This window comes from Ruditapes philippinarum, unplaced genomic scaffold, assembly GCF_026571515.1.
Source record: "Ruditapes philippinarum isolate M1 unplaced genomic scaffold, ASM2657151v2 ctg1911_1_1_1_1, whole genome shotgun sequence".
Lineage (NCBI taxonomy): Eukaryota > Metazoa > Mollusca > Bivalvia > Venerida > Veneridae > Ruditapes > Ruditapes philippinarum.
In genome coordinates this window covers 226,507-298,595 of record NW_026851516.1, presented here as the reverse complement: position 1 = coordinate 298,595, position 72,089 = coordinate 226,507, and the positions used below count along the sequence as shown (strand labels likewise).

At 32.9% G+C, this 72,089-nt stretch overlaps 4 protein-coding genes across 5 annotated transcripts in view; all 4 read left to right on the top strand.

Annotated features, from left to right (window-relative positions):
- LOC132745058 (ferroxidase HEPHL1-like) overlaps positions 1-4,272 on the top strand; it is a 12,345-nt gene extending 8,073 nt beyond the window's left edge. The window contains exons 5-10 of the mRNA XM_060734245.1: positions 744-928; positions 1,362-1,468; positions 1,827-1,989; positions 2,514-2,794; positions 3,188-3,399; positions 4,069-4,272. Of these exons, the coding sequence (XP_060590228.1) occupies positions 744-928; positions 1,362-1,468; positions 1,827-1,989; positions 2,514-2,794; positions 3,188-3,399; positions 4,069-4,272 (1,152 nt within the window). The remainder of the gene's footprint in view (positions 1-743; positions 929-1,361; positions 1,469-1,826; positions 1,990-2,513; positions 2,795-3,187; positions 3,400-4,068) is intronic.
- Positions 4,273-12,623: 8,351 nt separating this feature from the next.
- On the top strand, positions 12,624-45,455 carry LOC132751655 (uncharacterized). Of its 2 annotated transcripts, none has more exons than XM_060742207.1 (24): positions 12,624-12,772; positions 20,411-21,195; positions 22,925-23,077; positions 23,771-23,869; positions 24,607-24,772; positions 25,825-26,003; positions 26,752-26,835; positions 27,556-27,812; positions 28,514-28,862; positions 30,141-30,305; positions 30,880-30,994; positions 31,810-32,037; positions 32,376-32,553; positions 33,189-33,434; positions 34,270-34,388; positions 34,932-35,035; positions 35,354-35,447; positions 35,924-36,061; positions 36,838-36,979; positions 37,595-37,696; positions 38,375-38,553; positions 38,924-39,066; positions 40,595-40,930; positions 41,911-45,455. In XM_060742207.1, the coding sequence occupies exons 2-24, from the start codon at positions 20,418-20,420 to the stop codon at positions 44,277-44,279; spliced, it is 6,723 nt and encodes a 2,240-aa protein (XP_060598190.1). In that variant the 5' UTR covers positions 12,624-12,772; positions 20,411-20,417; the 3' UTR covers positions 44,280-45,455. The 2 variants fall into 2 exon arrangements, with proteins under 2 accessions (XP_060598190.1, XP_060598907.1); XM_060742924.1 differs by lacking the exon at positions 12,624-12,772 and adding an exon at positions 12,773-12,898.
- Positions 45,456-52,307: 6,852 nt separating this feature from the next.
- Positions 52,308-55,950, top strand: LOC132743214 (uncharacterized). Its single transcript, XM_060732086.1, has 2 exons — positions 52,308-53,663; positions 54,239-55,950. Exons 1-2 carry the CDS (start codon positions 53,323-53,325, stop codon positions 55,587-55,589), a joined length of 1,692 nt encoding a protein of 563 aa, XP_060588069.1. The 5' UTR covers positions 52,308-53,322; the 3' UTR covers positions 55,590-55,950.
- An 11,280-nt stretch (positions 55,951-67,230) lies between these two features.
- On the top strand, positions 67,231-70,029 carry LOC132742315 (uncharacterized). The gene is made up of 2 exons (XM_060731053.1): positions 67,231-67,806; positions 68,371-70,029. Exons 1-2 carry the CDS (start codon positions 67,466-67,468, stop codon positions 69,719-69,721), a joined length of 1,692 nt encoding a protein of 563 aa, XP_060587036.1. The 5' UTR covers positions 67,231-67,465; the 3' UTR covers positions 69,722-70,029.
- The last annotated feature ends 2,060 nt before the right edge of the window (positions 70,030-72,089 follow it).

Below are 72,089 nucleotides of genomic sequence, written 5' to 3'. Positions count from 1 at the left end.
AAATAATTGTTTGACCTTCTCCGGTCATCAACGGTCACCAGCTTCCAAAGACCTTCTTCTATATTGATCGATTAATGTCAACTATATTCCTGATACAAACGTTTATTTATTCCCCTCTCCCAAAACAATGGTGAAAATAGTTAAATGAAATATCTTTATATCATTAAAAATGTTCCCCGCAGGAAACCATTTTACTTGTTTTAACTGTCGAGTAACGGAAAATATTTGTTTCAAGATAACTTTATGCATGCAGATCTAGACCTTGCCTGGGTTCCAGTATGTTGATTTTTATGTACTTCTGTTCGGTAAATCGACATATTAAAACACGATCGAGTAAGAAATAGGCGTATGTTATGAATAAGCACAAAAATCAACGCCTGAATCCAAGGCTAATCTAGACCAATAACTCATGTACAAATGTTCAATCAATTTAAATTGCAGGTATTGACCCTCAAAAATTAAACAAATCGGCCGAAAAATGGCATAAAAATCGATTATCAATTCAGTATACGAAGTGCATAAACATATTATCTATTGCATAGTTTTCCATTTTAGGAGCGCCAGCTAGTTGATTAATGAAAATTGTTCAAATTTTATGATTATAGGCTAATAGACCTCAGATAAGTTGAAATCTTTCCACTTTTGGGTATTTTTTATGCTTAAGTTTAGAATGTGCAGTTTTTCAGTAAGCAAAATGCCTCTATTTTGCTTTTTTATGTCTTTTGTTTCTTCTGTAATTTCAGAGAAGGAAGAACCGGAAGTTCATATCAAGTAACAGCATTCCCCATATCAACGGGTATTTGTTCGGAAACCTTCCAGACTTTACAGCTTGTGAAGGCGAGAAAGTAATCTGGTATTTCATGTCCATAAATCGTGGGATACATACAATACAAGCTATTGGCCAGACCATGATCATTGAAAAGAAACGGTAAAAACATACAATTTTTTATTTATTTCATGCGGTAAACAAATGTTGTGTGCTGTGTAAATTTATTACATGTTAATTTCCATTATATGTATGTCACTGTAATCTTTAATGATAGTTCAAAACAAATTATTACAAAATGAATCGTAATAATGATGAAATTAAGCACGAATAGGTTATATTCCTCTTTTACATTACAAATATGCTAAGTGCATTCCATAGCGGCGGCATGGCCAAATGGTTGTCGGATCGCTAGCCACACTGGTTCAAACCCCGTCAAGGACAAGTCGTTGTTCCCTTAAGCAAGAAACTTTACACTCATTGCTCAGGTCCCAGGAACTGATTCGAAACTGTGTATATATGCTTATAGCTTCCTAAACAATCGATCGTATAAACCAAGTGCATGTCGCAGTTTTTATGTTATTTATCATTACAGGACGGACACTGCGGTGTTATTTCCAGCAAGCGTATATTCGGGCCATATGACACCAGTCAACCCTGGACGCTGGCTTCTTTATTGTAAAAATCTCGATCATTTTGAAGGTAGTTAAGCAACAATTTTTTTACATTTTCGTAGTTTAAAATCAGTTGTATAACTTTAAATATGTACCAACATGCAGTCATATTCTTGAAAAAGCTACAAATAATCATTGATATGAAACTTTTTTAATTTTAAAAAACTGTTGCTGCAAATAATTCTGTATACCTATCATGATTTACAAACATTTATAAATACTTGCACACTGTAATGCTATCATGATATCTAAAATAAACAAGCTTTTTATGATAAATTTCCCTTTTCCATTGCAAAAATGAAACTGACTGTTATACTTAAAAACACAAAAATATGCGCACAGGTTTTCCAATAAGCTGGTCTTACTATCCATTTTTTTATTTCCAGGTGGAATGTCGAGTTTTTTAACAGTTCTGAAATGCCCACCAGCACCTGCCGGGCCTCTTGTTCCTCCAAAATTAATGTTTCCAACTCTAATACGCACATATTATCTTGCCATAGAGGAAGTTCTTTGGGACTATGCACCTGGTTTTGACAGCAGACGTTCCAAGTAAATCAGCTTTTCATTTTACACTTGCATCCATTTTATTTATTTATTTATTTATTTTTGATAATTACTTACTTACTTGATTTTTGAAATATAATAAAACGCAACAGTCAATTTATTGTGTCGTTGCCACCGTTAACCCGTATGGGCGACTCACTCCAGCTGACTTAGGAATTATAGTTTTTAAAAGCGTCGGGGCGGGTTCGATCCGGCGATCGTGATAGTAGTGAGGCAGTTTTACCCAACCATTGCCGCTGCTCCAAGACTGACAATTTTTGAGGGTTTAAATTTTTAAAAACCACAGGGAAAAGTGGCGAACTATACCGATTTTTTAAAGAGCTCGGGGAAAGGGTTTCGGTTTCCCGGGGTTTTATTTCTGTAATATAGGTTGGTCACATTTTGGTAAAAATTGTCATGACAATTTTCGGCAAATCCTATTTTATGAGAAAGTTTTAAGTTCAAAACATTTCAGAAAAGTACATGTGAAGATTTATATTTTATCTGCATATTTTCTTTCACTTAACTAGATCTGCTTCAAAGTTCCTAAATCGAGGTAGACAAAGGATTGGGTCAGTTTATAAAAAAGCAATTTACATAGAATACATTGATGATACTTTAACATTGCGGAAGCCACGTGGCGACCATGAAATGCATTATGGGTTGGCCGGTCCACCAATCAAAGCGCAAGTCGGAGAGCGTGTTGTTGTTGTAGTTCTAAACAGAGCATCGAGACCGTATTCCTTCCTTGCAAATGGCGTAGAAATAACGAAAGAACACGAAGGAGCGTACTACAAAAATCAACGGCATGGTAAATTTATAGATAGAGCTATACAGTACTATTAAACTAACATTTTTTCTTGTAAATTAATTTGTTCACGTTTAAGATATTTATTTCGGACAATATGAGTTCAACCTTCATATTCTTGAAAGATTGCAACTGAGATTTCAAGAACGTGCATAATTTTATTCATGTTTTGTCTACTGGCATTGTAATATAATAATGCAATATTGTGAGTACATAACAATAAAATGTTACCATAAATTAATTGTGAAAACTCACTACAGAACTTTGGTTAATGATTCAATTTATTGCAACCATTATCATTAATTGCAAAGGTAAAATGATGTTATGTCTTGCATTTGGAAACATTATGTTTAATCATTAAAGGTTAACTTTAGATAATGACCTTATCTCCCTTAGATGAGAAGATGACCGGCGCAATTGTCATGCCAGGAACAATGAGAACGTATGAATTTAATGTAAATGAACACGTCGGGCCTACACCTTTAAATGAAGACTGCATCACGTACGTGTATCAATCCGCAGTAGATTTTACTAAAGATGTGTACTCCGGTTTATTCGGCCCTCTGTTGGTGTGTAAACGTGGAACATTAAATTTCGATGGATGTCAGGTCAGTTTGATTAATTTATGTGATTTTCGTAATTATATGAGATTAAGATTGAGTGTGCGAGGTTAGACCACCCTGCACACCTTTACAGTCTGATTGAACTTATAAATACTGTTGAAAGTTTAAATTTCATATTAATATTGCAATAATTTTAATCACTTTGGTAATTACCGCCATCTTTACAACGTTTTATTTGCTGAATAAGTACGTTGAAAGGATCTGTAGCGCAAGCGCAAAGTCCACAATGCATGTAATCTTTGTGTCAAAGGTGCCAAACAATAGCCATACCCTTGGTCCATCTAAAAAGTTAAATTTAGTTTAGATTGTAAATGTCATGTGACGACCTTGTAATAGGAAGAGGCTTACAAAAGGAACTCCATTGAGCACTGTCAGACACAGTATGACGTCTGAGTGGAGTCAAGGACCTTCCATAAGCAAGCTTGATAGCTTCCTCACACAAAAAAAAGAACAAAAATTCCTTGACGGGACTCGGACCCACAGTGAAGGGCAAGAAAACTTATAGATTACTATTGTTGAGTTATAACGTTGGTGCTGAAAATGATTTTCTTAATAATTTTGTAAAACGGTAATTTTAATTGTTTGTGTCTTTTTGTTTTTTCTGTAAGATATATAAGGGGATATAACTAATACTTGACTGGTTTATCATTGCAGATTAATGCAGACCGAGAGTTCTTTGTGAACTGGATGGTTATTGATGAAAACTTGTCTTGGTATATCGATGACAATATTGCCACATTTACATCGCAACCAATGGCAGTGAATAAAACGGACCCAAAATTTATATTGTCCAATCAAATGAGAGGTTTCTTTTGCTTCTTACGTATATTTAACTCATTTAACTCATTTATATTTTAATTAACATTCTGGAACAAGAAATTGTTTGCTTTTGTCATCAGTAGAGAGTCAAGCCAATTTGTCATCCGTGCAGTCAGGCCAGGTTCTAATCTGGGCAGCGTTAGTTGAAATCGTTGAAATCCCTAAAACTTGAAATGGACTGTTACAAATTCAAAAGAGGGAAAAATCCATTACACAAATCAGCATTTAAGGGTTAAGTTTTATTTTACGACATTGCAAAACAAAGTCGTGTTGCAAATAGATTGACATAGGGAAAAATTTTCATAGTTCTAGACATTGCATTTATATCTAATGGAATTATGGTATTAAACATACATAACAATTAATTTCAGTTAGTTTAATTGAAGCTAGTTCATAATGTTATATGTTGAATTAGTATCATATATTCGATAATAAGTAAAGATAGAGTCTCAAAATGTCTCTAACGAAGTGACACTTAATCTAAGATCACGTGTTGTCAATATTAGCAATTGAAAATACTCTTCAGGGAAAAGGAAACAAAATTAAATGCAATGTATACTGTACAATGTGAAACGAGCAAATAATAAATTTTTTTAAAGGTTTTTACCTTCTTTTTTTGGGGGGTAAACAATCAAAGGGACGGGAAGTTTGGGAAAAGCTTTAAGGGTTTTATATAATGAGAAAAGGGGTGTAACCCCGGCCAAAATGTACGGACTAGGTGACCCGGTGGATCACCTCATTTCCCGCTTTTGAAAGGAAAAAATTTTAAGGGTTTTTAACCCCGGGAAACTAGACACGGCCGGGGCCGTGGTTTTCCAGGGGTAGGACCCCACTTTTACCATGGTTAAAAACCACCAAAACAGGGGATAATTATTATTTTAAAATTTTTACATTTTTTTACATAGAAAAAATTTAAACAGTCAAATGAAAATTTTTCTGAACTTTGATGATTAACAAAACTCCATTAAATTAAAAAAAATTTACGAAAAGAAAAACCCCTTGGAGGTCACCAAAATTTAAAAGTTTTATTTTTGTTTTTTCTCTTTTTTGCCAGAAAATTCCAATTTCAGGGTAATTTAAAAAAGGCGCCAGCCCACTTAGGGGGATTGTAAAAATTTTTTGTTTTTTCTTTTTCCCCCGGGCATTTATGGGGAAAATTTCAGGAATTCTTCCCCTAAAAAGTTGCTTTTCGAAAAGATAAAATTTTCCCTTTTGGGGAAAAAATTGCTTAAGGGTTTAAAGACTGGAAACATAGGAAAAAATTTTTTTAAAATCACTTTGCGGGGAAGTATTTGAAATTTTTATTGGGGGTTCCCCGCCCAAATTTCCCCCCTCTTAGGAATAAATCGAATTTTTTTAAGGTTTTTGGGGAAAGCTTTTATTTTTAAAGCAAACCCTCCAGAAAAGCAAACATATCTCAAAATCAAACTTGAGAAAAATGTGAATGAGAAAAAAAGATTTTAAGGAACATAGAAATTCAAAATTCAGATAATATTTTACATGTCATATGCGAGTAAATGACTGATTTTGAAGTATTTATAACCATATTTCTTGTGTGACTGACAAAGTAACGGCTATATTTGCATACTTTGAGCTCTGTTATATACGTGGATTGTAAGTTCCGTTTGCAATGTGGAAATTGCATTCATAGTTCACTTAACAACATTTTTCAGAATTTTCAATCTAGGAGTATCTGCTTTAAGTCGACTGCTTTTGAAAATGATCTTTGGTTTAATAACTAAAAAGGTAGGATGTTGACCCCATTTATTGTCATCCAGTTTCATTGGAGGATTTAAGATGAATTAATAGTAAGTTTGATATAAATGTCTTTTGTTGCAATAGGTCGTCTATTACTACGTGATGGACAGCTCGGTTTAGAATCAGAAGGCATGTATGCATGGTACAATGTCAATCCGTGCACAGCCGGATTGCCTGGGTATTACCCACCGAAAAACCCGCCACAAATAGCTGGAATGGTCAGGCGGTATTTCATTGGTGTGGTTGAGCGTTCTTGGGACTATGCCCCGGTAAAAATTGATCCGACCCGAGGGAAATGGGAATTTTTTTTGGTTTCCCCCTAATAAAGTAGGGGTAAAATTTTAAAACAAAAATTTTTTGTTACTATCTTTTATTTTTTAAAATTGGGCTTTTTATTTTTTTAAAAAATTATGAAAAATTTTCGTAAATTTAACAGAAATATATGTCGTTCCCTACCCCCTTTTAAGATCCCCAATTTTCCCCCCAAATTTAAATAGTCTTAAATACATTTTTTTCTTTTTGTTTTCGTGGATAAAGGCCCCAACTTTTTAAAACCCTTTTAAAATCGATTGTTCTTTTCCCCGATTCAATAAAAAACTTGTTTTTAGGGTAAATTTAATTTTCTTTTCTTTTATACATTTAAAAAGGTGTTCTTCTGACTTCCCCTTTATGAATGGCTTTTACCTTTTGAAAAAGTGTTTAAAATATTGAAAAACTGCTCATTTCCCCAAAATCTTTCCCCAGGCTGTATTTATTTTTATATTTCACCCAAAGGATTCAAATATGTCCCGGAAATGCCCCACCATTTTTGGGGGGTTCTTTTTTACCAAAAAGCTTTTGAAATTTTGGGGTTTTACAGTCACACTTTTTCCCACCTTAAAGGGAAAAAAGGAACTCATAAAAGAAGAAAACCCTGGGGTTTTTGGGGCCCATTTATTCTTTTGGGTATGAGGGGATACCATAAAAAATTGTTTTAAAGAACTTTGCATCTTACCCGTATAACCTTGTTCCAAGAAATGTGATATTTAGTGACGGATCCCCGATTACAAATGCTCCAGCGACCTTGCCGGGAGAAATTCGTAAATACACATATTACATTCCGGAAAGGTCAGGTCCTACTCCGAATCAGCCTAATTGTGTCGGTTCTCTCTACGTTTCTAGGGTAACGCCCTTAAACGACACGTTCAGCGGATTGGTTGGTCCTTTTGTGGTATGCAAACCTGGCGTTCTTGACTTTTTAGGCCGGAGAAAAGACACTGTCGATGTGGAATTTGCAACGGGATATATCATATTTGATGAAACTAAAAGTAATTATAGGGAACAAAATTTTCATTCAGTAAGCCAAGAAACACGTAAAAATCCTGACTGGGTTGCAAGTAATCGATATTTTTCTATAAATGGATACATATATGGAAACCTCAAGGGGCTTGTATTTGGAGAAGGGGAGCGGTCTGTGTGGTATGTATTTGGACTGGGTACGGACCAGGACATACACACGGTGCACTATCACGGTCAACTGTACTTGCGAAGAACATCTTTGAGCTTGAAACGCGACGTATTGGAGGTGTTTGCAGGGACGTATGAAACTGTTGAAATGACGGGACATAATCCGGGCACCTGGCTATTTCACTGTCACGTGGCACCCCATGCAATGGAGGGAATGGAGGCTGCCTATACAATATTGCCCAGCCACGGCATGCATCTTTCACGACACGACTTACATGATACACACCACAGTCTTGGTCATAAACACAAGTTACCGTACAAAGATAGGTAAAGTCTATATACGTGTATGTGTATACTACATCACGCACTTTCGAAGGTGATAAAAATGCTATGCATTCGAACAATTTGTAAACGTACAAAAATACTATTATTATTCTTGGAAAACACAAAATTGACTTAGAAATAACAATGGTACTATCAAACCTATCTCAAAAGTCTTTTTTAACAAAATTGTACTATGTAATATATACTTTATAACGATAAACCGAAATTCTGTCATTTATTGGAAAGTTTACTAAACCTGGTGTTTATACAGATGTGGTTTTCATGATAGGTTTGACTTTGTAAACATTTATTTTCTATAAGTAGTTCCGAGGTTTTTACTTGTTACTCTTGTTTTCGTGTAGTTGACATTATAGATATAATTAATGTGCAAATTTGACACCTATTGCAAAGTTTTGTTGGTAAGATTTATAAAATGGTAAGATTTATAAAACTTTGCTTGTATTATTATCACTTGCAATTAAATGTATATCATTTGGCAATATAAGTAAACTGTATCTTTGTCTGACACTGTCTGAAATCCATTTGGTCTAAAGGCAACGGTTATAATTGTGAATTCTGTGTCTTTTTCAGATCGCATAGTGGCTAGAATAACGACGTGGTATACAATGCTTCAATTGTGAAGATTTCATTTATTTATATTTTTTTTACTCCAATAAAGTCTCGAACCATTGCATTTGCTTTCTTCTTTCCTTCATTAATAAAAGAACTGGTCGAGTCTGATTCGAGAACTAAGGACGGGTATGAAATGTAAATGTGCGACCATTTTTCAACGTGGAATATTAATAAATGATAGAACTTATAATGTATACTTTTTCATTTTATTTGATAACCAGTAAGTACAATGACACTAATAGATTTATGCTGAAAGATTATAGCAAACAAATTTATACTGAGGGAATATAGCACACAAATTTATGCTGAAATAATGTAGCACACAGATGCTATGAAAGAATGTAGCTCACAAATTTATGCAGAAATATTGTATTACCAAAATTTATGCTGAAAGATTGTATCACACAAATTCATGGTGAAAGAGTGTATAACAAATTTATCCTAAAGAATTTAGCATACACAGATTTATGGTGAAAGAATACAGCATACACAAATTCATGGTGAAAGAGTGTATAACAAATTTATCCTGAAAGAATTTAGCATACACAGATTTATGCTGAAAGAATACATCACACAAATTTATGCTGAAAGAATACTCTTCTTATGTTAAAAAAACATTTCTGTAGACCACGTGACTGACTGAAGTGGACTTTGTCCTCATCGTAGTCTCTTGGAAACTTCATGTTTAAGTCAACAGTACAAAGTTCCTTATTTTTGTCAAGCAGCGTATTAATTTTTCTTCTTTGGGCGTTGAACGAACGCTTGGTCATCTCACTGTCTGTTTCAAAGAGTCCTCTTTCACATATTTTCACAACATATACGGTCGATACGCCGTTTTCTTTAAGGAATTCTCGAAGAGATGCTATTTTTGGTACACTGACGATGGCTTTGAAGTACTATTTAAATCGTTCCCTCCGATGCTCAATAAAACCACGTTATGTTCAAAGGCTAATAATTCGTTGAGTAGGCCTGTGTCATAATGTGAAGCTGTCATTTCTTCTGTTCCGAAAAATCTAACTTCCCCAGGAATCTGAAAGTATAAAGAGACGATATTATAATGATATTATAACGAAATAAGAATTGATCTATTATGAAATAATGATAATAATACACTTTTTTGCAGAATGAGAGGTTTTATAAATTAAATTTGATACTGATGAATTGCTGAAGTGCACCGTTAAACATATGTCAAAATATGCCGATATTTGTATCAATATTTATTGTATGCCTTTGCCATACTTCGCGTATTAATTTGTAATTGACCAAAGGCAATTATATTTGCTGGTGTTGCAAATAAACTTGAAACTTGTTGAAATAAATAATTCTGATAACAAAGCTTTAAGTCCTCGCTACAGAACTGTGCTAATCTTGCGATACAGCCGTCTCCAAATAGTGCGATTCTCATACTTGTTGACATATGGTTCTAGTTATTACTTAATATGACGTGGATTCAGAAAACATAACCCCATATATACATACATGTACACACACAGTCGGCATGGGTCACAGTTTTCAGTTAATAATTACACGTGATAATAAGTAGATAAAAACTTTAATTAGTTAATCACCATGATGAAATTAACACGTTTTGTTAGTAACACCTACGAAAAATAAAAACAACTGTTGTCTTTAATGTATGCCGCTAATTGATTGTCAACGTTACAAGTGAATGGTTTAGCTTTAAACTACAAATAACATAATTATATTGTTCCTGACATGGCTTTAAAAGGGTATTTTTTAAAAATTAAAATATTTATATTTAAATTTTTACTTCAAGAGACGGTACACCTTATGAACGTCTCGGCCAAGTAAATTTAGCTTAGCTCAAATTGTTGTTCATTTTCTTTTTAAACTTCAGATTTTAACCCGTATGAGAGTTATCCCATCTTATTCCTGTCCAAATATACTCGCCCAAGCAATTGTACTTCGCGATGTGATATTGCGCTATTTTATGTATAGGCAATATCTCCCCTCTTCGAAAGCGAGAGAATTCTGACAGAGAGAACCTAGCTTTGGCACGTCAATTTATTTTGAATTATGTACAGATAAAACCGTAGAAACAAATATATTTAGTTCCCTACTAAAATTAAGACACTTTTGCAATAACTCGTTCATAACACAATCATACAAAATATTTGAGCCACGTCACGACAAAAACCAACATAGTGCGTTTGCAACCAGCATGGATCCAGATCAGTTTCTCCACTTGTAATAGAGTTGGTAAGCGAACAGCAAGGATCCTGATCAGACTGCGCGGAAGCGCAGGCTGGTCTGGATCCGTGCTGGTCGCAAACCCATTATGTTGGCTTTGTCATGTCACGGCTCATTTTTGACACAATATATGTGTCTTCATGTAGATATATGTTTATGTTAATCAGAGTTTCGTCCTTTTAATGAAAATATAAATATTTCGAAAAATTATTAAATTCTCTTTCATTTCTTGATGGCATTAAGGATTCCATTTTCTAAGAGTAGAGCATCGGCAAGACTGTGGTCTAAAGATGGTAACGTTTAGGACGGGTGTGCACGGAATGGAATTCATTTTCAATAGAATAGGATAGTACATAGTCTATTTATGACTTTATGAATTTATGAATGTTTTTCTACCTTTCTTTTAGGGTGCTACGTGATTCATTTTTTTCATTTTTCATGAGTATAACATCTTACTCATTAAATTACATATATATAGCAAGAATGTAATTGTCGATAAGATATGTACATGTTCATGACAAAAGTTTGTCACTATTATACCTAAAACGGGATAGGTCTTGAAATTTTTTCTGTTGAATTAAATAAAAAATGCAAAGCGCCAGAAAATATTTGACGTAACTTGCGCACACGACTTAGTATCTCGTGTGCACCATTTGATTATATCGTTCGCACGACATAGTATCTCGTGCAGACCACTTAATCATATTGTGTGCACGACTTAGTAACTCGTGCGCACGACGTACATAGTATCTCGTGCGCACGAGATAAAGAAAACACGCACGGACGCACGCACTCACATATGTCACCTCTTTGCCAGCGTTTGTAAGCCTTGATTTAGTGTGCCTTAATTTGTACGCAAGAAAACATGACAATGGTGCAGATAAAGTTACATGCGAATACTATGTATTAAGCATCGATATATTAAGATTTCAAAATACAATGTAACTTCCAATATAATATCAGTACATGCAGTATATATAAGTATTTATTATAAATGACGACGAGTATATTTATATCTCATGACATTGTACGGCTTGAAAATGCCAAAAAGGGGCTACTTAAGACGGACCATATTTTATTTTTTACAAAAAATAAAGTGTGTAATGTTTCATTTGTAGAAATTTGAACATTGCACCAGAGATCTATAGAAATATAGTTTTATTAATAAGAGTTCAAAGGTAAAGTAACCATATTAATTAGGCGAATTAAAAATATATGTCCTATATTGATAAGAACTATTGAAAAAATAGTTTAAAACCCGACTTCTTCTATATCAAACTTATATTGAGGAAACAGTGCAATCAATGCAAATGCAGTGGTTGGTATGTTTTTGTTTTATTTGCAAGCACAGCAGAATGGCTTTTTGTAAAGGGTCTTAGACTCTATGTACTCGTTAAAATGAATGCCACTTGCCAAGTATGTCATTTGCTGGTTGCTAAATGCCAGATGCCACATGCAGAATGGCAGAACTTTGCTGTAAGCAGTGTAATTGAGCCGGGTACTCCCATTTCTAATCAGTAGTCAGAACGATTTGTGTTTATTATTACTATATTGTTATGTCACAGAATAATGCACATTTTAAACAATTTAATTTGCATTTTATCAAATACAATTTACACGGCTAAAGATATAACTTGGACAAGCAAAATCACAGCATTAAGATCATAAATAACTAATGGCATATTTCGAGTATTAAATATCTAGTTTTTTGTACATTGCATTATAGTAGCATCTAACATTATATTAATATGGTAACAGTATATGCACTTATTATATTCTTCAGACATTATTAAATATAACACATATTTTAATTTTCACAAGTAACTGCCTATTGTCATTTCGATGGCCACATTCACCGCACGTATGGGCAATGTCAAAATTATTAGTTGCCTAATGCCTATTGTTATATATAACTATCCACTACTATATATTAGCCGCTCAGCTCATAAATTGTTAATAATTAAAAAAAAATATACAAGGTTAAGTCCTAATTTTCTGAGGAATACGGCAGATTAACATTTAAATGTAAAACTGTAATATTATACATTAAAATAAACCATATGATATCAGTAAAAAAATATGCACGTTATAAGCGGCTCGCTTTGTTAAATGACCGAAAGTGAAATAATGAATTAATTAATTAGCGGTTACTTTTGTATATAACGAGGTATTTATATAGAATATTTTACTTTTATTTAAATCTCATGATTAACATAAAGTAATTTTAGAAAACGGCGGGTCATTAAAATCTGAAAACCTCATAAAATTGAATGTTTGTTTCGTCAACGTAAAGGTAAAAGAAAATTATTTCTGTGTAATGCTTTGTGTTTCTCTAAGATTATAAATATTAATAATAAATGAGTATGTTTTGATATGCTATTGTTATAACTTGAAATCGAGATACTTCCGATCTCTTTCTTAAGAGTCAAAGATACACAATCCTGACATTTTTGTACTGAAAAAGTAGTATTGATATACTACAGCACTAATCATTCTAATGCTAGTGTTACTCTTATTTAATTTTCATCTACATCGATCTACATTATACATTTACATTATACCTATAGGATGATTTGGGGCTCTGATGGAAGGGCTCAGCCCTTTTTCGGTAGACAGACGTTTCACTATTGAGACTGTTCACACCAAGACGGTTCACACCAAGACGTTTCACTCCCAAATGGGAGTGAAACGTCTTGAAGACGGTTCACTCCCTTTTTATGCCAAAATTATTTTGATACAAGTTAAGTTTATGATATACTAAAACAGACCTTAAATATTAAACTGAACTAAAATAGACCTTAAATATTAAACTGAACTAAAATAGACCTTAAATTAATTAAAATAAATTAAAAAGTGGGATTTCACTTTTTTGTCAATGACTAAAAACTCAGTACTTTTAGTTCTATCAGTAAACATGGACTCAATAGGCAACTTTAATTTAAAGCATAACAATCCTGTGACAACAATTAACTTTGAGTAACGTGTTTTTTGTTGTTAATTTTAAACATGGGATAAAAAAAATGTTAAATTATTTAATGCTAGTATAGTGCTTTTGTGATATATGTCAAAAATTTTAATGACCATTGAAATAAGAAATTAGAAGCATTGGGACTTTTTCAATATTTGTCATGTATAATCATTTTTTTTACTAAAATTCATTATTATGGAGAAGTTTTTGTGTTTAAATTGGCTGTTGTCAAAAAATATTTTAATGGTCCAATAACCAACTGACTAACTAGTAAACTGTTGATGCTTAAGTGCAGTGTTTATACAACTGATTTAATAGTGGTGTCAAACTGTTAGTTGATTGTCTCAGTGTTTATACAACTAATTAGGCGATGAGATAACACCACAATTACTTTAGTTTGTTTAATGGCTACTGTTTAATAAATTGATGAAGAAAATAATTTATTTTATACACATGTTTCCCATTTCATTGTTTAAGACTTACAAAAAATAAGCATATTTAATATATTGATACTTTTTATTATTTGAATAATATTAATTACTTTACTGGAAGTGATTTCAATATTTAAACTGATACTTATAATATTATCTTTGTTGTTCTTTCTATGTTATTCTATTTTTTTTTTTAATTTACTTTAAATTCAATGAATCTATTTTCTCATGTTGTTACACTTATAAATAATAAAAAGGATATTTCAGAAATTTGTCTTTCATTTACACCTCTTATCACTATCAACCCATAATTAATTAAGTAATCTTCTAATAATTCATTTACTATACAATTGAAATCAACAAAATGAAACATTAAATTGAATTTCCTTTTTACACTGTTTGATATTAATGAAATTAAAATTTGTTAACTTTCCTAGTAAACATATCTAAAAATTGGGAGTGAAACGTCCATACAATTGACAAAATGGGAGTGAAACGTCTAGGTGTGAACCGTCTTGGGAGTGAAACGTCTCAATAGTGAAACGTCTTGGGAGTGAAATGTCTGACATTCTCCTTTTTCAGCCCCTCTTCTTTTGGCAAACTCACCACTACTTCACCAGCTTCAAAAACAAATGTGTTAAGTGCAAATTTACGAGATGAAAGCAAGTTAAAAGAGATGACTACAACTACAAGACTGAGATAAATGTTAAAAGCAAAGCTGACTTAAAAAAGAATAATTCCTTGTTTAAGAGTTGCACATCATATGATATGCAGAAGATTTTACTGGATGTAAGACAAAGAATTTATTTCTGTCAGGGTTCCCTCTGGGTAAATTTTAGTTTGCGGCACCAAATTCGCCAATCAGAAGAAATTGGAGCCAATGGCTCCAAAGTTGGAGCCAATAATTCTGCAAGAAAGACATGCTTATCTTAGTTGAGATATGCTAGCAGTTATATATCAATGTGATTACAAACCCATATTTATAATATTTTATTTTATTACAGCTGTTTATTATGTGAAATAGACATATACATACAAATGTATGTGGATTTCAAATTCCATTTAAATAAATACATGTGACAACATAAATGTAATCAAAAACATCATTTTAAGTCAGTAATGATGTTAGGAGGTCTGGTTTTGCCTAAAAGCAGTTCATCTTATTTCTTATTCACTCTTACTGACTTGTCTAAGCCAAGATATTTTCATCTTCCACTGCATTCTGGTAATCTACAATATGCAAAATAAAAAAGAAAAAAATTATTATAAATTAAATTCATCTAAAAATCAATGAAAAATATTGAAATAGATACCAAGTAGTACTTTTTAACATTGAAAAATATTGTTTATTTTAAAAGGTTTTGTGATTTATAAGACCACGGATTTATATTACAAGGATCGGACACTTTTGTTTAGCTTAAAGTCCCGTCACGCGCATGCTCGGAATCGGATAAAGGTGGACAGAACGAGATGGCGGTACTTGCGGAGTACGAAATATGACAGATTTTCACCGGAGTATGTGGTGTTATTGCAGCTTTGTGAAAAATTATACACATATGAATGCATTGATACAGTATCATTTTGTGTCGCTAAAGTATTATTATATGAAAATATGCTGATAGAACGCTGCAACGCTTAGTTAAAAAGTACCTAATTTAAAAAATATTCGCCTATTGTTTAGGCATACTCTCTACACTTCGCCGTCCTTTAACTTCAAGCACGAATTATTACCGCGATTCAGAATAAGATAATTATTTTTTACATTGTTTAATGATGGCATTGCAAAAAAACGTTTCTTGATTGCTAAAAAACTTTTAAAGAAATTCATGTTTGAAATGTGTCTTTATTTCTGTGAATTATTTCCAAATGATTTGTACATTTTTTATTTGATTACCTGTATATTAGTATAAATATAGTAAATATTCTACTATTAAGTGTATTAAATATATTTTCAGATCATTCTAGACAAGCATTCCTATATAGATGAATTCATTAGATTGGCAAGGAAGAAACTTTTATTGGCATAGAGAACAGCTGTTTTATAATATTATTTTTTATTTTGAAACATAATTTTTTCATAGATATCCTAAACAATTCACGTCAAATGATTTATTTATCACATGTTTATTTTCAACATTTTTCAGAGAAAGGACTATACAAATTTAGTTGTATATTTTCAATTTCATTTATAAATGTTAATAAAGAAAATAGATTTACATTGTATTTATATATATCCTCTTCAAAATCATTTTCTTACCACATATGCCATGAACTGTAGTTAAAGACCGTGCATATACAAAATATACATTCAAATTAGATTTGTTTTTTAAGATTGAGTGTTGCAATTATCACATGTAACCTGGTAATGAAAGTTTGGAAATAAAGTTTTTTAATTATCACTTACCCCCCCTTCAAAAGTAATTAAACTTGAAAGAAATTTAAGCGATGTGTAAAAAATAATCAACAGTTACTTTTATTTCGCAAAATACTGACTAAAACTGTAAAGATTTTTATTGTTTTTCTAGCGTTACATTAAAAAGTATAATAAATATCTTTCTACAGGCATTCAAATAAAAAGAATAATTAAAATATACGGATTAAAATATACGAGTGACATTAAAAAGGCCGGAATCGAGACAGCCACACGAGAGAACTTTACTGTTACGATGATTGTCTACTTCACTGCACCGACATTTGAAAACAGATTTACAAAAAATAATAATGATACAAATGATGAATGAAATTTAAATATTCTATGAATATGGCAATATTGACAATCTCGGCAATATTTTGTACTAAAAAATGAATAAATTTTCTTCACGTGTAAAGGCCTGCAATACATTACCCGTAAAACAATTGTGCGTTAATAAATTTGACTACATAACCCAACAAATCTTAAATATTGCATCTTTGATCATCTGTGAATAACTTACATCGGCTTCTTTTTTGTTTTGAAACTGAAAGTATTATGGTACCGTAATAATAAATTTCAAATACCTGCTTTTTATATAAAAAAATGTAAATTTACCGCGGATTTCGTCAAGTTAATTTTTTAACCGTCGTTGCGGACAGATAAACTGTACCTTTAAAAAATAAATTAGATATTTGAATTAACCAAGTATTTTTCTTTAAAATAAACTTTAAATTTCCAAAATCGGATAATAAATGAAAAAGCTATATGGTATTTTGTAAAGTAGGTATCCGTTGCGAACGGGCATTTACGCTTCGCGCCGGTAAATTATCGATCGATGTACCTTTATCGGGTGCACGACAAGATATTTAAGCATTTATATAGGGTTAACTGGGAGTGTCCGATCCCTGTAATATAAATCCGTGATAAGACTCTTTACCACTTTACGTTCAGATATAAAACATTATTAGTCCCCTACCGGTTTACCGGAGGGGACTTTAGGTTTACCCTCCGTCCGTCTGTCTGTCTGTCCGTCCGTCCGTCAGTCCGTCCGTCCACAAAACTGGATCCCGCGATAACGCAAAAAGTACTGAAAATATTTTAATGAAACTTGATATATGGATAGATGGCAGTATGGAGATTATGCACGTCTTTTTCTTTTCTTCCTATGTTGAAAATAATGGTTGCTATGGCAACAAATAGACTGAAAATATAGCAAATTTTACACATAACCTGGATCCCGCGATACCGCAAAAAGTACTGAAAATATTTTTATGAAACTTGATATATGGATAGATGGCAGTATGGAGATTATGCACGTCTTTTTCTTTTTTTCCTATGCTGAAAATTCTGGTTGCTATGGCAACAAATAGACTGAAAATATGGCAAATTTTACACATAACCTGGATCCAGTGATAACGCAAAAATTACTGAAAATATTTTTATGAAACTTGACATATTGGTAGATGGCAGTATGGAAATTATGCACATTCTTTTCTTATCTTCCTGTATTGAAAATTCTGGTTGCTATGGCAACAAATAGACTGAATTTCAAGATTTCTGATTCTAGTTTTTCAGTTTTTTCACTATAAGTTCTTTATTTCTTAAGGTATTTTCTTCAAACTTTAAATATAAGTTGCTAGTCATCAACCACATCATATGTGACAAAGTTTACAACTCTAGCACAAAATTTATCAGAATTACCTCCCTGGAACTTAAAATTTTCATGAAAAAAACTTTGTTTTTTTTTAATAACTTCTTTTTTTCTGAACGTATCTACTTCAAACTTCATATAAATGTTTCTTATTATCACTCAACATTTGTGAAAAAGTTCAATACTCTAGCAAGACTATTTCCAGAATTATGCCCCTTTTGAACTTGACTTTTTTTTGAGAAATTGGTAATTTTCTTCAATTATGATAGGATTTTCTTCAAACTCCCACATCATAATAATATGACAATAATATGACAAGGTTTATAAATCTAGCATCCATATTTCCAGAATTATCTCCTCCTTAAACTTTTTATTTTTCCTATTCGTTCTTTTAACTTTCATTTACTTCAAATTCAAAATAAACATTCAATATTCATACCTTCATTACTAATTGTTCTTTGTTACACTCACATCATGTATGACATCGTTATCTCCTTTTTTAAAAATTTTGCTTTAAAAATGTTATATTTTGATAACAGGGATGTTTAAAAAATAACTTTAGAGTGTCCTTCAGTCTGTCTGTCTGTCTGTACATAAAAACTGTTCACTGTGATCACTTAAAATAGAAACATAAGTGAATGGCCAATGGCCCTTCAGAATGTTGCTTGGGCTCTTACCGGTAGGGGACTTATGGATTGCTTGCAATACTATGATAATTGCTTGTTATTAATGTTGTAAACAGTGCCTTTAATTCAATCGTTAGTGTAATTATCATTTTAATTGGCACCCGATTTAATATTTCAAATTGTGATTATTTTTAGTTAGTTGACGAGTCGACTAACCTAAAGTTTATTTTTGTCAACATCCCGAACAGTCTTTGATTTCTACACATGTGATTAACAGTGCTCTAAGTCGGAGGAGTAAAGACGTAAATTGTTCCAATTAACACATTGACACTTTCATCTCGACATGTTCCCGAAGTGTCACACAGTTTGATGATAAACAAACTAATCGCATGTGACCTTTCACATATGGGCCGCTTATGTAATTTATGCGGCCACTTATGACTTTTAAGTGTACTAGTTGTTGGATATTTTTATATATGTTGGCGCCAGTAAAATTCGCCAATAATGATTTTATGCGCCATAATTTATTGTCCCATGTGGCGGCATTGGCGCGCGGCAGGGAGAACCCTGTCTGTTTCATTTGGTGAAATACACTTTACTTCAATCATGTCTGTAATTTTTTCTAAGCATGCCTAGATGCATGACATGATGATTTGTTTGTCATGTTAATTTACGAGGTCAGGGTTACTGTTAGAATATTTAACTGTGAGAGATATTTTAATAACTAAATGATGGATATAAATGTAAATGACAACTTATAAGCTGTTTTATATATGGTTTATCTTTAATATTTTATGAGGATCACAGGTCATAAAAATTAATGGCAAATGAAACCTAACAAAAGAATCAAGTTTAAATTTGGATTTGGTGCATGAATTCCTCACATGGCTAAACCATCCCAACAAAGACCAATGAAATAGACTAGCAATAGTAGTTTGACACTGGTTTGTAGTTTTGATGTGTAGGAATTGACCAAGATGGTCATATACATGCCTTCATAATGCCTTGGTTATTTTTTATTGGATCAAAACATCAAACCGGCGTTGAATAGCCGATAAACACCAATCAGATGGATATCATTTCAATTCTAACAAGTAAACAAGAAATAAAGAGAAGTTAATTAATAATAAAAGTTTCACTTGAAGTACCAAATATATCTTTATTTTCAAAAAATATTTTAACGATTTAAACTTACTTGGGTTGTATAGTGCTCAAATAGCCTAAGATTGTTAAGCACCTGATAAGGTACCACAATTATATCTCACTCAAGTAATAAAAAATCTCGTCATAAGAACACAATCTATTTCTTACATAACAATATTAATAAATGCACACAAACAATTCCTAAAATCTATTGTCATTCATGTATTATAAAACATGTAAATGATTGTCAATCTGAAATTATCAGCTGTTTGGTGTTTCCAGCTAGATTCAGCTAATTAATGTACTGTATTGTACTTTGAAATAGTTATCATACATTTTTCTTCTGCTGACCATTAAAAGGTATTATATGTAATCTCTATTGGTGTTATATTTGGTGGCTGCTGATTGTGTTAAACTGGGTCATGTTATTAACAATGTTTTCATGTATATATAAGAATTTCTTTCAATCGGAGCTCGGTCACAGATAGGGTCATGTTTAAACAGTTATATAAAGGTGACCACTGATGCACTTTTGACTGTCACTAATCACACAAATTAAATTATATTTTGCAGGACAAAGATGGAGACAGAAACTAGCATCGTTGCTCCATCATTTAGCCAGGGTCAGGAGGCTTCATTTGAAGCAAATGATTTTGGTATGGAGAACTTTCCTGAAGACGAAGATTTTCCAATGGATGATGGTTATGATGATGCTGAAGTGTCTGACAACCCTGGTAAAGATTTGCAAGCTGGTGGCGACACAGGACAGCCTACAGCAAACACAAATCAAAGGTCTGTTTCCAAACCCAGTGTAGATGCAAGTTATACACATGATGTTCAAAAAGGAGCAAGTGGTGATGATTTTCAAAAAGGTGATGTTGGACATGAAGATGAATACAACATGAATGATTATCCAATGGACAATTACGATGAATCTGTAGATCAAAATGACACAAACTATACTGATGAGAATTACGGAGGTCAAGCTTATAAAGCTGAAGGATACAATGAAGCTTATGGTTATAAAGGTAACCAAGGTTACAGTGAAGGTCAAGTATATGGTAAAGGTTATCAAGGTCAAGGTTATAGTGATGGTCAAGGTTATAGTGAAGGTCAAGACTATAGTGAAGGTCAAGAATACAATGACGAACAAGGTTATGAAGAAGGACAAGGTTATGAAGGTCAAGGCTATGAAGGTCAAGGCTACTTTGAAGGTGATCCGAGCCAGGGTTATGAAGGTGATGGAAGCTATGCAAAGGAAGGTAAAGCAGGACCAAGTGAAGGTGCAGAAGGCTATTATCCTCCTGAGGGGGAATACTACGATCAGTATGATCAGCAAGAATCAAATGAAGTGCAAGGTATACATTTGTTTTTGCATTAAAAGTAGAAAATAATTACATTTTTTTCACTTTTCTATATTTTCATATATACATGTATATCCATAAATATTGCAGAGCATATGTTTCATTTTGACATAATTATCCCCCGCCGAAAATTTTCGGCGGAGGATATAGAAATAGTCTCCGTCCGTCCGACCTTCCGTCCTTCCGTCCGACATTTTTGTCCGGAGCATATCTCTAAAAGTATTTGAGTTATCAACTTGAAACTTCATAGGTGGATAGACCTTATTGAGGAGGAGTGCAGTGCACAAGAATGATAACTCTACCTTGCATGATTTTTGAGTTATTGCCCTTTGTTATTTTTACAAAATTGATTTTTGTCCAGAGCATAACTCCAAAAGCCTATGAGATATTAACATGAAACTTCATAGGTGCATAGATCTCACTTAGGAGGTGTGCAGTGCACAAGAATGATAACTCTACCTTTTATAATTTTTGAGTTATTGCCCTTTGTTATTTTTCATACCTAATTTTTCAACTGAGTGGAGCATAACTCAAAAAGTGTTTGAGATATCAACATGAAATGTCATAGGTGGATAGATGTTATTGAGGAGGAATGTTGTGCGCAAGAATGATAACTCTTCCCTATACAATTTTTGAATTATTGCCCTTTGCTTTTTTTTCATGCTATTTTGTCCAGAGCTTATCTCAAAAAGTATTTGAGGTATCAACTTGAAACTTCAAAGGTGGATGGATCTCATTGAGGAGGAGTGCAGTGCTTAAGAATGATAACTCTACCCTGCATTATTTTTGAGTTATTGCCCTTTGTTATTTTTCAAAATTAATTTTTGTCCAGAGCATAACTCAAAAAGCCTTTGAGATATCAAAATGGAACTTCATAGGTGCATAGATCTCACTCAGGAGGTGTGCACTGCACAAGAATGATAACTCTACCTTTTATAATTTTTGAGTTATTGCCCTTTGTTATTTTTCATACTTAATTTTTCAATTCAATTTTTTTCTCAAAAAGTATTTGAGGTATCAACTTGAAACTTCATAGGTGGATAGATTTTACTGAGGAGGGATGCAGCACACAAGAATGATAACCTACCCTGCATTATTTTTCAGTAATTGCCCTTTGTTATTTTCAGCCATCAGTATTCACATAGGTTTCAAATCTGTAATCACTATAGCCATCAGTTTTCATTACCAAAAGACCTCTTAAAATGGAATTATTCTGCTCTACTACATATACATTCTTCCAATGAGCAAACACATTCGGCGGGGGATGGCCATGTTCACATGGCTCTTGTTTTTTTATTGAAAAGCTTGGGATATCTTTGACAATGCAAAATCAATTGAACTTAGAGGGCAATTCTGAAGGCTTAAATTTACTAATTTGATGATTCTTTATGATTTTGTCAATTGAGCATGCTATTCTGTTAACTTAAGGAAGATTGGTTGTTCTACTTAGGGTGCCGGCATGTACTGCCTGAAATAAAGAAGAAAGTGACACATAAGGTCTTTCTCCACCAAAGTCCAGTAATGCTGGAAAGTCACCATTTGACTTTCATGGTGTCCATCTGACTTTAAATCCAACCAAAAAAAAGCCCCCAAAACAAAAAAAATAGTTTGTATAGAACTTTTATTCTTTTATAACAATTAAAATTTCAAAGTTGTATCAGAATTAATACAGTATTACTTTTATAAGATAAGAAAACAAACTCGGTATCATATAATATTTTAGACAATGCTGGCCTCGAGGGAGATGAAGGTGATGCTGATTATGAGGAGGAAGAGGAGGAGGAGGGTGAAAGCGAGGGCGAGGCCGAAGACTCCGAGGAGGAAAGTGAAGATGAGGATGTTAATGACGCTTTGAACTCCCTCGATTTTGATAGTGGTAATGCATGTTATTGTTAACTTAACACTATATTTCTGTATTAAAGGCTTATATTGCCTCAGAACGGAAGACAGTTTCTTTCTGTAGAAGGGGTAAGCATGTGTTTAATAATGTTTTACATGTAATAATTGAATTAAAGCATTTTAGATGGGTATCATCAGAAGTACAATACACATGAGTAAGTAGTGATAATGTGAAATGATTGGTCTTAAAGGTATTAAAAACAGAAATATAGTGGTGTTTTGACTTCCATACAAAATTCAAAATCACCAATTGTAATAATTGCCAAAAACAAAAGATGGGCAATAAGTGTTGTTTTTTTTCCAGGACTTATATAGGGCCAAAATGAAAATATTGAGGAATAAAAATTATAGCATTTTTGGGCCTCAATTGTCCTTTAAGTAAAAATTATAAAAATTATTTGCTTATTGGTATGATTTGGTAAAGGTAATGATTATGCTTGTGTGCATTTCACTACCAAGTCAGTATGACAGTTGAAGCTTTATAAACTATTTGATTTTGCAACTTGAAGTCATACTTTACCTAGATATGCATCTTTTTCTTCACATTCTTAAATCATGTATCTTCTTTTTATTGAACAAAGATTTTATGAATAAGATATAAAGGTTCTGAGATCAATCATATCCTGGATTATCCCTATAAAGTAATTCATTCCTTTAACTTTCTTTCAAGAACTTGGTCTTGGAGAAGAAAATGCAGAAAGTATTGACACCCAGGAACCAGCACCCGTTGATGAAATGCCGGGAACCAGTGGACAGGCATCTGAAACAGGTAGGGGACAGATAATAAAAAATGTCCAAATTATGAAATGTTTTATTGATTCTTTTTATGATTTAGCATAATCGGTTTTAATTTTGAAGAATACAAAATCATTCTATAAAACAGTAATAAAAGTATTAAGTATTATTCTGTAATAAAAGAGAAGAGAACGTCAGGTTATTTTTATTGCACTCTAATTGATATTGAATAAGGCTTTAAAGGCCAAATTTCTAAAAATCCACTCGATATATGATCCATAGGTAAGTTTCATTTAGAGTAAAATAAAGCTTGTATCTGAAAATTAGACTTAGAAACTAAGATATTTGTATATGAACATTGACCTACAAATGACAGAATGACAATCAGTTTATAAATAGCAGAAAACGATTCTCAGTAAAAGCGACTGCAGTGCAAGTAGTGTTTTGAATTTATTTATTTGAGATTCAGCAAAAAAGCATGAAAAATGTGATTTGTGGTTATAGTTCTCGTTAGTTGTACAGGCATATTTTGTTTTTCTAACAGTTAACATGAGCAGTTGGCCACATAGGATGATTGCAATGGACTGTTCAAATATAAATTAATTATTTAATCTATTTATGGACTTGGACTTTTTTTTTAATTTTTAAAAAAAAAAACGATGTGGAAGTTTTTATTTACCGTACATTACTTTTAAACATGTCACTTTAAAAAAAATATTTGCCGTCTTTCAACTGCCTTATCTAGACTAATATTTGCCTGTGTTCTTTTAGCTGACAGTACAGAGAAGCCGGAGAAAAGGAAAAGGAAAAGAAAGAAGAAGGGAGAAGGTGCTGAACCTGGAAATAAACCAAAGAGGAAAAGAAAGAAGAAGGGAGAAGGCAATGATGAAGATGGCGAGAAAAAGAAGGCAGATAAAGGGGCAAGAAAAAACATCAGGTACTGTTGTTGTAGAATCTGCCGATAATGAACTTCCATGATTTTTTTCCAGACCAAAGCCATCCATGCTTGTTAATCAGTTAGACTGGAAATTTCAAATATCTTTTGATCTGCTCAATTTGTCATAGAACAAAGATTTTTAAAGAGGAAAGAAAATAACCTCATTGGCCATTGCTGATTCTAGAATATCCTAAACCCTTAGCTTGCTGGCTTTGAGCGCTAATCAGGTCACGACTATATTTCTTCATATGAAAACAGTACTGATTGGTTCAAGGAAGTGGACTCGAAAGTGATTGATATAAGTTGCAAGAACTTGTTTCACAATCGAGCTTAAATAAATATGTTTTAACCAACTGTTTCTCACCATGCAACCATTGCAGGCCAAGATTAGCAGGCACTTCCATGCTGGTCAGACCATGGTCTGTACTGTAGTGTTTCCTATTCTGTCAGTACAGATTTTGAAATTTTCCCTAAAAAGTGATGAATAGTTTTGCCAGTCTAGATTTTAAGATGGTCAAGCATGTAAGTAATGTAGTGGAGCGGGGCTTCCATTAGTTGAAGTTTGGAAGTCATTTACTCCTGATTTTGGCTTGTGACTTCCAAAAATATAATGCTTTTCCTTCTTTACCTATATAATGTGACTTCCAGTATCGGACATTTTGCAAGCTCTTTCTTAACTTCTTGATATCTTAGGGGCATATTATGCGTCTGGAATTCATATTGTTTAAGTTGTTTAGAAATCACAAACATGTTTAAAAATGTTTTAGGGCATGTTAGAAGTTAAACAACTGAATAAAGTAGGTTGAATGTGCAATGATGTGTCGATAAGGTAGCAAAATGTAATCAAAGCGGTATTTTGACTTCCATACAAAATACTAATTCACTTTACTTATACCAATGGCAAACAGAGCAAAAGAAGCAAAAGTTAGTTAATCTATGCAGCAAATGAGTATTGTTTGGAAACTGTAAAAAAAAATACCGACAAATGAAAGAAAATGAAAGCATTTCTTAGGCCTGATGGGCCTTTAATGATTCTTTTTACTGTTTTACAGGAAGATTCTGTCGGAGAACAAGCTGGAGAAAGAGACACTGGATGCCCAGGCAGCTGAGTTGGAGAGACAGCGGCGACTTTCGGAGCTAAAAAAACAGCAACTGGCAAGTTTACTTCAGACTACACCAGAGAAAGAACCAAAGAAAGAAAAAGATAGTCAGCTTAAATCGTTACTTCAAGGTACTTGTTATTTTCACCATGTCATTATAAAAGATATTTTTGATATGCCTAAACAAGATTCATATATACTTGGGTTGTTAAAAGGATACCAAATTTTACTAAGTCAAGGGCAATAAAGGTCTGTTTTGAAGAAAAAGTTGAGCTGTTATGATCGCTGTGGCATCTGTGAAATTGTTGTCGTTTTTCAAAGATTTTACAAGTTATCGATATGAAACTTGGATTATTCGTTTATTCTGAAAAGGTGCAGTTGCAAGACAAGGGTAATAGTACAGAAAGCAATATTTTTAGAGTTATGCACGTTTTACATAAAATCTTTGATAGATAGTTTTATCTTTGATTGAAATTTAAATAGAAGTTAAATATTGACATTTCAAAATTTTCAATTTAGAAAAAGTCCATTTTATAAACTTGGTAGCAAACGTTAATCTCACCCTTGGTTCCTGCAGGTTATGTATTAAGACTAATCCGTTTACTATAATTGTTTACCCCCTAACACTGCTTTTAAGATTAGAGTCGATGACTTCTAATCCAGTTACCTCTCTGGCGTGGGTTCGATCCCCGGGAGATGCTTTGGTAGTTTAGCATGGAGGAAGGTAGTCTAGTACTGGTGTAACTCTCCAGGAACGATGGTTAGGAAACTACTCGCCTGTATGACTGAAATACTGTTGAGAAAAGGCGTAAAATGAAACAAACAAACAAAAGCTTTTGAGATTATAATTATTATTGTATGTTGGTATTTTGTTTTCAGCTGCTGAAGAAGAGGCGGAGAAAGAGACTGATGAAACAACAGAAGAAAAGAAAGAGGAAAAGAAAGAGCAAAAAGTTAGGAAAGGTATGTATTTCTTCAAAATTTGGCATACATACATGTAAAGTAGTCTACAAAGATAATTTGTGCACATTGAAAATCAGACTGTCATAGCTAAATGTTAGGATCACAAACTTAATCACTCGCCTTTCACAGATTTTGATTTGATTCTCATCAGAGATTTAGAAGTTTTTTCATTCGGTGAAGCAACCCAGCTAGCTGTGAGAAGGCTTTTGTACTCATGTGTTGACCTTTGCCTGAAATAATGTTAGAATTTCCTTTACTAGTACAATTGAAAGTTGTCCCAAGTTTCTGTGTGGCATTAATTGTTATAATTGTGTTAGAAGCTGGTTTATAACTCAGGTTTGACTGTAGATTTAGAAGACAATAGACAAATTTCGATAAAAATTATCAACAAAATTAGAAAATGTAAACAATACTAATAAATGTTGCCTGCAACTTGGCAAATGTCAGTTTTTCCTCTATAATCCACGGTTACAAACAAACTTTGACTGTTACAGCTTCGTTTAAAAAAAAAAGAGCATGTTGTGTTTCTAATTAATATTATACAATGACCAAGTTGTAACTTAAAGTTTTTGTGTACCCTTTGTTTATATAGGAAAAAATACATTTGCCAAGTTCCTGAGTATCTCTAATAATAAAGTCATTTTCCGCTGCATGAGTCTATTTTTATACTCTAAATTTCTATAGATGTTTTTTATAAAAAATTCATTTGTGCAATTGTAGAGGGAGTTATAGATATAAGTAGTGGGGAGGATGATGAAGATGTTGTTATGGTGAACAGTGAAGAAGATGAAGACGAAGATATGTCCGACGAAGATTACGCTGAGGCCGAGGACGTCAACAATAGCGGAAGTCATATCAATGATGTGTATAATATACCCGACGACAAGGGGAGAGTACTGGTGAATGTAGGACACCCGACATCTGATCCCGATATCTACCTATCACATTTAGTTGCCAAACATATCAAACCTCATCAGGTATATTAACAGATATTTTACCCTATATCCTGCTAAATGTCTTAAATGGACTTGTCCAGCTTCTGTTTTTTGGAACTGTCCATAATCTATTTTGGGGATATCAAGATGAAAATTTAAAGTTGGTCAGCCAACAGTAAAGAGAACCAGGATGATGGCAAGCTTGTGCCTGCTGACTCTATACTGGGTGCAAGGGTTAATCACATTCGGTTATTGCAGAGAAAGGGTTTTTCAGATTCCATAATAAAACTTTCCAAGAAAAACCAAGTAAAATAAGTGTAATGATAACTTGACTTTAGATTTTTACAGGAATTTTTCAGTGATTAGTCTCTAAACATGGCAGTAATAGTTATTTTCCCTTGCAACCATTGCCAGATGAAGGAACTTACCATTGTAGTCAGTTCTATTGGTTTTAAAGGCTTATTTACAACTTTCTCTCACTGCTGTAAATTCAAGCCGCCAAAACATCTTCGGAGGCTTTTATGTGAGAAAGCTAGCCTACGGAAAGTCTCTGGCTCTTCTCATGTGACTGAGGTCTTTCTCCACCAGTAAGGCTGGAAAGTCACCATATAACCTATACAGTGTTGGTATGACGTAAAAAAAGTCTTGTTTACTCTACACTGCAGAGGCTTATGTTGTGGTTCATTGTCCGTCCATCAGACTGAAAGTGTACCATTCTTGTATATTTACCCTTTTCTCTTCAGATTGGAGGTGTGAGATTCTTGTATGACAATTTAGTGGAGTGTGTGAACAGATTTAAGACTAGTGCCGGCTTTGGTTGTATTCTCGCCCACAGTATGGGGCTTGGTAAAACTATTCAAATGATTGGATTTATAGACATATTTCTACGCCACACCGGAGCTAGAACTGTAATTGTTATTGTACCGATTAACACTCTAGCAAACTGGATGGCAGAGTTTAATATGTGGGTACCGGATAAAGAGACATGTGAGAAATATAATATACCACCTGAGGAGACGGAACCTAGACCGTACAGTATCTTCATGCTAAATGACAATTATAAAAATACTCCAGCTCGTGCTAAAGTTGTTGGTAAGTTCTTTTAACATGTTACTATCATATTACAAATTTTCTAAAATCTGGTAGAAGAGGTGATAGGTTATGAATTTATTTACCTGTAACTTGTGTGGTTTCCATCTTTTAAACAATGTGTCAGGAGAAAAGTTTTGAGTGTTTCCCAATTTAAACAGAACACTATTGTGCTACAATTGGACTGTGATCAAGGTTAGAAAAACTTCATGTTTAACCTAGGGGTCAGGGGCTATAGATTTGTTTGTCCTTCAGTGTGTCACACTATCTGTCAGTAGACTGACAAAATGGTGTAATAATCCTGTGGGCACATTTCTAGTTATTAATAAGGTGAGTTAATTTTTTTTAATAATTATGGCCAATGTTAGAGTATACATTTGACAGTTAGCTTTTGTCACTTTGGACAATTCATTGAATAAGCAGTTCTAGTACAAATAATAATGAGAGCATTTAAATCTTTAGACCTATGTTTCTGTAACTCTGACCCTCTCCTTGTTAGCTGACAATACATCTTGTATTGTTTGTCCTCCAGAACTTCTGGTTCTAGTTTAAAGGGACTCAGCTGAGGTTTTTGATCATGATTGAATTGGAAATAATTTTTCAAGATTAATGCTCAATTTGATGTAGGTCTAGACCAATAACTTGTGTGCAAAATTTTAGATAATTTGCTCACTCTGTTTTTCCAGAATAATTATTTAAGTTGTTAAAAATGACCCAAAATTGAAAAGTGTTGCAATGCTTTTCACTCAAATCTGGCTAAGAGCTTAGAATAGTTCAAAATACAATTTTCAATTTATTTCTGAGAATATTTCTTAATTATTTTGCATAACTTTCTGTATAGCGTGCCTAAGGTAATATGTGTAAGAAATTCAAATTTTGTTTTTAGGTTTTTGGGCCTCAGTGGAGTTCCTTTAATAGTTAACTCTGAACCCTCTGCATTTCTAGAATGGACTTCTCAAACTTTCATTGTTGATACTGTCTATTATCAATTTTGGGGATATCAAGATGAAAATTTAAAGTTAACGGCCAATAAAGAGCCTGGTCAGACTGCACATATTTGTACAGGCTGGCCTGGCTCTAAACTTTTGTCAAAGATCAATCTGTCTCAGTTCAAGCAAGGTAAAAGGTTAAACAAGACAATCTGAATAAGTTCTTTTCATAATATGCATTAACTTTAAAGAATTTTGCAGAAAAAAAAACAACTGATACTTCTTCTGTCATAGTAAACACCATATGAGGTTATATTAATCATATTAATGACCACATATTTACTTTTTACAGATACGTGGTATCAGACAGGTGGTGTCCTCCTGTTGGGTTATGAGATGTACCGTTTGTTATCAAGTAAAAAAGTTCATCTACAGAAGGCTAAAGGTCGTAAGAAGGTTCCCGGATCTAACGTTATAGATGTAGAAGAAGAAGATAGGGACAAAAAACTGCTGATTAGTAAGTTATAGCAGAATATAATCCGACAAGAAACCTCATGTTAATTTTCTTTTCCATTGTGTGTTTGTTTATATAGTTTTAATGCTTTATGTTTTAATTTTAACAAAATTTTTATTATATCTCGTTTGTCAGTCCACCTAACCAGCTTCCCTAGATAACTAACCAGTAATTACCAAATTTTTCATCAATTTAGTATGTGGTTAGATAGCCATAAGACCAGTACTTGTTAAAAGAGGATTTATTGACTGCTTGTATGTTGCTTTGCTTTAATTGGTTTAAGTTGTCTACTACATATCACTTGCCCCTTGCTGCTTTGGGTTTGAATCCTGCCATGGACTTTTGGATTTTTTTTCATGTGAGGAAGCTATCCAGCTGGCTTACATAACATCAGTGGTTCTACTCACCAGTTACCTGTTGGTTCTTCATATAATGCATGGAGAGGCACCTGAGCTCTTCTTTCACCAGTAAAGCTTAGAAAGTTACCATTAGTCATTTATATTGTTGGTGCGAAGTAAAACCCAACCAAAAAAAAAAAAAAAAAATGAAAATAATGATCTTTATCTTTTTTTTCCAGGTATACATGAAGCTCTGGTAAATCCCGGTCCTGACCTTGTGGTATGTGATGAAGGTCACAGAATTAAGAACTCTCACGCTGGAATCTCTCAGTCCCTCAAACAAATTAAAACAAAGTAAGTGTTGATAAAACAGTGACAATGGCAGGTTTGCTCTTTGTTTGTAATGATGGTACAGCAAAAAGTGTACTGCTTGACTTTTTTCCTACTCAGTTTGTGTAATGGATATATTCTGCTGTGTATCATTAACTGGCCATTGTAAGTATATTGGATTTCAATAGAAAAATACTAAAATTGTTCACTCCATAGTGTCTGCTGTAACTGGCTGTACTTTATACTTGTGGCAGAGACAAGTGTTTGTGTTGTCTAACATACTTAACCAAGTCACTAGTGTTTATTAAAAGCTACAAATGTATTTAAAAATAAATTTGCTTATTTTCTAGCTGTTTTCATGTTAGAAGTAAATTAAAATATGCCTATTGAAGATTTGGCATTGAATTTTATATTTAAAAATAAAAGTAAGTATTTGGAGAAAACTATTTTATTTTCATAAAAGAAAGATCATCAATTGGTGATCATATTTGTATAGATGTATTTGAATAAATTGTTGGCCACCTTTAAAATTACTATCTATAGTGTTAAATACAATATTGTCAGTGACTTTTCAACTTCTATAACTGAGGCCTATAAAAGGCCTATTTCCCAATCAAAATTTTTCTTTGAAATCATGCAGATTTCCCAAAACATCTGAACTTACACCAGCTTTTTTACTTCCCAAATAAGCAGTTTTAGTGATAATTTTCCCCAAATTAAAAGTCTATTGCCTCTTTCCAATTAAGTGAGAAAAGGCACTAATTGTTACCTAAACTAAAAATATTTTAACAAGTTATGATATATAAATTAAAAAAATATTTGAATTATTTATTTCCTAGGAGAAGGATTGTACTGACGGGTTACCCTTTACAAAACAATTTGATAGAGTACTGGTGTATGGTGGACTTCGTTAGGCCGAATTTCCTCGGTACAAAGACGGAGTTCTGTAACATGTTTGAGCGTCCGATTATGAACGGTCAGTGTGCGGACAGTACTCCGCAGGACGTCCGGTTAATGAGATACAGAGCTCATGTGTTACACAGTCTGCTGGAAGGTTTTGTTCAGAGGTACGCTAACTTACTGTTTATTGTGTTGGTTATTGTGGAAATATGTTTTGTACTTTGTAGCAAGACTTTTCAGTGAATGGGATAAGCTATTGTACTGCCCCAGGCGCTGGTGCCTTTTTTGAACTTAGAAGTTTGAACTTATATCACATGTTTTTGGTCTATACCTACATGAAATGGAACATAAATCTCAAAAAAATATTTCAAGCCATGTGAAAAATCTTCATTGGTGTCCCCCTAAAAAGTTTTGTAAAAATATTTTACTATATACAGCTTTATACCCTTCAAGCATCTATATATATATAGCAGTGTAGAGTATGAATTGATATTGTACATTACAGGAGAGGACATACTGTATTACAAGCAGCACTACCTCCTAAAGAAGAGTACGTTCACATGATACGTATGTCACCGATACAACAGAAACTGTACGAGAAGTTCATGGAGTCAGTCACTGACCAGTCCTCTAATGGTTGGGTGAACAACAACCCTCTGAAAGCATTTTCTGTCTGTTGTAAGGTAAGACTTGTTTACTATTTTACAGTAGCTTAGTTATGTTTTATGAAAGTGGGTATACTGGAATATAACCAGCCAGCATAGCTCATTTGGTTAAGTGCGAGACTTGTAATGTTGACATTGTGTGTTCAATTAAGGGGGTGATCATTTAAAATAACTCAGTCTTTAGGATGAGACTTTAAATGGAGGGCCTGTGTTTGAGTACTTAAACTCTTGGCACAATGAAGAGCCAGGAGAAGCTTCTGGAATTGGGTCATCTGTTGGTACATGTATCTGTATCTTGCATGTCTAAAATGACTAATACTTTTCTGGCGGACTCGCCCATGTAGGAAACCACTGGCCAGTATAAATAAACTCAAATAAACACACATATACTATAACTAGCTGGTCTGCCTTCCAGACCATCAGGTTTTGCCTGTCTGAGGTATAACTCAAAAAGTTTTGGATTTATCACCTTGAAACTTTGTAAGTGGACAGAACACATTGAGGAAAAGTTCAATTTCACAATAACAAAATATGTTAAAGTTGTTAAGTTTTGAGTTCAGATAACAACAAGATAAGCTATTTTATTTATTTTAGCTCTCTTATTTATTTGATGTTTCATGTGGGAACATGTATTTAAAGTTTTATTTTTACAGATCTGGAATCACCCTGATATACTGTACACATGTATGAAGAAAAGTCTTGATGATAATGACCTTGACATTGAAACTGGTGAACCAAAGAAAAAAGGTGGTAGAGGGAAAAGTAAAAAGGAAACTCCACCAGCCACGCCTAATCCCGAGGCCGGAGCAAGTCCGGGCGCTCAAGTACCTGGTTTTCCTGGGCAGGGACCAACTTTGAATGTAGGTCGACAGAATGAACCTTGTATAACATATGATTGGGTAGGTATTGTTTATGATTTATACCTTGTATGTATTTTTTATGTAAAACAATTATTCAGTTACTGGTAATTTGATTTATTTTGAAATATTTGTAAAGGTTTTTGACAGTGTTTCATATTTGTATGACGTTGGTATATATAATAATTAAAGAGCCTTCCAAGGATCATAGGTTTGAGCTCTGTTTGGATCATGACCTTAGTTGGAAATAATGCTTGAGGTCTTTCTTTCTGACACTCATTACTTAATTGACTCATGGGATGAAACTCAAGGTTTTGATTGTGTAAAACATGCTTATTTATTAAACTGGTAAAGGATGTACACGAAAAGTCACATATAATTTACAATTCACCAGAATATGTTTGAAAATGATGAAACTTTAAAAGTTGATAATGCCTGTAATTTTACATATAAAACAGATTTATATTCAATGGTGCAGTACAATTAAAATAATAGAAATTGATGTGTAATATATAACAAAAATAATAGAAATTGATGTAAAATATACAAGCTTTTAAAACCTTGAAGGGAAAACAATGTGTTAGCGAGTTCTTTGCAAAATAGTCCCTAAAGTAGTCACTACTATTCCCTGTATTTGTACTAAACTGTAACTCAATGTGAATAACCTATTGACAAAGTGGCTAGGGGTAATGGGGTAGCCTTGTCAGACCTGTGGCAAGGCCAGTTTTATTTTTATAGTGTATTAGGATGATATGGTGTGATTGTGTAAAATACTGTATAAAATATTGTTTAAATTTTTTTCAGGCCAATGAAATATTGAAGGATTACTGTGATTGTGTAAATTACAGCATAAAATATTGTTTGAACATTTTTTCAGGCCAATGAAATATTGAAGGATTATGTACCAGGACAATTAGATAATGGGGGCAAGATGGTGATATTGTTCAGTCTTATAGAGCAGTCCTTAATGGCAGGGGATAAAATCCTAGTCTTCAGGTAATATATGTTGATTAAGTTTGTTTCTTTCTGGTAGTTTATAATATTTGGGTTTTTTTGGGTTTTTATTTTATAGTTGTTTTAAATTTATGTTATACTGAAAATTTTTTGTTTTTAAAAAGTTTTTTTTGAACGGGTTATAAGGGGCCCTTTTAAAAAAGGTTTTTTGAAAAAATATTTTGTTTTAAATTAGCAAAAAACCTTTATATTCCCCCTATAACCATTTGGGAAATATTTTAATGAATTTAAAAACAGAAGTTTCTTTTTTTTAAAAAAAAAGGGAATTTTTCATAAATTGCCCAAAAATTTATATTAAATTTATAAACATTTTTTGGTTTTAACCCAATGAAAAGTATTTTAAAAAGGATCCCGTATTATAAAATTTAAAATTAATTTGTAAAATTTACATTTTTAAGATTTGTATAAAAGATAAATGAGTACAGTTATATGATAACAAAACATTTTCTTAAAAGTTTGTAAATGTTATGTTTGAAGGCTTAATTGAAATTTTGATAAAGGCTTTTTCTTTTCATTTCATTTCAGTCAAAGTTTGTTCACATTGAACCTTATAGAAGAGTTTCTGAGCAAATGTAAAGTGCCAAGACCAGACCAAGATGAATTTTGGTGTAAAAATAAGAATTACTTCAGTAAGTTTTTATTTATTGTTATCAACAGATATGTTATTTATCAACAAGGTGGATCAACTAATACCTCGTACGAGGTGAAATTTTCCGGTGACAATTAATTTTGGACATTAAGTCTAATGGCCATGTGTCTTTGTTGCTGATTTAGAAATGTGGGATTAGTAAGTAATTTGCGGAGAAATTGTTAATAACTGGGTAGTTATCTGGGACAGCCAACTAGGTGGATCCACTGCTGAGATATAACTGAAAATGTAATAAAATAAGGGTAAAAACTAACAAAAACAAACAAACAATATTTAACTGTTTTATACACTATTTCAGGACTTGATGGCAGTACATCTAGTTCAGATAGAGAAAAGTTGATCAATCAGTTCAACACAGAGCCTAACAAATGGGTGTTCCTTCTCTCCACAAGGTAAACATAGACATGTGATTTGAGCCGCATCATGACAATACCAACATAATGGGTTTGCGACCAGCATGGATCCAGACCAGCCTGCGCATCCGTGCAGTCTGATCAGGATCCATACTGTTCGCTATCTGTTTCTCGTCTTGTATGTCATTCCATTTGATCTTGTATAAGAAGTACCTTCAATAAGTAAATGATTTCTGTAAGCCTTGCCACACTTAATTTTTTATAAAAGACTAATCCATTTTTCAATCTGTACAAAAACCATTCATTATTTATAAGGAGAATTTTCAAATATGTACTAATCAAAAAGCAAACATTGCATTTCATGACCAGATGGCATGGATGTATTGGCTGATATTGGTCTGCATTTGTTACATGGGTTTAAACAATTGCTGTTAGCAGGCTAAGGGCTAAGTAATTCTTAACAAAAATTAAGTATTTTGGTATATGTTTATAGTTAAACTCATGTGATATTTCAGAGCTGGGTCTTTAGGTATAAATTTGGTAGCTGCTAACAGAGTGGTAGTGGTAGATGCCTCGTGGAATCCCTGTCATGACTGTCAGGCTATCTGTAGGGTGTACAGGTTCGGTCAAGTCAAACCAAGCTTCATTTATAGGTATGTCAATAATTGTATCATATATGCTGTAATGTTCCTGACATCTGGGATTGTCCAGGAAATTAAGGACTGTCCCTGAAATGTGAAATGTTCGTGAGATAGTTTATGACCCAGTTATCAAACCAAGCTACATTTATAGCCAATTATATCGATAATTGTATCATATATGTTGTAACATTCCTGACATTTGGGATTGTCCCGGAAATCAGAGGACTGTCCCTGAAATGATTTATGTCCCGGTTTGGTCAGATCAAACCAAACTTTATTCACACATGAATCCACCCAGAATTGGAGATTGTTATATATGTGGCTCTACATAACAGTTGTATGAAATTGTTTCAGATGAAGATATTGATTCGTTTTGTGATAAATTCAAACAAATAACTTATGTTATTAAGTTATGTTATAAGTAAATGTAATTTTAATTTACTATTTTTCTGTTATACATTTTGTTGTATACATTTTGTAACTTTTAAATGATATAATATTGTGGGGCATATAGATGTGCCATTGTACATCTGTCTGACAAAACAGTGGAATGTGGGGACATCTGTGTACTTTGACACATTTCTATAGTATATGATAGATCTGCTGTAAAGTAATATTGTTTTGAGCTTAACTTTTTACAGGATAGCTAAAAAATTAAAAATTTCACTTCATAACATTAATGTATCAACTTTATCTATTCAATTATGATTTCCTAAAAATTACTGCAGTTGAAATGAAATACCTTGTACAAATGATAAGTTAAATAAATTTTATACTTGTAATTACAGGCTTGTTACAGAAAACACAATGGAACGGAAGATATATGATAGACAGGTGAACAAACAGGGAATGTCGGACAGAGTCGTAGATGAACTTAACCCGCAGAATCAGTTCCGACGGGAACATGTTGACAAACTCATGTATCATGAGGTAAAACCTTTTCTAGTGTGACTCTATTTTAGGACCAGATAAGTTATTGTGTTTCACTTTGAGTCTTGATACATTTCAGGGACAGTCCCCTAATTTCCGGGACAATCCCAGATCTCAAGAATGTTACAACATATAACATATTACCAGCATTGGGGTCAATGATATTTCATGCTTGGTGATTTCCTGAACATAACCACAGTAATGGTCTAGTTTTAAAGTGCCCGATTTGTAAACAAAAGACCCTTATAGTATCATATGAAAGATCATTATCAAAATGGTACAAGTAGTATCCTTGCTTGCTCCAAATGTTAAGAATATAGTACAAGGACCTGTCAGCTCATTTTAGATAAATTGTAATGGGAGTGTTTGGTATCATATCAATCTTTTTTTTTACCTTAAATTTCAGTCAGGCAATCGCCATTGTGCTTAACAGTGAAATGCACGTGATAAGTTAAAATATATTTCTATCTCTTTTACAAGTATTTAATTAATTAAGAGGACAAAATATATATTTCTTAATGTCTGCAAGTATTAATTTCTTCATGTTTTACAAATGTAGGGTTTAAGCTTCAATGAAATTGATATCTTACATTTTATTTGGGTTTTAATCTACAGAACAAAGAGTACCCATTAGTAGATTTCTCCACCTATGACGAGGAATGTAATGATGCACGTATGGTTACAGTGCTGAAAAACCAGGGACATTGGCTTACTGCTGTAAGTTGTAACAGTGTTCATTAGTTATATAAATTTTGTTTGTGTTGAAATTGATTAAACTTGTATTTCTAGTTTACCATCTGAAATTTGTTTGTGTTAGTAGTTTGTATCAAATAATTTTGAGTGAAAATTAAAGGGTCATTATGATTGTCTTAATAATTTTCATAGAATATTTTACTAATTATTTCTCTATCTTTTAGTTTTATTTTATATTTGTAAAACATCCATCAGATCTAAAGAAATGTTGTTTTTTCTTATGAATATTTATGATTTCTAAGTTTATTGTATTGAATATTGATGAGGCTACAGTTAATTTTTTATGAATATTAGTGCCATACTTAAATATTCATGACTTTCCAGTTGATGTAGTATGAATGTTCATGAATGTGAATGTTAATTGAATATGAATATTCATGGTTTTCCTGTTATATTTTACAAATATTCATGAAGTTAATTGAACTTGATTATTCATGCTGTACTTAAATATTCATGACTTATGACTTTCTAGTTGATGTAGTTTCGTGTTCATGAATGTTACAGTAAATTAAACATGGATATTCATGATCTGCCAGTTATATTTCACAAATATTCATGAACTTCATTGTGCATTTATGTTAGCTTTTTTAAGTTTATGTTATATAAAAAATCTATGATTCCCCCATCTATGTTTATTTACAGAAACCGTTTACCCATGAATCATTACTGATTGATCGTAAGGAGTTAAAGTTGACGATGAAGGAGAAAAGACTTGCTAAACAAAGCTATGTTATGGAGAAGAGATTAAATGTCTCTTATAGTAGACCCTCCTACGCTGCATATTATCCAAGGGGGGTAACTCCATATCAGGGCACAATAAGGTACATGTATAGTTATGATTTAAAAATAAAAAAGAAAATGAAGAAAAGAAAATAAGTGTTATGCTTTAAGAAAAAGAGTTAGCTCTTTATAGTTTCTAAAACTCAAAGTTTGATATAGATTTGCAAGAACTTTTGTTATGATTTTGATAATAACAAAAGAATTCAGAGTACATGATTGTATTCGAGAGCAGCTGCCAACTGTCAATTTTCACAACTATCATACTAATAAGTGATTTATTAACATTATCCTTAACAAAATCTTGTATTTTTTACTAAGAAAAATAATACATGTAATTGCTAAAGATAATGCTATTTTATTCTGTACATGTGGAACTTTGTGTGCTTAAGTAACCTTGTGATTATTTCATAGGGGAAGAGGTGGTGCTATTCAGAGACCTATAGCGAGTGTGAAACCCATGGTGTCTACACCAGTACCTATGAGACCAAAGATTGTAGCTGCTCCTCAAATTCTGAAACCTGGTGTTTCAGTACATCAAGTCCTTACTACCACCGGTAAGAGCTGTGACAATATTTAAAGATAAATATTTTTAACTTTGTATTGATGCCTAAGGAAAATTAATATCCCATCTGCAACTGTCAGTAAATTTTCGGCAAAGTGTTGTTCTGTCTGTCTATTTGTCCGCTTGGTTAACGCTTCAGACTAGTAATCTATGGATTGCTGGCCTTTGAGTTCAAACATCATCAGGGGCAAGCTGTTGTTTCCTTGAGCAAGAAATTGTACACTCGCTGCTTAGTACTGGTTGGTTCCATGAATGGATTCGAGAGTGTTTCAATTAGATTATAATTATCTTCTAACCTTATCGAACTTAAGTAATTAGTATAAACTAAATTTAGTCTATTAATCTTCCGTGTAAAGGTACTTTGAAATTTCATTGTAATTTTGGTCGTCTTTCAGATACAAGTTAAACATGTTTAAACATTTGACTGTTTTTTCTTATAAATATTTTCCAGTTCTGTGTAAAAGTTTGTACATATAAATGTTAAATGTTATTCAGTTCATTTATTTCTAATTTTTGTGTCGCCTCTACGGAGTAGTGGCGACATATAGGGATCACTTCTCCGTTGTCTGTCTGTCCGTCTGTCTGTCCGTCCGTCCAGACTACACCTCATAAACTACTGGTGCAATTTCATCCAAACTTTACAGGAATGATCAGTACCAAGTCTAGTTGTGCATATTGTCAGCATTTTCCGGTTCAATGATTTTTGTCAGAGTTATGGCCCTTTAATAATTTTTAATTTTAAAGTTTGTCCGGACTACTTCTCTTATACACTAATGCAATTTCAATGAAACTTTACAGGATTTGATCTGTAGCTCAAGTCCTTGCGCATATTGCACGGGTTTTCCGGTTGAATGATTTTTGGCCGAGTTATGGCCCTTTGATAAAAGGTTTCTTTTTCTGTGTGTTGCCAGATACACAAAAGCTTGTCTGGACTACTCCTCATAAACTACTGGTGCAATTTCATCCAAACTTTACAGGAATGATCAGTACCAAGTTTAGTTGTGCATATTGTCAGCATTTTTCCGGTTCAATGATTTTTTGTTTGAGTTATGGCCCTTTAATAATTTTTTTGTTTTTAAAGTTTGTCCGGACTACTTCTCTTATACCACTAATGCAATTTCAATGAAACTTTACAGGATTGATCTGTAGCTCAAGTCCTTGCGCATATTGCACGGGTTTTCCGGTTGAATGATTTTTGTCGAGTTATGGCCCTTTGATAAAAAGGTGTTTTTTTCTGTGTGTTGCCAGATACGCAAAAGCTTGTCCGGACTTCTCCTCATAAACTACTGGTGCAATTTTATCCAAACTTTACAGGAATAATCAGTACCAAGTCTAGTTGTGCACTGTCCGTCTGTCTGTCCGTCTGTCACAAAATTTGTCCCAACATGAAATTGGCCATCATGAGGCGACACATGTGATTACTGATCGCTCTTGTTCTAGAAATTGTACTACTTGGAACAAACAAATGTCTTTTACATATCTTAAATGTTATTCAATTCATTTATTTTATCTTTTCACAGAAATTGTACTACCTGGAACTAACACCAGTACCGAAGCAGGGACCACTGAACCAAAGAAGATACCAGCAGGGCAACAAGTTCTTGTTATACGTACACCGAAGGGTGTATACATTAGAACTCCAGACGGTAAAATCTTTGCTGTGCGATCTAAACCACAGCCTGACTCCACCTCTCCATTAGACACTCTAGCTAACACAGGAAGCAACTTGACGACTGGTGGTGTAACAATTGTACGTCCATCTACCACCACCACTGTTACTGCAGGTGTGGCAACGTCAAGATTACCTGCTGGGGTAACAGTCATAAGACCAAAGCCGAGTCCAATTACAACTACCAGTGAGTTTCTAATTCAATTTCTAATCATTAAAATAGTTTACATATTCAATGGCTAGGTCTAAATGGTTGCAAGTTTACACTAAAGTTATATGGCCCATTATAAATGGATGTAAACTTACACTTATGTTATATGGCCCATTATAAATGGATGTAAACTTACACTTATGTTATATGGCCCAGGTTAAATGGTTGTAAGCTTACACTTAAGTTATATGGCCAGTATAAATGGTTGTAAGCTTTCACTTAAGTTAAATGACCCAGTATAAATGGTTGTAAACTTACACTAAAGTTATATGGCCCAGTATAAATGGATGTAAGCTTACACTTAAGTTATATGGCCCAGTATATTTGGATGTAAACTTACACTTAAGTTATATGGCCCAGGTTAAATGAATGTAAGCTTACACTAAAGTTATGTGGCCAAGTATAAATGGTTGTAAGCTTTCACTTAAGTTATATGGCCAAATATAACTGGTTGTTATTAAAGTTGTATGGTCTAGTATAAATGGTTGTAAGTGGACACCAAAGCTAAATGGTCCAGTATAAATCTTTGTAAGCTAACTCTAAAGTAGTACGGCCAAATATAACTGGTTGTATAGCACACTTCCAGTTTGTACATGATCATATAACTTGTCAAAAAAGCCCAAATTATAAGTTTGTAATACTGTCCAATTAACTTTCTTATTTATGAAATGAAAATTGATTTATAAATTTGCAGACTGCTGAATGACATTATTATAAAGATTTTGTAAACAATGAATACACAAAAGTTACAAACATGCAGTATTAGAATTATTGATATACCTTTTTGTAACTTGAACTTTATTGGTGAAAAAATGCCAACTTATATATTTTTTACTTAATTGTAAGCAATTTGGAAAGTTAGTTAATTAGAAATGATGCATAAATTTTATTTTGAAGTTTACAGTCCAATCTTTCTAGATCAGTTGAGAAATAAATTAATCTGATTTCTATTACAGAGCCCATGACCATTATCCGGCAAGGTCCAGGGCAGGTCAGAACCATTATACCTGTCACCATTGGCTCTAAAGTATCTAGTATTTCCACCACAACTGGTCAGATGGCAGTGATTGCTGCACAGTCCCAGAAAGTTGGCGCCACATTACCTTCAACTTCTAAAATTAAAATCGTCACACCTAACACTACGACCAGTAACAGCACTAGTATGAAAGTTAGCTCCCTTGCCGCACTGAAAAACCTTACAGAGGGCAAAAAGGTAGCGCCAAATAGTCCCACAGCAGATTCTGACAATACTGCTCCCAAGAAAATCACTTTGAAACAGCTACCAGCAAAACAGGAGATAAAAAATATCATTGTTCCAAAAATAGGAAATTCATTTGCCGCGGGCAGGGCATCGGCAACTATAGCGAGTGCATCTGGTCAGCCAGAAGTAAACAAAGATCAAATTGATGAAAGTAAAATGGAAGTTGAGAGTGACAATGATATGCAGAAGAACAGTGCGCAAATGGCCGGTAACAGTGCGCAAATGGCCGGCAAAGAGTTCTCTTGGAATTTACCTCCCATAGACATGAAGGCTTTGAAATTACCACAACAGTTAAGTGGTGTTCAGAACAGTGAGAAAAAGAAATCTGAACAAAATGTGTCTAGTCTTAAAAACAAATCTTCAAGTAAGTCTGTGAAGCAGGATAATTCTCTTAGTCAAGGATTAGATGGAATTATGGGTAAAAAGAAAGGTAAACCCAAGTTTTCATTGTCCGGTAGTCCGTCAGACTCTAACCAGTCTGGATCTCAGTCGCCTATATCAGATATAATAAACAGTGCAAATACACCACCCATAATGCCGCAGCCGGATCATTTATCTACTAGACCTTCGGAAATAGACTTACATGAGATGAAACTCACTAGTAATCAAAACTCATCGAATGATTTGTCTCAGATGATGCCAACTTCAAACCAAAGTCAAGCCCAACCTAACTGGTTACGACCACTTGGGAGCCAATCAATGCCATTTTCAAGCAATAATAACCAGAATGCATCTGTCAGCCAACAAAATCAGTCTAGCTTTTCACAGAATCTGACCAATAGTTTGCAGAACCTTCAAAACCAGACTGGTAGTCTGCCATCACAATTTGGTAGTCAACAAAACCAGCCTGCAAATTTACAAAACCAGTTCAGTAGTCACCAGAACCAGTCTGGAGGTATTCAGAACCAGTTTGGAAGTCAACAGGCACAGTCTGGAATGGTACAGAGTCAATTTGGAAATCAGCAGGTACAGACTGGTTTAATGCAGAATCAGTTTGGAAATCAACAGGTACAGTCTGGTGGTCAGCAGAATGTGGGATTTCAACATCCTGTCCAACCAACCAAAAAGACTACATCTAGATCTAACAGTGGAATCTTCAACCCTGGTCTGCCCAACATGACCAGTCCTAATGAAATGAAGTCTGCAACTCAGAATCAAGTACCACCTCAAGGACAAAGTTATATGAATAATCAGGAAAGCACAAACCTGTTTGGAGACTCCAGTAGTGGTTTTATGAATATGCCAAACAATAACAGAAGTAACACAGCTGGATTTAGTAACCAGGCCTCCACTTTCCAGAACCCGTCTAGCAGTTTTGGAAGTCAGAATTCTGGATTTGGAAGTACTGGGCCGCAGCAAAACAGCGATAATATGGCTGATTTTACAATGAGTGGAATCCATAATAATTCAAGCTTCCTGTCAGAACTTACTGATGCAGACGACAATTTCCTGTCACAGCTTGACGCCGGCTCTGATCAAAACAGCCAGTCATCTGTGGACAGTTCTCAAATGATGAACCAGTCTGCAAGTGGAATTTCTCAAAATACTGGACTGGGAAACCAGTCTGGGGCAATTGGTTCACAGTCTGGTGCAATGGGTGTGCCCAATTACCAGCAAGGCAATATGAATTTCGACATGTTCTCCCAACAACAGCAAAATCCAAACTTCTTCCCAAATTTTGGCGGAAGTGGTCAGTTTAATAGAAGTAATAGCTTTGGTAATCAACAGAATATGAATATGTCCCAGCAAGGGGGCTTCCCTGGAGGGTCAATGTACCCCATGGGTGGAATGATGCAGCCAAGTATGTTCCCCTATGCACCTTTTGCACCTTACCCATATGCACCTATGATGGCACCCATGCCATATTATCCGATGCCGTTTCAGCCTCAATATGGAGCACAGGGAGGCAATATGGGTCAGCAATCAGGAAACTTAGGTCAGCAAGGACCAAATATGAGTCAGCCAGGATCAAATATAAGTCAGCCAGGATCAAATATGGGTATCCCCATGGGTCAGCAAGGAACTGATACTAACTCATTTCAGCCTGGAATGAGTGGCCAATAAATTTTACACATAAAAATAATGCTTTTACATCAAAGGCAACATTCAAGTGAATGATACATTATGATTATAATTATATTGTATATCGGGGAATATATCGGGGAAGTAATAGAAAAATGAAATTTAAAGAAAAACAGTGATTTCAGTGCAATACAAAATTGTACCAAATTGTTTAAAATCGTGATTGAAGAAAATGGGCTGAAAGTGTAAATTAGAGCCCTTTTTGTGTTGGGTGAAAACAATTTTAGTATTAATGCAGTTTTTAATACTGAAGTTCTAGAAGGACTGATGTGATTTGGAGTTATGTGATGAGGTTCTGTTTTGTACGTGGAAGTTTAGTGAGTAAAGTGAATCAGTAAGTTATAATGTTGAAATTTATAGGGCTGATTGAATATACATTTGACTGCAGTAAGTGAACCAGTCAACTTGCAGTAAGTGAACCAGTCCACTTATTAAGTGAATAACTGACACCTTTTATATCGTAAATATGTCGTTTGTGGATAATGTGAAGTCTGTAAATAATTTCACTATCATTAATAACTAGTTATGTAATGTATGTTTTTTATCATTGATATTTTTTTTATTGACCAAAATTTTCTAATTTGAAAATATTTTAGTATTTATGCTTTATTGTGTGTAAGTTTCAAATGAATTAAAACTTTATTTGAATAGATTTATAAGTGTTATAAATTAAACTTGTGATTCTCATTTTATAACAGTTTTGTAAAAGGATAATATGGTTTTTAAAGATATTTTCACAAAGACTACAAAAGTAGCACTTTAAATCTAACTACTGGTCAAATAGTTAGAAAATTATTTATGTCAAGTTCATAGTTCCTAACGGCACCATGTTGTACAAAATTCAGGAAGATCTGTTAAGTAACTGCCCACTGGGGTATGACACAAAGTCAGTTATACAAAATATTTACCAGCCCTTATTTTGAATAGGGCCAGTTGCTCAAAGGTCTGTTACTTGATTTAACAGAGGGTTAAATTTAACAGAGCTTTGAGAAACTGGCCCCTGAAATACAACATGTAGTAAAATGGAGCCGCTCTTCTATCTAGAAATTTGGGTTTGAGCCCCTCTAGATAAAGAAAATTTACACAGTCACTCTAAATTGGTTGAAATTTGAAATTTAGCCTTATTTTATTTGCTGTAAACATTTTGCCGAGGAATTATTCTTAATTCAGCTGTCGGTGAGTTTCCAAGTTATGTTTGTGTCATAAACTTAGATGTTGTAATAAACAAAAATATTATAGTCTATAAAATAAGCTATATTTTCTCAATGGACAGTGATTTTACCTATTACAATTAAGATTTGTTAGTCTTGAGTCTACATTCTTCAGACTTGTACAGTTTTTTGTGTGTGATTTTTTCTTTCTTTAATTTTGATGTACATTAAAACATCATGATTTTCACAGTGTCATTGAATATTGTGCAATAAGGTTATATTAACTATTTTAATAATTTGATAACTAACAGATCATTATTCATACTTTTCATTTGTTTTTAGCTCGACTTTTCTATGAAAAGGGGAGCTATCCTACTCGCCCCGGCGTCGGCGTCGGCGTTAGCGTTGGCGTCACACCTTGGTTAAGTTTTTCGTACCACCCCACTTTATTTCAGAAGTATTACAAGTATGGCTTTGAAACTTACCATACTTGTTCACCATCATAACCTCCATCTACAGACAAGAGTACATAACTCTGTCAAGGTTTTTGACAGAATTATGGCCCTTTTTTGACTTAGAAAGTGTATTGAGCTTGGTTAAGTTTTTGTACCACCTCACTTTATTTCAAAACCATTGGAGGTATTGCTTTGAAACTGACCATACTTGTTTACCATCACGACCTTCATCAACAGACAAGAGGACATAACTCTGTCAAGGTTTTTGACAGAATTATGCCCCTTTTTGACTTAGAAAATACATTGAATATGGGTAAAATCCACTTATTGCCTTAACCCTTTGAGATATTGCTTTGAAACTTTTAATGCTATTTCACATCATTACCCCCATCTGTACGCAAGAGAAGGTAACTCTGTCAAGGATTTGTTTTAAAAATTAAGGCCTTTTATCGACTTAGAATCTTGGTTAAGTTTTTTGTACCACCTCACTTTATTTCAAAACCATTGGAGGTATTGCTTTGAAACTGACCATACTTGTTTACCATCACGACCTTCATCAACAGACAAGAGGACATAACTCTGTCAAGGTTTTTTGACAGAATTATGCCCCTTTTTGACTTAGAAAATACATTGAATATGGGTAAAATCCACTTATTGCCTTAACCCTTTGAGATATTGCTTTGAAACTTTTAATGCTATTTCACATCATTACCCCCATCTGTACGCAAGAGAAGGTAACTCTGTCAAGGATTTGTTTTAAAAATTAAGGCCTTTTATCGACTTAGAATCTTGGTTAAGTTTTTAGTACCAGTCCACTTTTTGACTGAACTGTTTGAGATATTAATTTGAAAGTTGGAATACTTGTTTACAATCATGATTCCCAAACATGTCCAGGAGAGGGTAATTCTGTCAAAGATTTTATTTGAATTATGGCCCTTAACTGTCAATGTTTTGTATTATAGGCAAGCACTAAAAAAGTCGAGCGCGCTGTCTTACGGACAGCTCTTGTTATTAACTATTTTGTCCATTTTGTTTTTGTTTTAAAGATAATCATTTTGATTAAATAGTTATGAATTATATGTATATGTATATTGTATAATGTCTGAATTTTATTTATGAACTATGTATATGATCTGATAAATCCATGCATGCACAGTCTTCTGTACATGAGGGTTGTTAAAATCTATGAATTAATCAGGTTTTATATTAAAACATTTTGGACACCCCTCATAATATTGATTTTTGCCAGCCATTCTATTGGTTGTTAAAGGGAGGTAATTATGTGCTTATAAGAATGAATTGATAAAAATGAGCCGTGTCATGACAAAACCAACATAATGAGTTTGCGACCAGCATGGATCCAGTCTGGATCCATGCTGGTCACAAACCCATTATGTTGGTTTTGTTGTGACGCGGCTCAAATGTTATTTTTGTCAAATTTTTACGAAAGTGCTGCAGTTTAAGGGATTCCACTGAGGATTTTGACATGACTGAAATGGAAATAATTTTTCGAGATTAGTGTTTCATTGATGTAGGTCTAGACCACTATATTGTGATCATTCACTTTGTTTTCAAATTGAAAAGTTTTGTAATTTTCACTCAAATCAGGCTAAAAATTGCTCAGACGTGATTTGAAATTTATTTCTGAATATATTTTTTTTATTATCTTTTGTATATCCAAGCTGATTCATGTAAGAAATTTCAATTTTATGTTTTTGGTCCTTAGTGGAGTTCCTTTAATATGTATTATTACAATAATGTTAATAGGAAGTCATATTCTTGATAAACACCCGCTTATAAGAATTATTTAAAGTTGTGAACATCTTTGATTTATATACAATGTATTTTGAAAATTTGAGGGTTCATTGCTGAATGAAAAACAATTATTTGGCTATCCTTAAAAAGTTTTGCACTGCAATTATTTGACCAACACTTCAAAAAATATATAACCACCACAAAAAAGTCTGAAAGTTTGATATAATTGTTTTATTTACATGCTCTATTTGCCTCATTATTTGTCAATAACTATAAAAGGATGGCTTACACTAGTTAAATATATGACTTGACTTACTCAAAATAGTGACTTACTTCTGCAGGTAATAATTTATAGTTACAAAACAACACAAACAACAAATGAGCTGTGTCATGACAAAACCAACACAATGGGTTTGCAACCAGCATGGATCCAGAACAGCCTGTGCAGCCGCGCAGTCTGATAAGGATCCATGCTGTTAGCTATCAGTTTCTCTACTTGTAATAGGGTTTGTAAGCGAACAGCATGGATCCTGATCAAACTGCAGGGATGTGTAGGCTGGTCTGGATCCATGCTGGTCGCAAACACACTATGTTTGACACGGCTCAAATGTATGCCTGGTTCTAGAATATGTCTGAAGTATTGTATATAATTTTTAACTGACATTTTAATTATTAGATTCCTGGTTGTTGTTTTGCTACATTTTTGTACCATTCAGTATTGTTGTGGAGTACTGTTTCTTTTATGTATTACTGTAAATAAATTATCTTATATCTTGTGTATTATGTATAAACAGTGAAAATTTTGAACAATAATATTGATAATATATGCCTGTGTTACCAAATTCTTTGTATTTTTTTTCATTTTCCCATTATTAGCCTTTATAAGATTTTATGAGGCCATTAGGTCTCTTTTTGGTAGAGTTTAGCAGAAGAAAGATTGTATTTTGATGACATATATTGTTACGGGTATGCTTGATTAATTGGTTCATTTGCAGTAAGAAATAGAATATGTTCTATCAATTGTTGACCATAGAAAAATCCACATTCTGTATAATTATTTAATACACAACAAGGCAGAGATAGTTTACAAATGTTCTTAAAGCGATTCCACTGATTTTTTTTTTGACATCACAGATCTTGAATATTTTTTTAGACTTGTGTTCTATTTTATGTAGGTCTGGGCCAATAACTCATTTGCAAAGTTTCAGATCATTTGCTCCATTGTACCAGAACAATCAATTTAAGTGTGCAAGATGATGCAAATAATTCAAATTTGGCTAAAGTTAGCTAGAGTTTCAATTTAATTCTGAGTATATTCTTTAATGTCTCTTGCATAATTTTTTGATCAATATGTTCCAAAAAGAGAATTTAGAATAAGAATTTAGAATTTTATGCTTTATGACCTCAAATAAAACAATAAAATAATGACTTCACAATTCAGAAAAAAATAGTATTTTTATTATTTTAAATTGCACATTCAAGACTTTGTCACTTTATTTTTGTGCTTCCTATATATAGTTACGCTGATCTTAAATAGTCAGGGCAACAAGAAATCTGTGGTTTTAATGTTGTTGTGAACTATTCGAGTCTTGTAGATTTAATTAATGTCTTTGTTGTTCTCGATTATACAGCAAATGCTAGTCATTGAGTTATAATATTATAATTATGTACATTTATTATTCTGCACTGTAATTTCTATTCATGGTTTTAAACAGATACTCATTATTGTTTAATCTATCAGACTGTATATAAGTGTTTTGTGAATGCCCGATTGAAAAAAAAAAGATTTTACGCTGTATTCTGCTGCCATCGTCGGTTACCCACGGTATATATTCCGTACATACTACATTATCTTATTATCTAATATTATTATATAATGTAGTATGTACGGAATATATACTGTGGGTAACCGACGATGTTCTGCTGTAAATGAAAATGATAAAGCAGTACCACTAGTATACAACCAGACCAGACTGCACATTCATCTGACCAGGCTCTTTACTGTTCGCTGACTAACTGTAAATTTTCAACTTTATATCCCCAAAATTGATTATGAACAGATCCAAAATTCAATGCTTGGGTTGGCCAATTCCAGATAAGAAATTCAGCATGACCAGGGGTACAGGCAGTATTTCAAAGTTTGGATGAAATCTTGGTGATTTTAATCTGATTTTTAAAAGAAAGAAAATTCAGTTCTTGCATATCAGACTGGCGTTACCGTGAGTTTTACCCATGCTGGAAATTTCATCTGGCATGGGGGGTTCCAGATGAGTCGCGTGCTGTACAATAGCACGCTTAGGATGACGTCATTTTACCGTTATGAATGAAGTTGTAATTCATACGCTGTTGTAAGGAAGTAGTTACGGTTGTAATGATATAAATTTTCATTGAAAATAAAGATAAAGAATTTAAAATATAATGGAATATGGTAGAATATGCAAGAAAAAATATCTGACATATGTTTGCGGTTCGGATCGGAATATCCGTCCCTCGGTCATCCGCCCATGGGCGGGTCACCTCGGGACGGATATTCCATCCGAACCGCAAAATATGACAGATATTATTATTCTCAGAGAGATGAAATAACTGACCTTTATGTGACTTACAAAAAACAGAGCTAGTTTTTGTGAAGATCGTATTTTATGTAAGTAGTGCAGCCATCAGAAATTATATTTTGTTTGGATTATTCTTTTACATGTTACTATATGAAATCAATTTTCGAGTCAGATATGTATGAAAATTGCAGTAAACATTCTTAGGCTGGGAGGATGGTGATAGTGAATATCACCGTTTAAAACAAATACACATTCTTTTTCAATGTTTTCTTTTTTTCTTTTTCAAAAGTTAAATTTCAAAAGATGGTTAGATTATTTTTAGCTCGACTATTCGATAAGAATAAGTAGAGCTATTGCAGTCACCCGAGCGTCGGCGTCAGCGTCCGCGTCGGCGTAACCACTTATGTTAAAGTTTTTATAATAGTTCAAATATTTTCAAAGTCCATTGACATATGGCTTTGAAACTTTGCACACTTGTTCACCATCATGACCACAACTGTAGACAGGAGGAGGTAACTCTATCAAGCATTTTGACAGAATTATGCCCCTTTTTCGACTTAGAATTTATGTTAAAGTTTTTGTAATAGTTCAAATATTTTCAAAGTCCATTGACATATGGCACACTTGTTCACCATCATGACCCCAACCTGTAGACAGGAGGAGGTAACTCTATCAAGCATTTTGACAGAACTATGCCCATTTTTCGACTTAGAATTTATGTTAAAGTTTTTGTAATAGTTCAAATATTTTCAATGTCCATTGACATATGGCTTTGAAACTTTGCACACTTGTTCACCATCATTACCCCAACCTGTAAATAGGAGGAGGTAACTGTATCAAGCATTTTTTTTACTATCAAGCACTAAGAATAGTCGAGCGTTGCTGTCCTACCGACAGCTCTTGTTAAAGTCCTTACCTATAAATGAAATTAAGATTTTACAAGAAGCAACCTGTTGGGTAGTTCCAACTGGTAATTCTAGTTACCTTCCCTAATATACCATTTAAAATAAAGGTACAGACAGTTTTAACAATTTCAATAAATGTTTATTTATCATCTAAGGCATGAAAATGGTGGTGGAAAGTGGGGGTGGGGCTTCAGTCCCTAGCTGTCCGGGCATGGCCTAGTGTTTAACATTTTCACCTGGGATAAGCATTTTGAAATTTAAACCTAACGGAAACTTTGAATTTCTTGAATGTTATATGACTGAACATTGAATTTTAATGATAAAAGCTGTAAAATTGCTGTATGACGGTAACTGTAATGTTAACCCCCTGCAACCCTCACTTCTAGAGTCCTCTACAATACCGAGTATCATTTATTCTTGATAGTTTGCTAATCACTTGTTATTTGAGTTTGCTAAACACTTGTTTATTTGTATATTTTTCTCAATGATTTGTTTCCTGAATTATTTAATTATTTGAATGAAATGTTCAGAGAATATTTCTCACTCAAAATATACAATAATAAATTATTCTGTACATTCAACATTTTTGCCTAAAAGTGACAGATTTAAATGCATTTTGTATGTCCATGTGCTATGTATATGAACTTGTATATTTGTATAAATAAATGATCCAACAGTATCTTGAAACTTTGTTAATTTATATCTTTACCTGAATACATGTTTGTTTCAACAGTACCCGTACAAAAAAGCCTCCAATGAATAAGAGGTTTCCACCTTGGTGTACTTAAAAGCGTATTTCTGACCTAAGGGAGACTAGAGCTTGTAATATGCATTTTTTCTCTTACGCGGATTCCGGCTAGCATAGTAGAAACCTGCATAACAGGAAAAAAATCCGCCCAAGGGTTTTCATAAGGCAGAAAAATTCATATTATTAGTAGGAAAAAGATCCACCTAAGGCTCTTATATTGATGGAAAAAGGGCCATAAACTAAGAAAGGAAAAAAGTCCACCTAAATTAAGTTAGTTAGTCTAAAAAATATACCCAAAGCATTTTTAAGAATTAATAAAAGCAAAATTTTTGTTCAGAAAAACATAAAATGGTATCTGTTAAACAATTTTAATATGCCAAGAATATTCAGCTTAACATCTAATCAACTTGTTACAATTTAACATAATGGATGCAAATATTTATGTGGTTCAATTAAGTAACCATATACATTGACTCATTTTTTTTACAAAATCCACATATTATATAATAATTCGTCATTTAGAACCGACATTACTTATAAGAATGAAAAAGACCATAAAAATTTAATATAACACTTTATTCAGCCTTCAGCCAGTGAAGATAATATATAATTTGATTCTAATCAAAATGCTAGATAAAAGATCTTTGTTGTGAAACACCCTGTGTTATAATAAAATATATTAATGTATCTAACCACTTCATTCAGACTTTAAAAAATATATAAACTTGGCATCGTTTATTTCCCTGTCCTTCGGTGTCCCTTTGTTATCCTTTCTACACCATGCCATTACACAGTCTATAAAACCAAAATTTAGATCAATTCACATCTTGATTAACCAACTGAAATATTACAAAAAATCTTTCTTCTTATCATTCAAAATAATTTAAAAAAGTATACATTTCATATACTAAGCTGTTATAAATACATATAGGTACATGTAATTCTTACCAGGGGTCCTGTTTTGAACCATATTTATAAATTAAGTATTGTCCTAGGAAGAATTTTGGTAAGCTAAATTTGTGGAAGGAAAATTTTCTTAAAAGTGTTCAGTTTATTTACTTTCGGGAGTTTTTTTGCTTTATTAATATCACAATGATTAACCAAGCTGATGTAAACAGTTAAAACTGTGTACCTAAATAAGTGTTATCAATTTGGAAGTTAGACTTTGTATCAGCATTTTAACAGATAACGATACAACCGTAAAATGAAAAGGGGCGTTATTCAGTGGATACCATAGAACGGTGAATCTTTTGCAAATAACTTGGCAAAAATTGGAGATGATAATTATACATAGAAAGGAATAAGTGAAATATCATTACAGGAGTCAAGCTTGAGAACTGTGATTAAATGGTGTTGTTAATAATAATGTTTTAAAATGACTCTGAAAAGAAATTAGGACAGCTTTATTGGTGAATAGATCAGTTCAGATAACACATTTGAATACAATTACTACAAAATGGCTTCTAGGAAACAAATAGATACGGATATTCCTTCCGATGAAATATTTGATGTATTATGTTCAATGTGTAAAAATAAAGGGAAAAATACTGAAGGTGAAAAATTCTGTGTAGATTGTAATGATTACTTTTGTAGAACTTGTGTTCAAGTTCACAATGAAGTACCTATATTAGTTGGTCACAAGGTGTTGGATAAATCTCAACTAAAGTCAGGAACCAGCAAAGGTCTGCCGAAAGTACCAGCAGAGAGATGTGATAGACACAGTCATAAACACATTGATATGTACTGTCAGAACCATGATAAGGTTGGCTGTTCTACATGTATGGCAGTTGATCACAGGTAAAATTTAAAATATAAAAACAGATTAGTTTTTTCATTATGCTCAATTCTTCATTGTCAAGTTGAGCTGAATTGACAATATATTTCACATGATAGACAACATAAAGCTAATCTAATAACCATTGATATATGAAAATGTTCAGGATAAAACATAATAATATTATATATGCAAGAAATATAAAAAAAGTCTGCCCCACTCTCTTTTATATATGAAATGTTAATAGGTTCTTAAAAGTGTTAACATAATATTCTAATTAAATACTTATATGTTACAGAGAATAAAATATTTAATCTCCTCAGTTATCTGTTGGATTGTTTCATTTTTTTACGCCTTTTCCCAACAGTATTTCAGTCATATAGGCGGGTAGTTCCATAACCATCGTCCCTGGAGAGTAACACCAGTACTAGACTACCTTCCTCTGTGCTAAACTACTAAAGCATCTCCCGGGGATCGAATCCACGCCAGAGAGGTAACTGGATTAGAAGTCATCGACTCTAACCCCTCGACCACGGAGGCGGTCCTCAGTTATCTGATAGCCTCATATAATTATAAATTGTCTGAACTTATTTTTCAGATTTTGCAAGGATACATTCTACATACCTGAATTTATCCAAAACAATACTTACGAAGTTGAATACAGCCAAATTGAAATAAAACTTAAAGCCATAGCTAAAACTCTTGCAGAACAATGTGATAGATTTAAAAATGATAAACAAAGGCTGCTAAAGAGGAAAGCAGAACTACTGGCTGATATCAGAAAATTCCGACAAGAAATCAATGACCATCTTAACAAGTTGGAGAAATGTTCTTTAGATGAGATAGATGATAAAGTCAAAAGTCTTGAAGACAAGATTGAATATAGTCTCAAACAGCTACAAACAAACAAGTCCATGGTTGCATCAGCTAATGATAAATTAGCATCTACAAACATACTTCGATCTGAAGTGTTTCTTTATGTGAAGATGGCAGAGGATGCTGCGAATGTTGCCAACAAATATATAGAAGATGCAAAATTTCAAAGTTCTGTGGAATGCATAGATTTTCAACCTGATAGAGCAATTCTTACACAGTTAGAACACAAGAAAACCATTGGCACACTAACAGAAACTACTGTCAATTTATTTCAGATTAAAGAAAATCAATCTTATAATGTAAAAGTTAAGTCTGATATGTACAATAGTTATATCATTAGTGCCTGCTGTATGGAAGATGGTACAATAATTCTAGCTGATTACAACAACACGAAGCTTAAACGGTTACACAGTTATAACTATACTGTCACAGACTACTGTGACCTACCTGGAAAACCATCGCAAGTGTGTATGATCAATAACACACAAGTAGCAGTAACTGTTTCATCAAAAAGGGAAGTTCATTTCATTTCTCTAGAAAGACAAATGAAAACAACAGGGAAGTTAAAAACTGACTTTGATTGTCATGGTCTTGCATATGCAAATAATAATTTATATATTTCAGGCTTTGACATGTCAGTATATATGTATACATTGTCTGGTAGGAAGCTTAAACAGTTCAGTAAGGATCAATCAGGACATGAGTTGTACTGTATCATAGAAAGTCTAGCTGTCAGAAATGATGCTACAAGGATTTATATTGCTGACCATGATAAGAAACTGATAGTACTGGGCAACAATGGCCAGGTTATTACATCATTTAATGATAAACAATTACTGGGTGCTAACTGTTGTTATCTCACTGAAGCAGGCAGTGTGCTGGTATCTGGATTTTACTCCAATAATGTTTTACAGTTTACACGTGATGGTGAGCTGATAGGAGAGATTATAAAAGCTGATTTTAGAAAGCAGGACATTTTGTCAGTCTGTTGCAATCAACAAATGACTAAGATGTATATATACAGACGTGCAAATGACAAAATTGAAGTGTATGATATCAATAAGAATATTTAAGGAACAATCTGATTTATTTATAAAAATCAATATTCAAACATAAAATGTAAAAAGAAAAACACAGTCACTTAAATATCTTGATTATGATAGCTTTTCACAGACAGAGGGTCTGTTTGGTTCAAAATGTTACACAAGTATATACATTTTCAATATGTAATAATACTACTAGTTTGATTTAATTTGTTAATATACATGAATTATTTTGTGAAAAATTTATTTGATTTATCATATACATTGTATTCTTGCATTGTGATTTAATACAAAATTTATATATATACTTTTAAATTGTTTGAACTTGTAAATGAGATTATGTTTATGAGTGAAATAAATGTAGAATTGTATACATATTGGGATTGCTTCATTTTTATGACTTAGTTGCGTAATTTTATATGTTTACCTCCTTTTTAATTAAATAAAACTTAAAGGCCCATTATGCCATAAAAACGAATTTTATTATTTTTCTTCTTTACAAAAGACAAACATGGGCTTAATAACATTTATATAAATGCTCCTTTAATGCTTTCTATTTAAAAAATAATGAAATGAATGTGAAATTAAATATCAATAAAATAGCAAAATGTAAGCAAGGAAGCATTTGATTTACATACAAATTATCAACTTAACTCTACTAATTTGCAAAATTTTAACAGGAGCAAAGAGGTATTCAGTTAATGACAAACAGTATGACATTCATACTTGTTTTGCTAGAAGAAACTAGAACTATCACTAAATGTCATTAATACCCCTCGCCAGACTGCTTCGGAAATGAGGACGTTACTAGTAACAGAATAACTTGTAAAGAATTGAAATAGAGTTATGGTTGTGGGCAATTAAATATAATTGTGGTTCTTGTATGTTGCATTTCCTTTCAATGTGGGTGGCCATTGATGAAGTATTATTGGATAACTCTGTAATAAGTCCAGAAAGACGAGGAAAAGGAACAATGGGCAATAACTATATACTGAAGATTGAGTTATTGTTATTGTACACTGCACTTCCTCTCATTGCGCTTGACCATTGTATGAAGTTGTTTTTATTTCCAACTGCTATTTTCAAGTTATGCACTGGACAAAAAAGTAACAAAGGCAATAATTGTAATTAGTCCAAATAGTGTTATTGTTCTTGTGCACTGCACTTCAACTCACTGCCCTTGACCATTGTATAAAGTTTCACTGAATTCCAACCATCAATTTTCAAGTTATGCACTGAACAATAAAAAGTAACAAAGGGCAAAAACTTTTAAATTAGTCAAAAAAGAGTTATGGTTTCTGTGCACTGCACTTCCTCTCAATACACTTGACCATTTATGAAATAGTTTTGAATTCCAACTAGTAGTTTTCAAGTTATGCTCTAGACAAGAAAAAAGCAATGGTAAAGTAACAAAGGGCAATAACTCTATAATTACTCTGGACAGAGATATAGTTCTTGTGCTCGACCATTGTATGAAGTTGTTTTAAATTGCAACCAGTAGTTTTCAAGTTATGCTACGGACAAGGAAAAGTAACAAAGAGCAGTAACTCTGTAATTAGTCAAAATGGAGTTATGGTTCTTGTGCACTGCACTTTCTCTTATTGTGATTGACCATTGTATGAAGTTGTTTTAAATTCCAACCAGTTTGTTTTAAGTTATGCTCCGGACAAGGAAAAGTATCAACGGGCCAATAACTCTGTAATTTGCCAAAATGGAGTTATAATTATTATGCACTGCATTTCCTCTGAATGTGCCAGTAGTTTTCAAGTTATGCTCCGGACAAGGAAAAGTAACAAAGGGATATAACTCTGTCATTAGTCAAGATGGAGTTATGGTTCTCATGCACTGCACTTCCTCTCAATGTGCTTGACCATTGTATGAATTTATATTGAATTCCAACAATTAGTCTTCAAGTCCAGACAAAAGAAAGCAATGGGAAAAAGAACACAGGGCAATAACTTTGTAATTACTTTAGATAGAGTTATGGTTCTTGTGCACTGCACTTCCCCTTATTGTGCTTGACAATTGTATGAAGTTGTTTCGAGTTTCAGTCAGTAGTTTTCAAGTTATGCTCCGGACCAGGAAAAGTAACAATGGGCAATAACTCTGTAATTAGTCAAGATAGAGTTATGGTTCTTGTGCACTACACTTCCTCTCAATGTGCTTGACCATTGTATGAAGTTATATTGAATTCCAACCATTAGTCTTCAAGTTATGCTCCGGACAAGGAAAATGCAACAGACCGCTGGACCGACCAACCGACCAACCACCGGGTAATTCCTATATACCCCCCCAAACTTCGTTTTTTGGGGTATAAAAAAGAACGAAAAAGAGATATTTACACTATGAAGCAATATATTACATGTACAACTACATTGACAGACAATTTTACTGCACACAAAAAAAACTCTTTGTAGTCCTGGCATAAAACTGTAAACCACCTGTCACATTTGACAAATAAAAGGATTAAAACAAAACCCCAAAGGAAATCGCCTGTATCAAGAATTAGTTCATCTGATACCAAGAAAGAAAAGTACATTAGTATAATACAAAGGTCTAGAATTGAAATATTTTGAATTTGAAAATCTTTGTAAGTAAAGGGAATTCTATCATGAAACAAGAAAGTGGTTTTAAACACAAATGTCTAAACATTGATAATGCCCAATAAAACTTAATCAACTATATATAAATCATAAATGTGAGACATTGACCTAGAATCAAGTGACCCATACTCCATCCGAAAATTAAAGGACCGCCTTATGAATGATCATTGTAAATATAAGACACATATCCCAACCATGTCACAGGATTTTATAAACATTACATAATAAGTATAGAAACTATCAAGAATTCGTCAGTAGTGGCACATTTTTCTTATTTGTCCATTCTTTAAAGATATGTGGATTTTATAAGTTATTCATTTTGAAAATAGGATTTAAGCATTGTATGAAATGCATTTCCACTTGTCATTTTAAAAAAGATATAGTTTGTGTAAGTTCAGTAATTGATTTCCATTTCAATATGTTCATATAGAAAGATGTCACTATTTTGTGTTGATTTTTTTTCATCCAAACAGATTTCAAAGTGCTGCAACATTTCAATGGATTGGGACAGAGTCAAAGGCTTTTCAGCGTTGATGACAGGTTACCTTCTGATCGAACTGAGGCCAATTTTAGCCTCTAACATGTCCAAGATCTTTTTGGCGATGAGGGGGGGGGGGGGCTGTTTCCCGTCACCAAACCCCTTAGCGGAAAAGGCAACTAGCTACCAGTTATGTATTCCATTATAGCTACCAGTTATGTATTCCATTATAGCTACCGGTTATGTATTTCATTATAGCTACCAATTATGTATTCCATTATAGCTACCAGTTATGTATTTCATTAAAGCTACCAGTTATGTATTCCATTATAGCTTCCTGTGAAAAACCTGTTAGTTTTCTTTCATCGTTATAGCTACCGGTTATGTATTCCATTATAGCTACCGGTTATGTATTCCATTATAGCTACCAGTTATGTATTTCATTAAAGCTACCAGTTATGTATTCCATTATAGCTTCCTGTGAAAAACCTGTTAGTTTTCTTTCATCATTATAGCTACCGGTTATGTATTTCATTATAGCCACCAGTTATGTATTCCATTATAGCAACCGGTTATGTATTTCATTATAGCTACCGGTTATGTATTTCATTATAGCTACCAGTTATGTATTCCATTATAGCTACCGGTTATGTATTCCGTTATAGCTACCGGTTATGTATTTCATTATAGCTACCAGTTATGTATTCCATTAAAGCTACCAGTTATGTATTCCGTTATAGCTACCGGTTATGTATTCCATTATAGCTACCAGTTATGTATTCCATTAAAGCTACCAGTTATGTATTCCGTTATAGCTACCGGTTTATGTATTCCATTATAGCTACCAGTTATGTATTCCATTAAAAGCTACCAGTTATGTATTCCGTTATAGCTACCGGTTATGTATTTCATTATAGCTACCAGTTATGTATTCCATTAAAGCTACCAGTTATGTATTCCGTTATAGCTACCGGTTATGTATTTTCATTATAGCTACCAGTTATGTATTCCATTAAAGCTACCAGTTATGTATTCCGTTATAGCTACCGGTTATGTATTCCATTATAGCTACCAGTTATGTATTCCGTTACAGCTACCGGTTATATATTTCATTATAGCTACCGGTTATGTATTTCATTATAGCTACCGGTTTATGTATTTCCGTTACAGCTACCGGTTATGTATTTCATTATAGCTACCGGTTATGTATTTCATTACAGCTACCAGTTATGTATTCCGTTACAGCTACCAGTTATGTATTTCATTATAGCTACCGGTTATGTATTTCATTACAGCTACCAGTTATGTATTTCATTATAGCTACCGGTTATGTATTCAATTATAGCTACCAGTTATGTGTTCCATTATAGTTACCGGTTATGTATTCCATTATAGCTACCGGTTATGTATTCCGTTATAGCTACCGGTTATGTATTTCATTATAGCTACCAGTTATGTATTCAATTATAGCTACCGGTTATGTATTCCGTTATAGCTACCGGTTATGTATTTCATTATAGCTGCCAGTTATGTATTCCATTAAAGCTACCAGTTATGTGTTCCATTACAGCTACCGGTTATGTATTCCATTACAGCTACCGGTTATGTATTTCATTATAGCTACCAGTTATCGTAGTTTTACATTAAACCTTTTTCCATAGAAAAGTCACTAATAGAGTACAGTACATGAAACTTGTTAGTTTACTTTCATCATTTGTGTAACATCACAGTAAAAATTGCACCGTATGATAGTGTGTTTTTTTATTATTTAAAATTGAATACAAGCAGACCAAAACTATACATATATGACAGGTTTTCAACAGTTAACTCATTTCTTCAGTTATTAATTCAGAGATATAAAAAATCAAAAAGTTATATAACTGATGACATTACATTTGCTTGATAAAAAAAAAGATAATGTGAAAAACGTAAATAAAACCTATGTAAGTTAGTTGACAAACGCACATCAATGTACCTTACCCAAATATAACAATATAAAATACAAAAAAATGAGTTCATTTGGATTCAAAAGTGACTAGATTTTCAATTATTAAAGTAACAAACTTATTTTTATTTTAAATATAAAAGAATTTTGTGAAATAAAGGGCCAAAAAAAAAAATAGGAAATAACCTACAAAATCAATTTTTTTGTAATTTCAAATTTTTATTACCCCAAAAAAGGGGGGGTTTTTTTCAGAAAAGTTTTGTATATAATTTTTACGCTATCGAACATATTCAATCAATATTGTTAAATCTTGATGTTTGAGTGCCTACAACTGTCAGAAGTATAAGAATTGAAATTTACAGATTAAATGTAGAAGATGTTTGAAAGAAGTCTATGAATATAAAGATTAAAAAAATATATAAAAGTTCCTCTTATTGTTGAGGATATTATGAAATTATAAAAAAACTTTCCAAAGAAAACTCGTTTAACTGTAAACTTCATTATTTTTACATTACATTGAATAAAACTTATAAAAACCCCAAAACACACCTTTTTCAGGAGGAATTGTGGTTAACAAGTCCCCTTAATATATAATTTCGTATATTTCTTAACAACAATACAAAATATACCTCATTAACAATTCAAACTATTGTACAATTGTCTGAGATGTGCTTTCTACTACATAAGAATTACCATGATAAACAATGGATGTCAGTTAATCTCATTTTCTTCTGGTTTAAATCAAATCTTAGTCACTGACAACATGACCACTGTGATGTCACTTGTGATAATGAATTCATGTCGTCTAAACATATTTAAAAAATGTATATTTAATGCATGCACCAAGTAATTTTACATCAAATAAACACACAAAACTAATTATTACTGGAAAACATCAAACTTTGGGAGCAGTAATTTTTCATGATTACTTTGCAATAAAATCTTTGGATAAAAGAAACATTTCATGTACAAATGCTTTATCTTGAAATAAAATAAAAATCATGAATATTGATTAAAAACCCTTAGCTTATGAAATGCTTTGTAACATACCAAAGGTAAACATTTTTACTATTGGATTTCAGATTTCTTTAAAACAATAAATTCTAAAAATCAAGAATGGTAAATAGTAGAACAGTGTGCTTGACTTTTTTCAGTGCTTGATATTAAAAATTTCAAGAAGTTCAAAAAGGTTCATAGTTCTTTCAAAATCCATGTAAGGGTTATGGACCTTTGACAGTAACCTCCTATTATGCTGTCAAACAGAATTTTCAATCCATTCCATTCAGTAGATTTTGCAATACCAACTTGCACGAAAAAATTTAACCAAAATGTGACTTCAACACCTAAGTGAGTACAATAGCTCTCCCTGTTCTTCGAATAGTCGAGCTAAAAATCAGAGCTCAATGTATATGCATAATTTATCTTAGGCATATTAATCCTTAACCTTCTGCTAACTTAAGTAATAAGCCTTTGCCAGCAGTGTATATAACGCCCGGCCAGCCTGTATATCATTGCAGTCCAACTAGACTCTATACTGTTAGTGTCTTTTTGTATTTTGATATTGCGATCCCTTAAATTTTGAATTGACTGTTCCAAATTGAAAGCAGGACCAACCCATTATACTAATTCAGGAGGTTAAAGATTGAAATAATGAAGCACATAAATTTGTGTGGCACTGTGAACCCTTAAAGTTTTGTTATTAATTATTGATGTAACATTGGCATACTCCTTTGAATGCAAGCAACAATACCAGTGTGTCATATAGCAAAGCACTGAAGTATGTCTTTATGATCAGATGTGTTTAATTGTTAATCCTAATTTTTAATCCCAAACACTGATAATATAATGCTCAATTTTAGAATCAAATATTTTAATCACACTGATTACCACTTTTCCATTTCTTCACAATGAATTAATCACTCCTTGATGCAACCTCGCAGATTCAGGAATATAATTATCATATTTGTTATATTATTGTATACAATATAAGTGACAAATAGGTACAAATAATACTGGTGAATATAGATAATGTTACTGCACCAAATATTTTGCAAATGTGCTATCCTACCTGAATCAATTAACTTACTTCTTACCCCCATATCCCCAAATCAAATATGTTTAGGGAAATCATTCAATTCATATCTGTTAACACATAACATCACCCTGGTTAGTTGTGTATTTGGCCCCCCTGGGGTCAAGGTCAACGTAACAGAAAATATAAAAAATGTTTCCGGACAACAACTAGAGTTAGGAATGAGATATTGTAATCAAACTTGGTGTAAAGCAAGCTTATATAAAGAACCCAGCTGTAATTGCATTTGAACCTTTCATTTGAACCCTCTAGGGTCAAGGTCACCGTTACTAAAAATAGAAATGGTTTCAAGACGATAATTAGAGTTTAGAATGAGATATTGTCATCAAACTTGGTGTATAGCAAGCTAATATGAAGACCTGGTTGGGATTGCAATTAATTAAATTAATTATTTGTACACAGGTGAAACTTCATTTACTTTTAAACCATCAAAAGTCAAAGTTGCTGGTGGCGGTATTAATCATCTTCAGTGATAAGCCTAGTTAAATGTGTTCATTAAATTCCTTATTGAACTTAAGCTTATTCAATATTCTCTTTAGAAGAGCCTTTTGTCTAGAAATCTGGGTTTGATCCCCTTTGCATATAAAATAATCAAGTCTTGGTCATTCCCTTTCAGTAGAAATTTGGAATTGCAATCTCATATTATTGGTCATAAACATGTTGCCTGGGAATTATTCGTAATTCAGCTGCCAGTGAGTTTTCAAGTGACGTTTGTGTCATACAATTGTGTGGTAAGTACTGGTATATTAGTGCAGGAACATCGGTTCAGTATTTATTTAATGCAGTATGCATAGCTTAGATGTTGTAATGAACAACAATATTAGGGTGTATAAAACATGCTATATTTTCTCAATGAACACTGATTTTACCAATTACAATTAAGATTTGTAATTCTCGTGTCAACACAGACATACGATTTCAAATTTATATCCAAATATATTTTGAAATTAAGTTTTCTGTATCTTTCTGTTTTAAGTGCCCCACCTGATCTATGCAAGAAATTACAATTTTATGTTTTTGGTCCTCAGTGGAGTTATTTAAAATATTTGACATGCTGTTTATTAAAACAATGTTAACATTAGTTTATAATACGTGATAAAAACCCATTTGTAAGGGTTTTTTTTAAGTTGTGAACCTCTTTGATTGGTTACAATGATAGATTTGAGGGTTCATTGCCGAATGAAAAACAATTTTTTGGCCATCCTTTAATAAGTTTTGCGCTACAAATACTTGACCAACACTCAAAATATAACCAGCACTTAAAAAATCTAAAGAAAATGGTTCTGTTTTTTTGGCGATTTTAATATAATTGTTTTATTTATTTTATAAGTTTTGTTTGTCTCATTATTAGTCAATAACTATAAGAAAGATGGCTTAATTATACTAGTTTAATAAATGACTTGACTTACTCAAAATAGTGACTTACTTCTGCAGATAATAATTTATAGTTACAAAACAACACAAACAACAAATGTATGCCTGGTTGTAGAACAGGTCTGTATTGTATATAATTTTCAACTGACATTTTAATTATTAGATTCCTGGTTGTTGTTTTGCTACTTTTTTGTACCATTCAGTATTGTTGTGGAGTACTGTTTCTTTTATGTATTACTGTATATAAATTCTCTTATATTCTTGTGTATTATGTATAAACAGTGAAAATTTTGAACAATAATATTGATAATATATGCCTGTGTTACCAAATTCTTTGTATTTTTTCTAATTTTCCCATTATCAGCCTTTATAAGATTTTATGAGACCATTAGGTCTCTTTTTGGTAGAGTTTAGCAGAAGAAAGATTGTATTTTGATGACATATATTGTTACGGGTATGCTTGATTAATTGGTTCATTTGCAGTAAGAAATAGAATATGTTCTATCAATTGTTGACCATAGAAAAATCCACATTCTGTACGAGCCGTATAATTATTTAATACACAACAAGGCTGAGATAGTTTACAAATGTTCTTAAAGGGATTCCACTGAGATTTTTTTAGACTTGTGTACTATTTGATATAGGTCTGAGCCAATAACTAATTTGTAAAGTTTCAAATCATTTTCTCAGTCCATTTTACCAGAATAATCAATGTAAGTGTGCAAGATGATGCAAATAACTCAAATTTGGCTAAAAAATCTAAAAAAAAAATTAGTTTCAATTTAATTCAGAGTATATTCTTTAATGTCTATTGCATAATTCTTTGATAAATATGTTCCAAAAAGAGAATTTAGAATAAGAATTTAGAATTTTATGCTTTAGGACCTCAGTTGAGCTCCTTTGAAACGACATTGACTTCATAATTCAGAAAAAAATAGTATTTTTATTATTTTAAATTGCACATTCAAGTCTTTGTCAATTTATTTTTGTGCTTCCTATATAGTTATGCTGATCTTAAATAGTCAGGGCAACAAGGAATCTGTGGTTTTAATATTGTTGTGAAATATTCAAGTCTTGTAGATTTAATTAATGTCTTTGTTGTTCTCGATTATACAGCAAATGCTAGTCATTGAGTTATAATATTATAATTATGTACATTTATTATTCTGCGCTGTAATTTTCTTATCATTGGTTTAATAGATACTCATTATTGTTTAAGCTTTCAGTATGTGTATTAGTATTTTCTGAATGCCTGATTAAAAAAAAATGTTAATGAACCATTATCCTGCAGTAACCAAAAGTGATTAAACTAGGGCCACTAGTATTAAGCCAGGCCAGTCTGCATAGTATGTGTGTAGTCTGACCAGGCTCAATACTGCTGGCGTTGACTGACTTAAAATTTTTATCTTGATATCCCCAAAGTTGATGATAGACACTCCCAAAATTTCATTTAAATAAATTCTGCAGGACAAGGGCTATTATAAGGTAGTATTACAAAGTTTGGATGAAATCTTGATTTTTAAAAGTAAAAAAGTAAGATCTTACCAGAAGCAACCTGTTGGGTAGTTCCAACTGGCAATTCTAGTTACCTCCTCTAACATTACATTTAAAAATACAGATACAGATAGTTTTAACAATTTCATTAAATATTGATCCATCATCTAAGGCATGAAAATGGTGGTGGAAAGTGGGGGTGGGGCTTGAGTCCCTAGCTGTCCGGGCATGGCCTAGTGTTTAACATTTTCACCTGGGATAAGCATTTTGAAATTTAAACCTATCGGAAACTTTGAATTTCTTGAATGTTACATGGCTGAACATTGAATTTTAATGATAAAAACTATAAAATTGCTGTATGACGGTAACTGTAATGATAACCCCCTGCAACCCTCACTTCTAGAGTCCTCTATAATACCGAGTATTATTTATTCTTGATAGTTTGCTAATCACTTGTTATTTGAGTTTGCTTAACACTTGTTTATTTGTATATTTTTCTCAATGATTTGTTTCCTCAATTATTTAATTACTTGAATCAGAGAATATACACAAAATATACAATGATAAATTATTCTGTACATTCAACATTTTTGCCTAAAAGTGACAGATTCAAATGCATTTTTGTATGTCTATGTGCTATGTATATGAACTTGTATATTTGTATAAATAAATGATCCAAAAGTATATTGAAACTTTGTTAATTTATAACTTTACCTGAATGCATGTTTGTTTCAACAGTTCCCATACGAAAAGCCTCCAATAAGTAAGAGGTTTCCACCTTTGTGTACTATAAAGCGTATTTCTAACCTTAGTGAGACTAGAGCTTGAAATATGCCAGTTTGTCCTATAAGGCGGATTCTGGCTAGGATACTGCAAAGCACGAATAAAATCCGCCCAAGGGTTTTTCATTAGGCAGAAAATCCATAATATTAGTAGGAAAAAAATCCACCTAAGGTCCTTTAATTAGATGAAAAAAGGCCATAAACTTAGCAGGAAAAAAGTCCACCTTAGTTAAGTTAGTTAGTCTAAAAATTATACCCTTAGAATTGTTAAGAATTAATAAAAGCAAAATTTTGTTTGAGAAAACATAAAAATGGTATTTGTCAAACAATTTCAATTTGCCAAGAATATTTATGGGGAAAGGCCATAAAATAAGCAGGAAAAAAGTCCACCTTATTTAAGTAAGTTAGTCTATAAAAATATACCAATAGCATTTTGTTATCCTTTCTACACCATGCAATTACAGAGTCTGTAAAACCAAAATTTAGATCAATTCTTGATTAACCATCTGAAATGATACAAAAAATCTCTCTTCTAATCATTTAAAATATTTTAAAATATGTATACATTTCATATACTAAGCTGTTATAAATGCATATGGGTACATGTAAATCTTTTTCCAGCTTTTTTACCAGGAGTCCTGTTTTAAACCATATTTATAAATTTAGTATTGGCTTGCCCTAGGATTTTGATTAGCTGAACTTGTGGAAAGCATCTTTTCTTAAAATTGTTCAGGTTATTTTCTTTCGGGAGTTTTATTGCTTTATAAATAGCATAATGTTAAACCAAGCTGATGTAAATACTTAAAACTGTGTACATGTATTTAGATAAGAGTTATCAATTTGGAAGTTAGCCTTTGTGGACTTTGGATCAACATTTTAACAGATAATGATACAACCGTGAAATAAAAAGGGGCGTTATTCAATGGAAACCATAGAAGGGTGAACCTTTTGCAAATAACTTGGCAAAAATTGGAGATGATAATTATACATAGAAAGGAATAAGTTAAATATTGTTACAGGAGTAAAACGTAAGAACTGTGATTAAGTGTTACTTAAAATGACTCTGAAACCAAATTGGGACAGCTTTATTGGTGAATAGATCAGTTCAGATAACATATTTGAATAAAATTTCTACAAAATGGCTACTGGTAATCAAATAGATACAGATATTCTTTCCGATGAACTATTTGACGTATTATGTTCAATGTGTAAAAATAAAGGGACAAATACTGAAGGCGAAAAATTCTGTGTAGATTGTCATGATTACTTTTGTAGAAATTGTGTTCAAGTTCACAATGTCGTTCCCGTATTAGTTGGTCACAAGGTGTTGGATAAATCTCAAGTTAAGTCAGGAACCAGCATAGGTCTGCCCAGGGCACCAACAGAGAGATGTGATAGGCACAGTCATAAACACATTGATATGTACTGTCAGAACCATGATAAGGTTGGCTGTTCTACATGTATGGCAGTTGATCACAGGTAAAATTTTATATATAAAAACAGATTTCTCAATGTCATGTTAAGCTGCATTGACAATACATTTCACATGATAGACTGTTTGTAATGCTGATTAAATAACAATTGACATAAGAAATAGTTCAGGATAAAACATAATATTATAAATGCAAGAAATATAAGGCCCTTGGATGGGCATAATGTCACTTTTATATATGAAATGTTTAATAGGTTCTTAAAAGTCTTAACATAATATACTAATTAAATACTTATATGTTACAGAGAATAAAATATTTAATCTCCTCAGTTATCTGTTTGTTTGTTTGTTTCATTTTACGCCTTTTCCCAACAGTATTTCAGTCATATAGGCGGGTAGTTCCCTAACCATCGTCCCTGGAGAGTTACACCAGTACAGTACTAGACTACCTTCTTCCGTGCTAAACTACCAAAGCATCTCCCGGGGATCGAACCCACGCCAAAGAGGTAACTGGATTAGAAGTCATTGACTCTAACCCTTCGACCACGGAGGCGGTCCTCAGTTATCTGATAGCCTCATATAATTATAAATTGTCTGAACTTATGTTTCAGATTTTGCAAGGATACATTCTACATACCTGAATTTATCCAAAACAATACTTACCAAGTTGAATACAGACAAATTCAAATAAAACTTAAAGCCATAGCTGAAACTCTTGCAAAACAATGTGATAGATTTAAAGAGGATAAACAAAGGCTGCTGAAGATGAAAGCAGAACTACTGGCTAATATCAGAAAATTCCGACAAGAAATCGATGACCATCTTAACAAGCTGGAGAAAAGTTCTTTAGATGAGATAGATGATAAAGTCAAAAGTCTTGAAGACAAGATTGAAGATAGTCTCAAACAGCTACAAACAAACAAGTCCAGGGTTACATCAGCTAATGTTAAATTAGCATCTGCAAACATAAATCAATCTGAAGTGTTTGTTTATGTGAAGATAGCAGAGAATGCTGCGAATGTTGCCAACAAATATATAGAAGATGCAAAATTTAAAAGTTCTGTGGAAGGCATAGATTTTCAACCTGATAGAACAATTCTTACACAGCTAGAAAAAAAGAAGACTCTTGGCATTCTATCAAAGAAACTTACTGCTGCCACTTTATTTCAGATTAAAGGAAGTCAATCATATAATGTTAAAGTTGTGTCCGATAGAAAGAAATGTTATATCAGGAGTGCCTGCTGTATGGAAGATGGTACAATATTTCTAGCTGATTACTACAACAACAAGCTTAAACGGTTACACCGTTATAACTATACTGTCACAAAGTACTGGGATCTACATGGAAAGCCATATCAAGTGTGTTTGATCAATAACACACAAGTAGGAGTAACTGTTCCATCACAAAAGAAAGTTTATTTCACTTCTGATAGTGGAAAAAAGAAAACTACAAACGAGATTAAAACTGATTTTGAATGTTTTGGTCTTGCATATGCAAACAATAATTTATATATTTCAGATGAGAACACATCAGTATATATGTATACATTGTCTGGTAAGAAGCTTCAACAGATCAGTTATGATCAATCAGGATTTGACTGTGACATATACAGTCTAGCTGTTAGTCAGGATGCTACAAGGATTTATGTTGCTGACTATCATAATGGACTGACGGTATTGGACAAGAATGGCCAGGTTATTAGATCATTTTATAATGATCAATTAATAGGGGCTACATGTTGTTATCTCACGGAAGCAGGTAGTGTGCTGGTATCTGTAGAAGCCTCCAATAATGTTTTACAGTTTACACCTGATGGTGAGCTGATAGGAGAGATCATAAAAGATGATAGTGGAAAACGCAACATTATATCAGCCTGTTGTAATCAACAAATGACTAAGATGTATATAAGCAGATTTAGAGATGACAACATTGAAGTGTATGATATCAATAGACATATTTAAAGAACAATCTGATTCAAATGTAAAAATCAATATTCAAACATAAAATGTAAACAGAAAAGCACAGTCACTTTAATATCTTGATTGCGATAGCTTTACACCGACACCCTGACTTTGTTTGCCTTAAAATTTTGCACAAGTATATGGATATTCAATATGTAAAGATACTACTAGTTTGATTTATTTTGTGAAAAATTTATTTGATTTATCATGCATTGTATTCTTGCATTATGATTTAATACAAAATTTATATATTTTTTAAATTGTTTGAACGTGTATGTGAGATTGTTTTCAGTGAAATAAATGTAGAATTTAAACACATTTTTGTATCTATATTGGGATTATTTTATTTTTCATTACTTAGTTGCCTAATTTTATGCGCTTTCCTCCTTTTAAACAAAATAAAACTAACAGGCCCATTATGCCTAAAAACAAATATCTTTTTTCGTCTTTCAAAGGACAAAAATGGACTTTATAACGTTTATATAAATACTCCTTTAATGCTTTATTTGAGAGAGAAAAAAATGCAGTGAATGTGAAATTAAATTTCAACTAAAACTATCACTAAATGTGAACCACAAGACTGCTTCGGAAATGAGGATGTTACTAGTAACAGAAAACCTTGTAAAAGAATTGAAATATAGAGTTATGGTTGTGGGCAATTAAAGATAGTTGTGGTTCTTGTATGTTGCATTTCCTTTCAATGTGGCTGGCCATTGATGAAGTTTAATTACTCTGTAATAAGTCCAGAAAGACAAAGAAAAGGAACAAAGGGCAATAACTCTATAAATACTGAAGATAGAGTTATAGTTTATAGATACAGTAGTTTTCAAGTTATGCTCTGGACAAGGAAAAGTAACAAAGGGCAATAACTCTGTAATTAGTCAAGATGTAGTTATGGTTCTTGTGCACTGCACTTTCCCTTATTGTGCTTGACCATTGTATGAAGTTGTTTTGAATTCCAACAAGTAGTTTTCAAGTCATGCTCTGGACAAGGAAAATTAACAAAGGGCAGTAACTCTGTAAATAGTCAAGATGGAGTTATGGTTCTTGTGCACTGCACTTCCTCTCAATGTGCTTGACCATTGTATGAAGTTATAATGAATTTCAACAATTAGTCTTCAAGTTATGGTCCAGACAAAAGAAAGCAATGGAAAAGTAACAAAGGGCAATAACTCTGTCATTAGTCAAGATGAAGTTATGGTTCTTGCGCACTGCACTTCCTCTCAATGTGCTGGACCATTGTATGAAGTTATAATGAATGCCAACAATTAGTCTTTAAGTTATGGTACGGATAAAAGAAAGCAATGGAAAAGTAACAAAGGGCTATAACTCTGTAATTACTTTAGATAGAGTTATGGTTCTTGTGCACTGCACTTCCCCTCATTGTGTTTGACAATTGTATGAAGTTGTTTTGAATTCCAACCAGTAGGTTTCAAGTTATGCCCTGGACAAGGAAAAGTAACAAAGGGCAATAACTCTGTAATTAATCAAGATGGAGTTATGGATCTTGTACACTGCACTTCCTCTCAATGTGCTTGATCATTGTATGTAGTTATATTGAATTCCAACCATTAGTCTTCAAGTAATGGTCCGGACAAAAAAAGCAATGGAAAAGCAACAAAGGGCAATAACTCTGTAATTACTTTAGATAGAGTTATGGTTCTTGTGCACTGCACATTCCATTATTGTGTTTGACAATTGTATGAAGATGTTTTGAATTCCAACCAGTAGTTTTCAAGTTATGCCCCGGACAAGGAAAAGTAACAAAGGACAATAACTCTGTAATTAGTCAAGATAGAGTTATATTTCTTGTGCACTGCACTTTCTCTCAATGAGCTTGACCATTGTATGTAGTTATATTGAATTGCAACCATTAGTCTTCATGTTATGCTCCGGACAAGGTAAATGCAACGGACAAAAAAAAACAATGGAAAAGCAACAAAGGGCAATAACTCTGTAATTACTTTATATAGAGTTATGGTTCTTGTGCACTGCACTTCACCTTATTGTGTTTGACAATTGTATGAAGTTGTTTTGAATTCCAACCAGTAGTTTTCAAGTTATGCCCCGGACAAAGAAAAGTAACAAAGGGCAATAACTCTGTAATTAGTCAAGATAGAGTTATGGATCTTGTGCACTGCACTTCCTCTCAATGTGCTTGACCATTGTGTGTAGTTATATTGAATTCCAACCATTAGTCTTCAAGTTATGCTCCGGACAAGGAAAATGCAACGGACGTCTTTATATAGAGTTATGGTTCTTGTGCACTGCACTTCACCTTATTGTGTTTGACAATTGTATGAAGTTGTTTTGAATTCCAACCAGTAGTTTTCAAGTTATGCCCCGGACAAAGAAAAGTAACAAAGGG

What these genes read in the sequence shown, in the direction of transcription:
- LOC132751655 (XM_060742207.1), top strand. Translation starts at nt 20,418, where the DNA reads ATGGAGACAGAAACTAGCATCGTTGCTCCATCATTTAGCCAGGGTCAG. An exon ending in AGCTCGTGCTAAAGTTGTTG is followed by an intron (nt 28,863 to 30,140) that starts GTAAGTTCTTTT and finishes TACTTTTTACAG; the next exon opens with ATACGTGGTATCAGACAGGT. An exon ending in ACAAACTCATGTATCATGAG is followed by an intron (nt 36,980 to 37,594) that starts GTAAAACCTTTT and finishes TTTAATCTACAG; the next exon opens with AACAAAGAGTACCCATTAGT.
- LOC132743214 (XM_060732086.1), top strand. Translation starts at nt 53,323, where the DNA reads ATGGCTTCTAGGAAACAAATAGATACGGATATTCCTTCCGATGAAATA. An exon ending in TGTATGGCAGTTGATCACAG is followed by an intron (nt 53,664 to 54,238) that starts GTAAAATTTAAA and finishes CTTATTTTTCAG; the next exon opens with ATTTTGCAAGGATACATTCT.
- LOC132742315 (XM_060731053.1), top strand. Translation starts at nt 67,466, where the DNA reads ATGGCTACTGGTAATCAAATAGATACAGATATTCTTTCCGATGAACTA. An exon ending in TGTATGGCAGTTGATCACAG is followed by an intron (nt 67,807 to 68,370) that starts GTAAAATTTTAT and finishes CTTATGTTTCAG; the next exon opens with ATTTTGCAAGGATACATTCT.